This window comes from Salarias fasciatus, chromosome 16 (assembly GCF_902148845.1).
Source record: "Salarias fasciatus chromosome 16, fSalaFa1.1, whole genome shotgun sequence".
In the NCBI taxonomy this organism is placed as follows: Eukaryota; Metazoa; Chordata; class Actinopteri; order Blenniiformes; family Blenniidae; genus Salarias; species Salarias fasciatus.
In genome coordinates this window covers 8162600-8234115 of record NC_043760.1, presented here as the reverse complement: position 1 = coordinate 8234115, position 71516 = coordinate 8162600, and the positions used below count along the sequence as shown (strand labels likewise).

General features: G+C 46.6%; 2 protein-coding genes across 2 annotated transcripts; both read left to right on the top strand.

The window, feature by feature from the left end:
* Positions 1-10591: 10591 nt before the first annotated feature.
* On the top strand, positions 10592-17893 carry LOC115402777 (arginine and glutamate-rich protein 1). Its single transcript, XM_030111318.1, has 4 exons — positions 10592-11130; positions 14088-14313; positions 17063-17146; positions 17600-17893. Exons 1-4 carry the CDS (start codon positions 10814-10816, stop codon positions 17762-17764), a joined length of 792 nt encoding a protein of 263 aa, XP_029967178.1. The 5' UTR covers positions 10592-10813; the 3' UTR covers positions 17765-17893.
* Positions 17894-24227: 6334 nt separating this feature from the next.
* Positions 24228-48414, top strand: efnb2a (ephrin-B2a). Its single transcript, XM_030111317.1, has 5 exons — positions 24228-25173; positions 32739-33022; positions 40485-40577; positions 42841-42951; positions 44741-48414. Exons 1-5 carry the CDS (start codon positions 25061-25063, stop codon positions 45148-45150), a joined length of 1011 nt encoding a protein of 336 aa, XP_029967177.1. The 5' UTR covers positions 24228-25060; the 3' UTR covers positions 45151-48414.
* Positions 48415-71516: the final 23102 nt, after the last annotated feature.

Below are 71516 nucleotides of genomic sequence, written 5' to 3'. Positions count from 1 at the left end.
CCAAATAGCTTCTCTCACTCCTAACTGTGAAGATGCAACCTTTCTAACAGCAGATCAGTTTTTCTGAGTAGATGAGCAACAACAATGGAGGATTCAGAGCGCTTGTTAGAAATTGAACTGAACATTTGGTGGAGAACATTCCTTCCATACAGATACTGAGTAGACCTGTACCATGAAGAAGAACAGAGAGAAGGAATTAGTTGCCATCGCACTCTTCTCGTTGATTGGATTACAGAAAACACCAACAAGTGTGCTGGCATGCAAACCACAGAGCTTCCTTTGTTTCTCGTGTTCCCATGAGTCGCCATCAAACCTAGCAGATCATGTTGTGCACGCAAGATTTCATGAAACCCATGAATGAATGGATGCTTTTTCGCAGCTCCTTTTCGGTTCACTCAGAGGAGGACGGTGGAGCCGAGGACCCGGTGAGAGAGGCGATGCTCCTCTACACGACTGATGGCGGGGTCTGCAGCCTTCAGCGTCTGGCACTTTCATCCTAATGCTGAATAATTATCCCGTCGCTAACGTCACAGCGCGTCCCCGATACCAGTTAGTCATTATGAAGCGTTTCCTGAACGGCAGCCAGAAGGTCCACATGTGAACGCTGAGGCCGTTCCAGCCGGCGCACAGATAGGGATCTGTTTGTACCGAGCTGATTAAACTGAGTCACGCTTGATTCAGAAGCAGCAAAGCGGCGAGCCGCACCTTCCCATGCAAAATGTTTGTGCAATGCAACGATTAGCAGCGCTGCCGGACCAGGAAGTTGGCGTAAGGATATGAGAGGAGCGCACTTGTTTTTTTGAGCGACGGCGGACTGTTGACTGAGAGCTCGGCTCCTTCCCATTGGTGCTTTCTGCAGCTTTCACACACCGGCGACTCGCTCGCGACGTCAGAGCGACCCCGGTCCTCAGGAAGCGGCTATTGTTACGGCGGGGAGCGGGGGGGGGGGAGCCAGCAGAGCGGGCTGTGAACGGCAGCAGAGAGGAGGGTGTGTGACTCTGATGGATGTGTCTCTCTTCCTGTTTGCAGTTTCTCAGGAGCGCTCCTTTTCCCATGCCGGCTCGCGTGCGCCGGCTGCCATGCTTTCTGCGTGCGCGCTGTGGGAGAACGGCAGCTCGGAGGGAGATGAAAGAGTCGCCGGGGTAAATCTCGCTCCCCTCAGACCCGGGGATTCACCAGACTCTCCGGAGAGCGTCAGTCTTTCAAGGCAGCTTCTTTTCTTCACACCTCTGACGTGAAGTCATCCGCTGACAAACAGGAGCTCTGACACCAGTGTTACCCGCCGTTACACCTGCTCCCTTCAAAAGCGATTAAAACATTTTACCAGCAAGAAAAATCGATCAGGGAAAGTAACTTTTTGCAATAGTTTTAAATCAAATCAGGTTCTGTAACAGGTTGCAATCTGTGTAATCCTGACTGCAGGCTGCAGATTTATGACGATATAAACTGATGCTAAAGATGCTGCAATGCACAGTTCTGTACAGTGAATTGTTATCCCGTCGTCACACGTTTGTGCTCTTGAGGTCTCAGCACTCCGTTCAATCACTTCATTTACAACATAAGCAAATAAGCATGGAAGCGATAATTTCCAGATCGTGTAAACAGGCTCTGCTGAATCACTGAGAATCTCCTGTTTGCACCAGGCGGCACTCCTGGTCTTATTCTTGATTGATCGTCCCCAGAATGCACACAAAAACAGAAAGAATAGCCCATGTGTGTGAGCTTAATGTGTGTCTTTCTGCTGGATCAGGTCTAATCTTCCAAACATCCCACACCCTCTCAAACCTTTTTTTTAAATTTTTTTAAATCTATCATCCCACTTGAAACCTGCACCTTGCCCTCTGCGATCACTCACAGTTTCTCATCTCGGCCGATAATTGGCTCAATTACCTGAGCCGAGCTCACAGGAGAAAGATCAGCAGCGATCCCTCCTGATGAAGATGCAGACGAGAGCTTTACCAGATCAGCTTCCCTCCGCCGGCCAGTACTTCAAACCCGACCCTTGACCTCCCCGGGCGGCCTGTCAGAGTCACCTGTCCTCCTCTCTGTGTCCTCTCGTCCAGCCCGCTGGAGAAAGATGATCCTCCCGACCGTCACTTGTCACGTATACGCGGTGGTGACAGGCGGCTTCTGTCTTCCTCTTTGTGGCAGAGGTCATCTCTGAAGCTCCTCTAACACTTAATTACATGTCCGGAGAGGAAGGAGACGTGGCCGTCACACGCGAGACCGGCCCGAGGTCGGGCGCTAACAAATCCTCGGGACGAAGACATTAAGCATATGGCGAAGGCTCTGAATGGAGAACTCTTTTCAGGGTTAGCAGGTCTGAATTGAGACGATGGTCGGGACGGCCGTTGTTGAGTAATGGTCAGTCAGAGGACGGACATCTGGTCAGTGGCTCAAAGGAGGTTGTCCGGGCGACAGGCCGGCCGAGAGTGGGTGACGATTCAGGGACAGCGGCAAAACAAATCAGAGTGCAGAGGAGAATAAAGGGAACGCTCAGGACTCTTCTCTACACTTTGGACCACTGGAACATTTGTCACTGGATTCTCAACAGTTCTCATCACAGCTGTTTTCCTCCGATTTCCATTTGAGTTTAACATTTGTGACTAGCTATGAATCGGGGGTTTCCACATCAGATAGTCTGGAGTTGTTGAAGTGGAAAGCATTTCAATTTGCCCCTCAGAAAGGGTGTGGACCCCTCCCCGGTCACTGATCCTCAAAAACATTATAGTGAAGCCAAAAACTGGGCGACACACCCGCTCATTGTGTCTTCTGTTTAGAAAACCTCGGGGGAGACAAAGCTTTGGGCCCCACTGCCACCTCAGCTGTGAGACGGCCACAATGGTTTGATGATGCTGTAATTGTCTTTCCCATCATTAGAAAGCGTCATCAGACGATTCTGCCATTTTGGCTTCTGGTTAATTGGTTGATTTTATTGATAAAGCATCAAGCCGCTGCCTCCCTTGTTCCCTCGGTGTCTCCTCGAGCTGAGCTGAAGTTCACGTCTAATGAGGTCAGAAAGGTCCGCTCTCGCTGTGGGCCTGTCTGCTTCTTGAAGGAAAAGGATTTTGTCACGTTCGATAAGCTTTTTATGGGCAATATGGAAGATATCTTCATTCTCAGATCATCTCAGACACAGAGACCTGATCAGAACTTATTCATTAGGTTCAACAGTCAGACGACTCCTCACATGATGCGCTCTTCATGCACTGGATCTTGGGTAGAGGCAGTCTGCTGCAGAAATACAACCCGCAGAAGACAATACATGACTTCAGTCTGCACCTGTAAACACATTCAACCAAACATCTACAAGCGTGTTGCAGGGACGAAATTTTAAATCTTCAAAATAGCTCTCAACTCAATCCGACCATAGAAACAGCATCATCTGCATCATGGGAGGAATAAATGGAGATGTACATTTATTTTATGGGCAATAAAACTTTTCCTGCTCATCAAGCTGCGTGGTAAATATCCACCAGACAAGAAGGGATGGACTGAAACGGGAAAGAGTGACTGTCAGCATTTATCTCAGGAACTGCAAAACATGTTCAACATTTCCAAATCATGAAGCTCACAGTTTTTCACATATATCAAATCTGTGTGACAAGGTGCATTTATGAGATTTCACGATTAAAAAATGTAGAAATTTGCAAAAACATTTGCTGAATTCTGTAACATTTTACTTGAAGCACCCGGTATAACACATTAAAAGTAGTTATAAACACTCATAAATGATCACAATGCATTATAACCCACCATACATCATAGGGTTATGGTTAGGGTTAGGTCATATCATTGTGATCATTTATGAGTGTTTATAGCTATAACTACACAAACTATAATGGCATTCTAATACTTTATAAATGTACTTATAATGTGTTACACCTGGCGCTTCAAGTAAAGTGTTATACCCTGAATTCTTTTGATACATTAGCTATTTTAACCATTTTTAAATATTAAACCCATTGTGGCTGTTTGTCTGTTTCAGCTTTCCAGTATTTTTCAGTCATTTTTTTCAAAATCTTGACTGTCTTTTTGACCATTTTTATCATGTTTAGCTTAGTTTGAGCTGTTTTCCCCAATGTTTATCAAAAAAATTCTGTTTTCTGTTTAACAAATCAAAGCAAGGTGAAAAGTGTGGGTTTTTTTTTTTCTTAAAAAGTTTCAGTTGAGAAGGCCTGATTACACCTAACACACACACACACACACACACACACACACACACACACACACACACACACTGATGAGTGGGTAATAAGTGGTGTGTGTTTCAGTATCACTGCTCTGCACAGTTATCTCTTCACTCCACTCCTCCTCCTCCTCCTCTTCTTCCTGCCGCTCTGAAACGAATCTCCACCTCCACCTTTTTATTTCCCTCTGCTCCTCACCTCTCAGACCCAGCCTTGAGGTGAAAGACCTGCTCTCATTCAGGGCTTTGGAGGAGGAGGAGGAGGAGGAGGAGGAGGAGGGAGGCAGTGTCTTGCTTTCCCCCCTCCTCATAATGGCTCTTTCTGCCCGGACCCCCGAGTCATCAACATGACAATGTGACAATGTGGTCGGAATTTTCAAAAGAGATCCAGTGTTTGTAAAGTGTTTCTGCCCCTGAAGAGCAGCTGGGGGGGGGGGGGGGGGGGGGGGGCAGATCAGGAGACCTGATGAGGAACTGGAGGGGGGCACATCAGGAGACCTGGAGAGCAACACTTTCAAGTAAAAGCGCAACGCTTTGGTTGTGTTTTTGGGGGTCTGGGGTCTGTTTACACCACAGTGGTGCTCAGTGCCCAAAGCGCAACTTTTCAAAAACAATCCGACTCCATGGAAACGAAGGAAAACCCAATTTTCTGACACTCTGTCTTCGTTCTGGGTAGACAGCAGAAACTCTGCACTGTGCACGGCTGTGGTACACAGTTCTTTTACTCATGGACAAGTAGACAAACAGTAATAATAGTATTTGCCAATGAGCGTCAATGAGCCCGAATTTGTGAACTGAAATGAGAAAAGTATGTTGGATTAAGGAGAAACACTTCAGAAATATGCCACAGGTTTCCATGTTGTTCTAATTAGGTAAAAATCAGTCCCCACTGAGCATTTTCTTTTGTCTGAATAATCACTTAGCTACCGACATTCTGATGGCTTTATGTAATGTGAAAGGTCCATTCGTGCTGGAAAACAGAAGACGTGGTCTTTAAAGACGGGAGATTATTCATGCGTTAATGCACAACAGTCAAAAGGTTAAATATTCTCAATCCACAATCCAGGTACAGTAAAGCATTAAGCTCAGGCACAGCGCTCTGTTTGAAAGGATCATCTGCTCCGAGTTGAAGATTACATATTTAGAAGCATGAAAATACGGTTTCTGCTTGACTTGCGTGTAAACAGGTGGAGATTATAATCCCATCGGAGATTACGATATAAAACGTGTGGATTTATTAGTGTCAAGCGGTTTAAAACCTGAGTTTTGTTTGACTTGGTCTCATCACCGCGTTCACTCAGCTGGGATCCAGTTCGCTGTGCGGATCAGAAACATGTGGGAAGACGCTTCCTGCACGCATGTCGAGTAAAGAGGCTCCAACCTGCCGAGGAAGAATCTCCTCAACCTGCCGCTCCTGTTCCTCCTTTTGCTGAGTTATTTTCATTGGAATCAATCCGTCCTCTCGATAAGATAATGATGAGCAGACAAAACACGCGGAGACCTTCAACACCAGGAAGTGTTCAGCAGGGTGGTGTGAAGATTCTCAGGCTGTTCCCAGATCTTTCTGTCTGGACTCTTTGTAGAAAACAATCTTTGTAGACTTTTCTTTTTTTTTTTTTAAGTTCCCATGCCAGTGCAGGTGGTGTCCCAGGGTCTGCAGCTCAATGAAACTTTCTGAAAATTACACGTAGATCAATTTTCTTCCTATATTTACTTTTCTTTGCACCCCTGATTACTTTTCAAAATGCTCCTGTCTCTCTGTCTGTCATGCATGCATGTAATAATCCGTCAAAAAGTGATTTTCCAACGTGTCTCTTTTGAATTGAATAAATATCAAGGACACACTCAGAATTGCTCTTTGAAACCTTAATATATTATTGAAAACTGTACACGGTTATGAGTATTGTGGATTTAACAGTTTAACAAATGAGCATTAAGAAAGTGAATGCAATTCAACTTAAAAGCCATATAAGACATTTTTATCTTTTGTTTTGAAATGCCTCAATTGGCCATTTGTGAAGTCTGAAAGATTGATTTGCTTGGATTTTCCCACTGTAGCCAAACAGCCGGGCTATTTTAGCCTCATTCAGCTGTTTATCACTATTGTACATTTCCCACTGATTTCCCTTTTTGTCAATTGTTATACTTTGATTTCTTTTCCTTTTTATACTTTTCTTTTTATCTTTTTCTTTTTTCTTCTTTTTTGTGATTCTTCTGTTGCTATTTTTATTTTTTCCTTTCTTTTCTTTTTTCCTTATATTTCACCATTTTGTTTTTGTCTTATTTCTCTATTCTTCTTTTATTTCAAACATGCACAGAAACAAATAAACTATGAACAAATAACAGCAGAGCCGTACAATCTGCCTGCCTGTCTGAAAAGCAGTGGGGAGAAAGCATAACTGATCAAATTCTACCCCCACTTTCCTTTTTCTTTTTTTCCTCAAAGCTATGGCTGATTTTGCTGTTTCACCTTATTTAGCTGTTTTTATCCTGGAGATTAGAAAAGTTCTGAAAATCAGTGTAGAGTGTAAATGCAATAAAAAATGAAAACAAATGTTTAATTAATGTTTAATTTAATAGCGTAGTGTGAAAGCTTCGTGGAGCCGCTCCAGAAGAGCTTCAGCGCTGCAGGTACTGTTTAATCCACCACTGATCGTTGACAGTTAAAGATCTGATCGGCTCTCAGGTCGGTTCTCATGAAGCTCCAAACACATCCAGACAGAAAAGGTGAATGTAGAGGTTCTCCACCCGAACACCATCAGATCAGAGCAGACTCAGACTGCTTCCCTTTCCAGCTCTGACTGACGTGTGATCATTAGCGACATACCCAAAGTGTTTCTTCTGAGTTTTCAGAGGATTAGAGGAACATAAAACCTGCTGTTTGAAGCCCGGCTCTCCTGCTCCGACTCCACTTTCACCCCAAACCACCCAGGAGCAAACTGGGATAATTCTTTCATTTACACATCTACTGCTTCTCCAGTTCCCCTTTTCTCCCCCGCTGGAGTTTCTCTGGTTCTCCCCTCGTCCCACCTCCACGAAACTCTCTCTATTATTCATCAAAAGGAGCTGTAAGCACCTCTCCCTTCCCTTTACACAGCGCAAAACAAGACATCTCTGGCTCTTTTAATGCTGATTCCTTTTAACTCTGGGAACAGAATTTGTGGATCATTAAGATAAAACACAACCACAAGTCGCAGAAAATTGATTCTGTGGCTTCAAGCGGTGCGATGAAACAGAGGGAGCGGCTCCTGGATGGAGGAACCAGACCCCGGCCTCAAAACCCGCCACAAACATCCCGTCAGGTTCGTCTTCGCTTCACTTCAGAGGAAATCTGTATTTCTGAGGTTGCGCTGTCATTCAGTGGGGAACAAAAAGGTCTTTTTACATCTGACGGCTGTTATCGGTTCACGGCGGCTCGGCGTTCTCCCTCACCTCCTGTCGAAGCAGAATTTTCATGAACAAGATTTTTTCTTTCAAGCAAAGTTCGACTCAGCCGCAGGTAATGAAGAGAACAGAGATAAAATAATAGAGTGTGCCTCCACGCTGTGACCTTTGGGAATCTGGTTCACCAGGCTTTTGAGTTATGTGTTTTTTTAAATATAGTAATGGCAGTTTATTTTGAGCACAGCTCCTCTCTGGGGAGAGTTATCACAATGGCCTCGATTTACCAGAGAGGGACGGCAATGGCTTCCTGCTGGATTGAGTCATTCAGCTGCTTTTCTTTCCTTTCTTGTTCCGTCTGTGTGGTGGGCTATCTGATGTGCTCGTCTCTATATTTACAAGCTTGATAAAAGCTTTATTTTAGCCTCTGATAGCGAATGAAAACACATTTCAAAAATGGACACCGGCGAAGTTAAATAGAGGTCCACGGGAGGAGCTGCAGCTGAGCATGACGTCCAATTAGCCTTCTCAACTTCCACTTTAAAGGCTCATTTAGCTGAGTCGTCCAGAGGAAACACTCCTCTTGATTTACTGTCCCAGCAGAGGGGATGAACCATGACAGCTTACTTTTAGTTTTCTCCCATATCGGGTGTCTGTACGTGTTGATATCTGGAGATGAAGGAAGCTACTGATGTGTCGTTCAAGGCAGCTAACGCTAAGGAGTGCTAGCATCTTTGCAAAGAAGGGAAGAATTAAAATACATGTTACTGATGGAGAAGTCACTGCTCTGCATTTAACTCTTCCTGTTCATTCACAACAGCGGGCTGCAACCGGACAGCACCCAGACAGGTGATGGGGGTCAAAGGTCACACTCAGGGACCCACAGTGGTGACCTGTCAGCGGGGGGGGGGGGGGGGGGGGGGGGGGGTTTCAAACCTACAAACCTCAGATCCTAAATCCACTTCTGCTACCTCGAGACCACCAATGCTCACGATGGTGCCAATGTTATAATGAAACATGAGACTGCCCAGGGCCAGCATCAGATCAGCAGAAGTCCGTAGATCAGCATAGATCTGGCCATAAAAGACCAGCATAGACCAGCATAGACCAGCATAGACCAGCATAGACCATCAAAGACCATACGGTACGACCACATACCAGTATTTTCAGAAAGTTTCTACTCTGTAAAAGTTTCAAAAAGCCTCTACCATAGAATAAAGGAACAATTGTTAATTAGCTTTTTAACTCTTATGCACACTTTGAGGGAATCTCAAATTTCTTTGGATCTTTGGTGTCTGTTTCCTTTATACTGTTTGTTGTTAAATTGTATCTGTTTTTTTTTTTTTTTTTCTTTTTTTAGGTTTTGGTTTCTTTTGGATTCTATGTAGCTATAGGCCATGGACTTGTTTAATAATCCACATATAACTTTAAAAGGCGGATTGTTTTGGAGTCAGAGATTTGCCTTTGAGCAGGATTTCAAAAGAAGGAGATCGAAGCACTTTCTTTTTGGCAGCGCCGACAGAATCAAACCTCTAATCTGCTTTGACGGCGCTGCAGGACGACTTCAAAGAGAACATTCCCAGCATTTATCGATCTGTATCATTGAGTGGGAAGGTGTGGAACCAGGATACTAATGAGGCTGAGCCTAATTCGGGTGAACACAGACAACAAACCTGCACTTGATCCTTTACTCATACTTAAGACTATGGAGAAAGAATAAGACAGAAAACCTGTTCACATTGTTTTCTTGAATAAAAAGCTTTTTCTGGCATCTGTTCTGGCATCCACAAGTAACTTACCTCTTTGATTAAAAACCATTTTTAACCTTCCTTCATCTTTCATTACAAAACTGTATAAGCTACAAAGATAGAGATGTATGCACATCATTCAATTAAATTTCAGTTTATCTTTATTTATAAAGTGCCAATTACAACATTGACATCATTAAGACATCGTCAATAAGAGAAACAAATAAGTTATTTTTCAGAGTGAGAAACTCATCAGTAACTGAACGGATGCTACAACTGCTATTATCACCGATATGTGAAAATGGGTGAATGGATGCATCCTAACACAGCTGGGATCAAGATGTAAAGTTTTCAGTGAGTCAATAGCTCATCGGTCTGAACTCCGGCTGAAGCATCCTCTCGTCACGTCTCGGACAAAACCATAGACAAGAAGCTGCAGCTTGAATAGGATTCCCGGTAAATATGCTATGAATATACCATTTGAGTTTGTCCTAAAGAGATCTTTAAGTAACTGACATGGGTACAGTTTGCAGCCTCTTGGTTCCAGTAGAAAAGGAAAACTCGAAAAAAAAATTAAACAATTTGTAGCTTTTTGTTTTCTAAAACACATGGCACAAACATGACTCGAAGTCCTTGTTGCAAACAAGAATAAAGACATTTTAGTTTAATGATGTTATGGATGGAGGGGAAGGGGACAGATGTTCATAGGGAAGCCACCTGATGTGGCTGCACAATGAAGGTCAAAGCCAGATGCGGGCCGTCGGAGAGCATCCAGAAGCAGAGTCAGGTAGGAAAGGGTCTAAAAGCTACAGCAAAACGCCATACAGGAACACATGATCAGGCATCAAGAGAACCGAAGTCCTGAACAGTTCGAGAGAACGCTCTGTCCGTATAAGTAGACAGATGAATCTGTATTTTTGGATAAAATGAGAAACTAAAAAAACATTAGGAAAAGAGTGAGTTCTAAACGCTTAAATAACTTCTCATAAAGAAATCAGGAAAGTATAGTAGATGATAGGAGCCTTGATCACGACCTGGAGTCATCATGGGTGGTGAAAATGCGAGAATAATGGGAAAAAAACAGTTAAATCCCTGGAATAAAGACATGAGATTTCAGAATGAACAAAATTGTGACGTTTTATACCGTGATGGACGTGATCGTACAGCACAGCGATGTAAGTCAACTCTCTTCAGTAGCGGAGCTTCGTCACGTGATTATGTGCTGGGTTCGGGCTGACCGGATTGTCCCGAAGAGTGCCGGAAACGGCCGAAAGCCGCGGTGGCTGATGGGAAAGCACAGACTCGACAAGCCGCCATCTTTCGTGTTAGCGCTCAATAACAAGCAGTTTCAGTCATTTTTCCTCCTTGTATCCTTCTGAAGCAGCACTGCATGTGTTAACTGATCGGAGTTGCTAGTTTGAAGCCAGCCGGTTGCTCCCGCCCCCCTCGTAGACACAGACCCACTCCCTGAGCCCAAACCCGGGTCAGCTCCACCATGGGCCGCTCCCGGAGCCGCAGCTCGTCCCGCTCCAAACACTCCAAGAGCAGCAAGCACAGCAAGAAGAGGAGCCGCTCCCGGTCCAGATCCAGAGATCGGGAGCGCTCCAAGAAGAGGTCCAAGTCCAGGGAGTCCAAGAGGAACCGGCGCAGGGAGTCCCGGTCTCGGTCCCGGTCCACCAGAGAGAGAGCCGCTTCACCCCCGGAGCGCATCGACATCTTCGGCCGCACGCTAAGCAAGAGGAACGCTCTGGACGAGAAGCAGAGGAAGGAGGAGGAGGAGAGGAAGGCGGAGATGGAGAGGCAGAGGAAGATGTGAGTGTTCCAGAAGCCCCGAGCTTACAAGGTTAACACGGCGAGGCTGCAGCATGCTAAGCTAAAGGCTAGGCTAGCCGCTTTCTGCATGGGTTAGCATGCTAATGCTACACGGGAACCGCTAACGTCAGCTGGAGATTCTGCAGGGCCAGACAGCACAGCTGGATCAGGGGTGGGTCACAGCTGGACCCGGCTCACCTATGTACCTGGCAGAGGCTGCAGAGCCACATCTGGACTGCAGCTGGATCAGAGCTGGGCCACAGCCTCTGTCAGGTACTCAGGTGGGCCGGTCTCACCTGTCCAGACCCACAGCCGGTGGACGTCAAAACCTGCCTCTGTTACCAGTAGTTTGAAGTCAACATTTTGGTTAAATCAACCTCTTTGGTTGTCAAACTCTGTTAGTTCAGGGGCCTTATATTCGACCTTTGACCTTCCAGTAGCATCATAACCTCTATATTTACTGCTTCACTGTTTACCCTCGGTATCAGTACAGCTTTATCCTGAAAACATCCACGATTGACAAAGCATTATGGTGCTCAGGAGGTGTCACGTGGCAGGTTATATGGTGTCATCTCCAGTCCTTTCTGCAGATACGTTTCTCTTTCTGGATGGTTGTTGGAGAGACTAATCGTCACCTCTCGGGCGTCATCTTTACAAACTCATCTTCACAGCATGAATGTTAATGGATTCAGCTCTACTTCTCACTGCTGTCATCTCTGCTGATTTCACACAGTCTCTGTATTTAAAATACAGTTATTGTGTCATTTTAAGACTTAACAGGGTCATCCTACAGGCCAGATTTGGCTCCGAGCCTTATGTTTGACACCCTGCTTCGCGTCCACTCTTGATGGTTCGGTAATTACATTTTCTTTGCTGTGTATTAGTGGTGGTATTATTTAGATTTGACTTCATTACGTCTGATTCAGAACGGCTGTGAAGTTATAAGTCTGCATTCACTATCGTGGATGAGCTCACTTTGTCTTCTTGAAGAAAATGTTCAGGTGGATTTATGCAGGATCTGTTGAAGTAAAGTGTGAGCTCTGTGATAAACTTCTCGTGGTCTCTGCTGCTGTCTCCTGTTGTGAGACAGATCATGTTGATTCAGGGAAAATGAAATTTGAGGGAGTTCAGCTGTTTAAAGAAGAGAAGAGTTTTGAAATGAGCCAGAAGCTTGCTTAAAGCATTGAGAGACTGGTTGACTTTGCGTTTCCCATGTTTTGGAAATGTTCAGTGACTGTGATAATAATGAAACCTGCTGTACAGATACTGACACTACCCAAAGACATCAAGTTGATATCAAATGTACATATTGAGCATGAGCCAGAGATGTTTGTGCTTTATGGATGGCTTTAAAGGAGTCATTCAACTGCTGCTGATAAGCTCCTTTCAGACTGTAAAGTTAGAGCAGAGATGGTCAATATAGGGATATACAAACTGATAAGCTATTGTTCAGTGAGCATAAAAAAACCCACATGCTATTAGTTTTACTCCCATCAATAATTTATGGACATGAAAGATTTACTCAAAAAAGTCCTGAATATCCTGTAAAGGACAGAAACAATGTCAACAGTAAAGGAAAGTGTTTTGCAGAACATTTGGTGGTCTGTTGGACCCTGCAGCTTCTGAGAGAGAATAGAAAATATTTCATTAACCGGGGATATTCTCCTTTCACTCCATTATTCAGGATGCTCAACTTCCCTTTCTGCCTACACACATTGGATCAAACCTTAATTATGCAAAGGGATCACCATCTTTAAAATGTATAATGAACATGTGTGGAGGATCAGATCAGTGTGTCATTACATTAAAGACATTATTCTCTATTATTGAAATCAGCATTTGCCTCCAAAAAATCCATATTGGTTTGGCCCCACTTTTCCAAATATGAAGTCTATTAGATCTTTCTTCATTGTTGACTATTTGCTGCGGCCCTGGTGTGTATTTGCACACCAGGCTGACAGGAAGCTGTAGTGAAATTCTGGGTTTCCCTCATCCTGCTTGTTGCTTTGACTGATTTGTCCTTAAATGTGACAGAGAGCTTGTGTGTGTGTGTGTGTGTGTGTGTGTGTGTGTGTGTGTGTGTGTGTGTGTGTGTGTGTGTGTGTGTGTGTGTGTGTGTGTGTGTGTGTGTGTGTGTGTGTGTGTGTGTGTGTGTGTGTGTGTGAGTGAGAGACTGGGACGCCACTGAGGTGGAGACTGGCAGACACCTGAGACGGGAGCTGCTGTCCCACACCTGCCGTCTCAGGCGGCTTCTTTTTTTCCCCCCGCAGATTAATAGCCAGTGTAGCACTTAGCAGGCATAGAGATGTAAATATGAAGACACAGAGGGACTGGGGCCGGGGCCGATCAAGGTCTCCAGTTTCCACTAGCTGACGGGATGAAATCAGATCCAGGGAGAGTAGAGAGAGTTTACGGTGTGCCAGGAGCCGTGTGACAGCTCAGTTCAGGTGTGGAGGGCAGCCAGAGCAGAAATCGAACATTTAAAGGAGAGTTTTCAGCAGGTGAACTTCACCCTCACAGCTGCTCCTTCAGTCCGTCTGGCATCCAGACGTGCTTTACATCTGTTCTCTGTGAATTGGTCAAGACAAGGTGCACTTGTGTCACGTTGTGCCACATTGTCTGATTCTTCTGATACATACAAAGTGGTAGTTCCACTCTGAAAGCCAGAGTTTTCCCAGAACTCGCCGTGCACATCTTGAATTCTAGAATGCTGGACAGGCAGGAACCAAGACTCTCCAGCCACCGTGGAGCTTTAGGTTTGTTTTAGGAAACGGCAAGAAAAAGTTGAAACCCTGTTCAAATCGATGATAAAGTTCTTCACCACAGTATTTACTTTTCCTGAATTTGAAGGTCATCAGCAGTTTCCTTCAGCTGTAAGGTGAAAGGTGTGTGTTGACTTGAGGAATCAAGGTGTGAAACGTCTTCATGGCGCTTCTCTCTCCTCTGGTCGTGTGCAGCCGGCAGCAGGAGATCGAGGAGAAGCTCATCGAGGAGGAGACGGCCCGGCGGGTGGAGGAGCTGGTGGCCAAGCGCGTGGAGGAGGAGCTGGAGAAGCGTAAGGACGAGATCGAGCGGGAGGTGCTGCGGCGGGTGGAGGAGGCCAAGCGCATCATGGAGCGGCAGCTGCTGGAGGAGCTGGAGAGGCAGCGGCAGGCCGAGCTGGCGGCTCAGAAAGCCAGAGAGGTAACGCTCGGTCGTTTGGAATGCAGCCCCCTCCCTTTACCCCACCCACTCTGACTGTGGAGGTCCACCTGCCATGGCACAAGTCTGAGGGCGACGTCCTGTATTTATTTCAAATCAAAATCCTTTAACCCATCAGGTGTTTTCTGGCCTAAACTGTTTAGAAGAGATCCAGCAAAAAGTTCCACAGTTCTCTTCATATGTGAAATCCATCTACTCATCTAACTTGAACTTTTGTACTGTGATCTATATCAGTAGTGCACACACTAAAAAGCGGTGAAACGAGTGGCTCACGGGCCTAAACCGGGCCACTGAGAAATCCCTTTAAACACAGTTTGAATAGATTCTGTTGTATATCTTTTTTTCTTGCTCAGTTCATATCAGACACTGGGTGTTGGACGCTCCATGTTCAGGGCCTTCATCCTTCCTCCTCATCAGACTGAAGAGTGTTTTCTCACATTTCTTCAAATCATTTTGAAACTGTGAGAAGATGTGCAGGGCTCGGACTCCATGTTTGATAGTGTTTGTATAAATCTAGATGATGTTCCAGAAGCTTCCACAGTTGTGTTTAAGGTAGTTTTGTCCATCAGTACTTGGCCCAGTGTCAGATTTGTGAGAAGGGAATTCTTAATGATCCCACAACTTCAAACGAGACTTTAATGTAACGACTAACCCGGTTAACTCTTCCAGTTTATAGTTAATTCTGCCTGCTTTTGGCCTGCTGCTGAGGCTTTTGCCATGGCTGGTCTTCATTCTCTTCATTGTTTTCCACCTGGTCCACCTCAGTTTTGTAAATATTTCTATGATTGTCTTCAATAAAGTTTTTTTTTTTTTTTTCTGTCACACATTTTATAGTCGCTGTCTGTCTGTCAGCCCCCATTTAGAAGCATTTCCTCAAACGTGAAGGTTTTTCTGGGTTTAGCAGCTCAAATAGAGCTCCACAGATCTGTAGAGGTTCGGGAGACCAGATCTGTAGACGTTTAGATTAGATCTGAAGAGGTTTAGGCGACCAGATCCGTAGGGGTCAAGACACCAGATCTGTATGGATTTAGCCCAGATCTGTAGGGGTTCAGGAGACCAGATCTGTAGGGGTTTAGACTAGATCTTTAGGGGTTTAGACTAAATCTGTAGGGGTTTAGACCAGATCTATAGAGGTTTAGGAGACCAGATATTTAGAGGTTTAGATTAGATCTGAAGAGGTGTAGGAGACCAGATCTGTAGAGGTTTAGATCAGATCTGTAGGGGTTTAGAAGACCAGATATTTAGAGGTTTAGATTAGATCTGAAGAGGTTTAGGAGACTAGATCTGAAGAGGTGTAGGAGACCAGATCTGTAGAGGTTTAGACCAGATCTGTAGAGGTTTAGACCAGATCTGTAGAGGTTTAGATCAGATCTGTAGAGGTTTGGATCAGATCTGTAGAGTTTTGGATCAGATCTGTAGAGGTTTAGATCAGATCTGTAGAGGTTTAGATCAGATCTGTAGAGGTTTGGATCAGATCTGTAGAGGTTTGGATCAGATCTGTAGAGGTTTAGATCAGATCTGTAGAGGTTTAGATCAGATCTGTAGAGGTTTGGATCAGATCTGTAGAGGTTCAGGACACCAGATGAGTTCAGGAGATCACTCCTCCTGGCCTCCTGCCGTCGGCTCTGCCGCCGCAGCAGAGGCGGCTCCTCTGAGCTTCACCCACAGCCGAACCCATGAGTAAAATGTGGCTTTGTCTCTGGCGACAGTTTGAGGGGATGAGCGGTGTGACCTCTGACCTGTGTGGCCTAACGCTTCATGTTTGATGACTGGATGCAGCTCCTCCCTGAGAACGCGCGATGTGCTGTGTTCTGTACTCACCACTTGCTTCTCCTCTAGGCCTGCAGCTGCTCACTGTTATATTGTTTTCCTGTACATCCATTGTGCTGTTTTTTGTTTTGTTGACTTTGGAAACACCCCCCTCACCCACCCCTCCTAACTAGCTGTTGCCCCGAGCTGGCCCTGCAGCCTCTCAGCTCGTGTCGACCCGTGTCCTGTACTGTAAGTGTACCGTGGTCGGGTGGTCCTCGAGCGCCGTACAGACTAAACAGACACAAAGCACTGCACACATAAGACACATGTGGAGCAGAGCCCACCGGCCCGGAGCTGCTCTCTCCGCAGGGGGCCGCACAGCCCGGACCAGGCTGTACATATTCAACCGTTTAATGCCGAATGCTTTCACCAGTTGTGTAGGTACACAGGCAAGGAAAATGCGTAGGTATTCGTGCATTGGTGAGCCAAAACTATTCCCTCTTTTATTTGTATGCTTCTCTCTCTCTTGTTTATAATGTTAAAAACCTGCTCTGTATTTTCTTACTGTCTGTCATATCTCTGTTTTCTCTTTATGAGTGTGATTTGATGAGTGGGTTTTTTTTTTTTTTTTTAAGTGTCTATCACAGTAATGCAGTGAGTGCCCGAGGTGTGGTTTAGCTTAAAGTTTTCTAGGAGAAAAATAACCAGCAGTAGAGGGAGAGTTTTTATTTTTCTTTCCTGCTTTTTGCCCCCCTCTCTTTATGTATTTAGTTAAACCAGTTGAGACTGCAGAGCAAGGCACCGTGTGAGAGGATAAACGAACTGTGTGCGTTAGCTGGTGGTGACTTCATGTGTGTGAGAAGTGCGCCTGAGTATGAGTGTGTGTGTGTGTGTGTGTGTGTGTGTGTGTACGTGTGCGTGCGTCCCAGTGCTTTGCGGCCTGTTTGTGCGCTAACATGGCACCATGTCACCCCTCTAGGAGGAAGAAAAGTCGAAGCGGGAGGAGCTGGAAAAAATCCTGGAAGAAAATAACCGCAAGATCGCCGAGGCTCAGGCCAAACTGGTACGACCCGTCGCCCTGCTTCACATTCCCCCCGGCTCTCCCTTTACAGCGCAGCTCCTCCACCTCCATCACAGTGATCAGTGTTCGACTCCAGAGGAGCCCAGTTCGGGTCCTGGAGGCAAGATCTGCAATTAAAAGCATAAACCGAGCGCTAATCCTGGAGATCGCATATATTTCACCTCATATTACTCAGAAAAAGCTCTGCTGTGAGCACACATAAGCTGATTTTACACAAACTAAACACACCAAGCAAATTACCTACTGAGGATCAAAATCTGCATATCTCCGCCTCGTCAACAATACGGTCTGCGTCGCTGCAACCAGCAGCCAAAGACGCTCTGTAGTTTAAATTGATCATACTTTTCCACCTGTGCCATGTTCACTTCGAGTCCAGCAAACTGAGGCAGCCGTCAGCCCTCCCTCTGACCTCTGACCTCCTGCTTGTGCCCGCAGGCCGAGGATCAGTTGCGTATCGTGGAGGAGCAGAGAAAGATCCACGAGGAGCGCATGAAGCTGGAGCAGGACCGTCAGAGGCAGCAGAAGGAGGAGCAGAAAATCATCCTGGGGAAGGGAAAGTCCAGGCCCAAGCTCTCCTTCTCGCTCAAGGCCACCGAGTGACCGAGCCCCCTCCTCTGCCACCTCCGCCCCCCCCAGGCCCCTCCACGTCACGCCCCGCCTTCAGCCCCCCTGCTCCTCGTGCTCCTCGTCCAGCCCCGCCCCTCCTCCCTGGAACGCTCGCTTCGTTTTGGAAGTGCTGAAGGACGGTTGACGGGAACCGGGGGACGACCTGGGCGTGCTGACTCACTCATGCTCCTCGAAAACTCCGTGAAGACCCGCGTCGTCCCTCCTGGCCTGGAAGAGGAGGCGGCTCTTCCACTGCTCCTCCCGCTCCCCCTCCCCCCACTTCACATGACTCTTGTTTTTTTGGTTTTGTTTTGTTTTTGTTTCTTTGGTTTGATTTTAACTCGTAGGGAACTTGAACTTCTGATGTAGAAAGCTAACCTGTCCCTCCTTCAGTCTTAACACGTGACGGCGGCTGTGTCCCCCCCCCACCCCCCCAACCGGTGTCTCTGCAGCCAGCAGACGTCCAGCAGTCCTCACAGGGCTTTCTGTGACTCCATGTTAACGGCGGCTCGCGGGCAGTTTGGGAGGCGGCTGCAGGTTTTTCCTGTTGCGTTTTGTAAAGTAACGCCTCCCGGAGCGGCTGTCAGAGAGCAGCCCGTTTAAAAAGCACAGCGACCTCCGTCCAGCGGCGGGACCGGAGTCCGGCTCCCCAGCAAGCGGGTCCTGACGGGAACCCTGCAGGTGAACCGGAGTCCGACTCCCAAGCTGCCCGTGATCCTCAGGCCCTCCAGGAAGCGGCGAGAGGGGAGAGCAGGGCGTGTCCTGTATGATGTGATGTTACTAGGCTTTGCTGTGATGTGCCGACTCCTCCCCCCTCCTCCTCCCTCCTCCTCCTCCTCCTCCGCTCAGTTCAGATTGACAGACAGGAAGTGTCGGTAAATCCTGGAGCTTTGTTTTATTGCTCATTAGTTTGGGCTGCCCCCCCCCCTCCCCCTCCCCCCCTCGGGGGTCTCATGTCGTAGTAATTTAACTCGAGCAGGGCGTCTCTCTTGGTAAGTGTCGGTTCGTAGAGGATGCACAAGTTCAGGTAAGACGAGGTCCGAGGTTGGCGTGAGCGTGTGTGTGTGTGTGTGTGTGCGCGCGAGCGTGTGTATGTATGTCTGATAGTGTGTTAGTGTGTGTGTGAGCGGCAGGCTGACCTCACGTGAGTGTAACAACTTTTTGTTGTGGGATTTTTTTTTTTTTTTTTTTGAATTCATCATGTAATTCTCCCCCCCCCCCCCGATAGTCAAGGGACTGAACAGATGAATAAATCCATTGAATGCTACACAGACCGCCAGTCGAGCTCTTTCATTCGTCAACTTCCTGAAGGTTCCAGCGAGCCTCCACCTTCACCTCGAGACGTTAATCCGTCCTCATCAAGCGTCATCCGGTTCTGAAAAAGAGGAATTCATGTTTGACGCTCTGGTTTTTAACTTCTCAGGAACACAAACACAAAAGATTGAAGGTGAAATGTGTGTAAAGGGATCTGACTGCTGGTCAGCTTTAACCACGAGTATTTTTTTCTTGAGAGGAGTGAAATTTGGTCATTCTGTTTGGACATTTAGCAGAAGTGTCCACAACAAAGCCGAATAGCAGAGGAACCTTTTTGAACTGAAGACCACCGGGAGCCGTGGTTCAGATGCTTCTGCTGGAGGCTACGAGATGACCGACGCTCGATCATAAAACCACTGCGAGCTCCGGAACAATGAGGGGCCTCACATGCTTCATGCTGTGGCTGAAATCTGGAAGGCTGCCAGGCTTTGTGTTGTTCGACATGAACTCGGAGACTCACCATATAGTTCGACCGCAAGATCTGGTTTCCCAGGGGATCCTGGTCGGGTTAGCAGCTGATCCCAAAGAAACAAGATAAAACTCATAGCTTGTCTACAGTAATAAAAGAAAAACTCACTTATCTGAAAATCTAAGGACTGCAGAACTCGCAAAGGAAACTTGACACCGGGGTCAGTAAATCTGAGCTCCTCTGTTGTTCACACATCGAGATGAAGTTAAATGAAACTGTTGATCAGCAGAAAGGACCAAAGCAGACAAGGAAAAGTTCTTTTTCTCCCAAGAACTCCCAAGATCACAGCACTGAGTGCTTCTTCACATCAAATATGTCGACGATCCTCAACTCTACGTGACTCGTTAAAGCTTCAAGGAAGTCTGCGATCGGCGATGGAGCAGCCGGATATGAAGAATTGTTCCGGAAGGTTCTGACTCTGAAATGAAAAAACGTGCAAACAGGATCTTAGTAATGGATGTCTGATCGTTTTTAAATCAAGCTGATTGGCTAATTCAATTAGTACACAGCAATCTGGTGTGAAAGACAAAACCGTTCATTCAGAACAAAAGTTGAGCGATTCTTCGGTCGTTTGTCCTGATCCAACGTGACGAGCCTTCGTCCAGTCGCTGAATGAGCGGTCCGATCTTACCGCCGCCACCGCCTTTTAACTGGCGGTACCGACTCAGGCTGTTGGACGCCGTCATCTGCTTTCTGCCCTTGAGCCACGTGGGACCAATACATCACTGTCACGTTAACCAAATCCCTGTAATAACAGGCTCTAATTATCTGGCAGCTCCAGTCGGAGCGCGCTGCTGGTGTGTTTCCAGCGTGAGGTGAGCGCAGAGCCGACCTGAGACGCCTCCTCAAATCCTTCATCTCATTACAGCCAGACGCGCTTACCCCGGGATTTCAACACCGTTCGCAAACAGGTGTTAACAGCAAAAACCGGTCAGTTTTACACGCTGGAGAACACTGTTCCAGTGTTTCCAGCAAGTGTCGTTATCGCCTGTTCCCATACAGACGGAGTCAGTGTTTTCTTAAAAGTTCCACCATGAGACCAGTTTTCAAAAAGTTGCGTATTCAATGTGTCTTAAAAAATAAAAGTTTAGCGTTTTCACTTGATGGTTTACCGCGTTAACAGGACCTCGGTGAGCTGGCTAACGCTGAACAAAACGTTAAACCATGTAAATAAATTACTTGGCGAGGTCCACTTTGGAGACTCCAGTTGACCGGTTTTGGCCCGCGTGCCTCATGTTGGTCTCCAGTAAAACAGTGAAAGATTAACATTTTGTGTGAGTTTGAAATAGAAAATGAATTTAGTCATATCATCAGCATAAAAACGAAAACGTGACACTAAAATAAAAGCTCAATGTTTGAACTAAAGCTGTGGTTCAACAAAATGCTTACCAACTGCTGGATTTCTACTCTTTTTCAAAATAAATTTTTATTCTCTATTTTGATTTCATTATATAGACAAAGGTTTGACCTGCCATGTGAAAATGTCTCACAAAAAAAGTCCTTAAAATGTATACCTGTATCATTCAGCAGTCCTTCACCCTTTCTGTCTTTTTCATTTTCACTTTCTCCTTTGAAAGGTATAAACTTGCAGCAGCTGCTCAGTAGATTTATTTTGTTTATAGGGGCAGAAGTGAAACCAACCCTTGATGTTAAAGGTCATCTGTAAATTACATTCAATTAAAATAAGCTTGGATTTATTATTTAAAATTCACTTTGGTTTTTTTATGCATTATTAAAGAAAACAATATTTTTGTGTGCATTGTGTTAGAAAATGATCACAATCTACTTTCTTTGAGGTTTTTGACAGTTGAATGCGAAAGCGATCATAATGTTGAAGTTTTGTGGCTTAGAGTCAGTTTTTTGAAGTGATTTTGTAACGTTTTGACCAGAATTCGTGGCAGAGTATTTCTCTTTCTGTGGATCAGAGTGTGACCCGGGTCCACTGCCTCTCTCAGCCCGGAGCGTCGCTCCCTCCACCGGGGGAGCCTCCCTCCACCGCGGCCCCGGCTCCAGCCTGCCCGCCCCTCCGGCTGCGCGCCCCGGCCGCCTTTGCGCTCCTCCTCCGCCGTTCGCTACGCTGGAAGCGGACTTCCTCCACCGGCACCGGGCTGCCCGCTCCGGCCACAGGCGCGCTCCTCCGGGGTTGAACCCGCCCGTGCGGGACGCTGGAGGCGGACCTCCACCACCCACACCGCGGCCCCGGCACCAGGCTGCCCGCCCCGGCGCGCTCTCGCTCGGGCATGTGCGCCTGCCTGTCCCGCTGGATCCTGACAGCCTGGAGGGTTGTCAGGAAAATTTAATGACAGAAAAAGAGAGAGAAAACAAAGGCGTGTGTTTTTTAAATTATTGTTAAAGACAGGAGAAGAGGGCTTTAGCTGTTAGTTTTTAATTAAAACTGTGTTTGAAGTTTCTTCAGCCTCATAATACACTTTTCACACAACTCTTCATTATCTAATTCAATTTCCATCTAATCTCGGCGAGACCTCCTTTATCTTCAACACTGAAGCATCGACAGCAGTTAAAACTCTTTTTTCTTACATTTACAAGTGTCAGAGTCTCACAGCTGTGTGTATATGTGTTTGTGGTCTGGGGTTTGTGTGTGTCCTGGATCTCCCGGGGAGAGACGCTCGGTCTGCGGCGGGCTGGCACCGCGCGTCCCGGCGGATTCAGGGACCCGCAGCCCGGGCAGAGAGGGCGGAGAGGGAAAGGACTTAAAACTTCTTTTGAAATACTGTTTTACGCGCTAAAACTCATCAGCAAGAGAGGGACAAAGTAGCAGTTTTTGGAAAACCTTCAAATGATAATAATCTTTGTACGGTTTGGGCACATCTCAAATAATGAAAAATAAATTCTCACTGTGATCACATTTACATGCTAAGAAAATTAAATTCCATAAAATTAAAAACCTGAATTCTGAAAAAAAGTTACAATTCACATTTAATTCCCAAAATTTTCAGAAAAAAGCCAGAAATCCGGCTTTACGCACAGATTTCCAACGTTGTTGTCAGGATTCTGAGAAAACGGTCAAAGTTGTGACTTTATTATAAGAACTTTGGCATTTAGGTAAATAATCTTGACAGAAATAGGTCAGAACTTGAAATATTTTTTCTGTTTTCCCAAATATTCTACATTTTATGGTCTCCCGTTATTGCGCTTTTTTTCACATGTTCAGGTGAATGCAAAAAAAAAAAAAAAAAAAGAAAAAAAAATCAAGCACTTTTTCCAGAAAGGGAAACTGAAATCCTTGTCGAAGCTGATTGCCGTCCTGATCCAGCCTAATAAACACCCAGCCGGCGGGGCCGCGCGCCGCCTGTGCCCGGTCAGGAGGCGCGCGGAGCGGACTGCTCTCGGTCCAGAGGCCGCTGTCTCCTCAGCCTCACGCGCAATCAACAAACCCGCGCACAAGGTGTCAAGACTTCACACGCTCACACATCTGGAGGTAACGGAGGGGTGTGTGAGCGTGTGAGCTCATTCAATTAGAGGCTGTTTGCTAAACGGTGTGTGTTTCTGTGGAAATGAAGTTGCTGATAAGTCCGCAGCTGCTCCAACATCTCCCCTCATGTCTGCTCCGCTCATCCATCACTGCCGATGAGCGCGACTCTTCATCAAAACACTTCCAATATTTTGTCAGCTGAGCTGAACAAACTGCCTTTACTGACGCCTTCCATGGGAGATTTGGATCCAGTGCAAACGGACAAACAAGCGCGTTCTTCCATTTAGTCCAGGCTCAATGAATTACAGTACATCTGAGAGGTAACGAGCAGGTTTATCTTCGTGCTGAAGGTCAAGGAGCTTTCACGGCTTCAGAGCAGTTGGTTTGATTGTAAACGTCTCTCCAGGATGAGAAGGTTTCAGGATGAGGAGAAGACTGGAGTTTAATGTTCTGTCGGCAGATTTGTTCATCTTTTGAAAGTGAAATGAAATAATGTCACATTAAAAAAGAAGTTTAGGTTCCAGACTAGGTCCAAACATTCAGTGTTTAGTCTGGTTTTCCTCTATAAATACTCAAATTCTGCGTGATTCTGTGGAAGTTTAACATCATTAAGTCATTATTGTTGAATTTACTCAACCCCCCTCTTGTAGATGTTTATTAAAACTGAATTCTTTGTGATTGTGTGAAGTTCTGTGAATTTCTGCTCCAGATTGTCCGCTAGTGGGCGCTCTTGGCTTGTGAATGAACTTGAAGTGCATTGTGTGGCGCAGTGCTGTGTGTGTGTGTCTGAGTGTGTGTGTTCCCTCCTCTATGGAGCACCACCGTTGTTTTCTACATGATTACACTTCGAGGGGGGGTTGGCCTCTTTAAGATTCACCTTTATTCATCCTGATGTTTGTTAATTCCGAATAAAAACGAATAAATTACACACGGAGCTAATTACACGCGCTCACCTTAAAGTGTCATTATCTACTCGCGCGCGCCAGATTTAACATATATTGATATTTTTATTTATTTATTAGAGATGGCAGTGTCCAAACACGCCGTGAACCCGGGTCACGGCCCGGTCCGCGCAGCTGAACGCTGGATAAAGTAGAATTGAGCTGGAATTTCTCCTCCGCCTGATTGACAGCTCGCCTCCCGCTGGCCAATCAGCGGCGGCGGTGGGCGGAGCCTGAGCGGGAGCCGCTCACCAAATATTCCCAGTCTCAATCCCGTCGCAGTTACTTTCCATCCAGGTTTCGGAGCAGCCGCTGAGGCACCAGCAGCCTCCGTGCGGTGCGTGAGTCTGCGGGGAGGACGGAGTCTGACGAGGACCTGAGCCGCAGACACTTCTTTTTCATTTTTTTTTTTGGTTCTTTCATGGTTCTTTTTTTTTTTTTCTTCGTCTTCTTCTTTTGGAGGATTGTGGACCCTTTTTATATAGTATGAGAACTTCCATTCCAGCTCCTTTGATTTGTCTCATTGTCACATTTGCTCATTTTCTTCATTTTGACCATCCGACCTCATTGTTTGGCCCCGCTCATTCTGCTGCTGCTGTCACCCACAGTTTGTCGCTCACCATCACCTCCACCAGCACCAGCTGAAGGCGCGCGGGGATTTCTCACAGTTCAGCCGCTCTCCTCTCCTCTCCTCGCCTCGCCTCTTCTCTGCTGCTTTGGATTGCTGGACTATAACGCAGAGGGATTATTATTACTTGTATTGATTTCCATCTGCCGCCCGGCGCACCGCGAAGCCGCCACTTGTTCTCCGCGCCTCTGCGAGGGATGTATTGCAGAGGCTTGAAGTGCTGAAAGGGAGAATATCAGGGCTCAGTCCGCTGAATGAACTGCCGCCGTGCGCCTTTGGCTTTTGGAGCAGCTCTGTCCGCTGGAGATGCTCTGAGCGGGGCTCTGCGCGCGTCCCCTCCGGATCGGGATATACTGTGAAGAGCATTTCTGGAGCGCTGGGCTTCTTCCTTTCTTTTGTGATTTTTTTGTCTTCTAATTATTATTTTTGTTTGTGTGTGTGCGTGTGTATGAGGACTCACACTTTTGGTTCATTTTGACACGGATTGTGCACCCGACACGGAACCATGGGGGACTCGATGTGGAGATATTATTTCGGAGTTTTGTTTATTGCCTTCAAAGTGGACTTGTGCCGGGCGCTCATCCTGGAGTCCATCTACTGGAACACAACAAACACCAAGTGAGTAGAGCGCGAGCCGCCGCTGATTGCTGAGCACACACTCACACACACACACACGCGCGGGCGCGCACGCACACTCACACCCCACCACACCGCCTGCAAGAACGCACTCCCGGGTGAAGACGGTTTTAAAGCCAGACTGGAAAAACCGAGCACTGTCGACGCGGCTCGCCGCCCACACCGCAGCGCGTGAAATACCCGCACTCACAAAGCTCTCACAGCAATGTGCACATTTCACATCTCTGATTATTCCATATTTTGTAGCCAGTCCTACCTAGAACCTCTTCATTCCATATGAAAATGTTGCCTTATAATAATGCGTAAAATTCCCAAATCACCGCTTGGCGCGTTGCGTCCTCACTCCCGCTATTCCATTTTTTTTTATTATTACTTTTGTCTGGATGAAGAAGTAAGGAGGCGAAGCCATCAGTCACAGACACGGGCCGAGAAAGAGCAGCTCGTCGTGGAGCAGCTCGTGGTTGAAGCTGCCGCCTCTCCATTGGGGAAAACACTTTGCGCGCAGTGTGAGTGGACGGAGAGGCCCGCGCGGCACTCAGCAGTGCGCAAAAACCTGTGCCACGAGCCTTTTTTTGACTTTGTGGTGTTTTTCTACATTTATACCTCGTGCTGCCTGGCTCATTTTTAGAATATATGCGTTGTTTTGGGTAAATGAATAAATTAATAGAGAGAGAGAGAAAGTAGTACCCCCCATATGGCAGCGTATACGTAGATTTGTCTGTAACAGGTCCACAAGGTTTTTTTTCGGCATGAGTCGGCACACAGGTACTGCTGCTGTTTTTACCTCCTCTGTTTAAGGAGACAGTGATATTAATGAGGAGGATGGAGAGGCGGGAGGCTCCGGCGGAGCGGCCGGGAGTCTCTGCTGGAGCCGCCGGAGCGTCCCGGCGGCTCAAGCAGAGACTCCCGGCCGCTGCGGCGGCCTGCGACGCTCCGCTGCGGGTCAAGGCAACAGCAATTCAACAACAAGGGACAATTTTTTGTGGGTATTTCTGCTGGATTTGTGGTAGCAGAGATAACAAGTTCAGATATCCCGAGCCGTGGTGTCTGAGCTCGATGCGTAAAAGTCCCGTTTCTATTATCAGTGATTATTCATAATGGTTTCCGATGTCCTGATCGCTTAGGCCTCATTCTGGGTTAAATCTCATCTCCCTGCATTTGTCCTCACAGCCTGACATCATCGTGACCCCTGTAAATACTCCTCCAGGACAGAAAGGAAAGCTAAAAAGGCGCTTAAAGTGTTTTCTTCTTCTTTTTTTATTCATCAGCTTTAGGAGAAGGTGTCTTTCTCCTCCTCTGCTCATTCGGTCACAGGCGCCTTCTTTTGTGGCCGTTTGGTCACGGCCAGACTCCCAGTTCCTGTCAATAATTCAGCTTGAGGCTCCAATGCAGCTCCAAGTGTGTGTGTATGTGAGAGAGAGAGAGATAGGGATAGTGTGTGTGTGTGTGTGTGTGTGTGTGTGTGTGTGTGTGTGTGTGTGTGTGTGTGTGTGTGTGTGTGGAGACGTTGGATTGTCTAACAGGTGTCTATTGTTGCAGCTCTTCCAGTTTGAACTGCTGTGGACGGACGTTAGCGCGTCTCCACGGCGCACAAGGTCCGCTTGGTCTATCCGTGTGTGTGTGTGTGTGTGTGTGCGTGCGTGTGTGTTTTTCTGCCTGCTGGGCCTCTCCAACCTCTTGACTGCCACAGCCATCTGCATCCAGGCCTGACGCACCGAAACGCAGGTTCCAAGTTAAAATATGAACGTTTCCATCCACTGACCCCATCGCAGTTGTATTTCTGACTGGTAGAATTCAGGTAGAGTTTGTGTCACAGGTCAGTCTTGCCTGTAGTGACTTGTATTAATACTTCTGGTGCCATTTGTTCTGTGAAAAGAGCAGAATGTGAAGTAATTTATCGCATTCTGGAAAAAAATCCAAAATGGAAACTGACTTTATTTGAAATATGAAGTTGAACTTGACCCAGTTATTGTGTCTAAACAGATTCCCTCTGAGAATATAAGTTCGTCAACAGTATTGTGAGCAGCAAGTGAAATATTTATGCCATACAAACTAAAGTTTGTTGGTTTTAGCTGCCAGTTCAGTCCAGACAGCTCTATTTACCCCACGGGGGCAATTAATTGCCCAATGCATTTTTTTACATTCATGCGTACATCAGTCAATAGCAAAACATCAATAAATAATCAATATTTGAATCAATCTGTCATGGAAACCATTTAGGCGTGGGACAGACGGAGACGTCCGAACAGCAAGTTAAAGCCGGATAAAAGATTAAAGCACATGCAATAAAAACAAGACAGTGCAATAAAACAGTAAACAGTAAGAACAGTAATTAAATTAAAATGAGGAATTAAGACAATCAATAAAGTGTCCTCTGGATAGAGTCACTTATAGGTCATTTAAAAAGTCATTTCAATTTTGAACCAGTTCAAGCTAAGAATGCTTAAACCTTCCGTCGTGTTGGGATCCCTGATATGAAGGTGAAGTTGAACAGTCTGTCAGGTTGTTTCAGCTCCACTCGCTCTTCCATGTCAGTTGGGCCACCAGGTTCTAAGTGGTGCCTGCTTGTTTTTGCTGTGTGGTTTTCCGAGGCTGCTGCGATCAAAACGGGACGAGGTCGTCCGGTTGCAGCACGCCGTGTCCCGGCTCGCAGCTCGTCTCCTCGGTCAGCTCCTCTCCAGTCGTTACGACTGGTTTTTTTATTTGGAGGAAAGAGAGAAAACGAGTCGGAGTGCGTCCGTCCGGCTCTCGCAGTGGGTCGAGGCCTCGGGCCGCCACACCGCCGCATTCCTGCAGAGTTACCGTTCCCGCTCGGCTCTGCCGGTCCGGGCGAAGCGTTCAGAAGGCGGTACGGCGTGCGGCGGCCCGCCGAGGCGTTCCCGGCTGCAGTTCACACTCTGTCTGCCCCTGGACCGAGGTCCGGTCCTCAACAGCCTCACTTCACGTCTCCTTCTGATTGATTTGCTTTGTTTTGTTCCCTCATGGAGGACTTGCTCTGTCAGCTCGGCTCTGTTGACCCTCGTTCCAGAGCAGGTCAGCAATACGTAGAGCACAACCAGTCGTCCTAAAGTCTGCCGTCTCCTCGTCCCCCCGTCTCCCGTCTCCTGCCCACTCCTCCTCTTCGTCTCTGTTTCAGTTTGTTTTTGACCATTGAAAGAAAAAAGACTGAACGTTGGAAATGTGGAGGCTCGGGGCCGGTCTGATGCCTTTGTGTGTTTGTGCAGGCTGGGAGGGGGGGTGGGGGGGTGGGGGGGGGGGTGAAGAAACAGCTCTGTGTGAGTGTGTGTGTGTGTGTGTGTGTGTGTGTCTTGTAGTTGAAATCCCTCCACGGGCTGACGGCTGTGTCGATTAAACCTCATTGTTGTGTTCTTTGCTGCTTTACTGCCCTTATGCATGAGCTTCCTAAAAAAAAACAAAAAACAAAAAAGAGTGACCCTCCTCCCGTCTTCCATGCACACACACACACACACACACACACACACACACACACACACACCTCCTTCGTCTGGTAATCCATTTTGTAGTTGGGAGGGAGAAACAAAGCGAGGCCTGCTTTACATGGTTTATGTAAAAGGAGCGCTGCTCTCCTCCACCGCAGTTCATTAAGAGATTACACAGAACCCCCCCCCCCCCACACACACACACACACACACACACACACACACACACGCACACACGCACACACCCCACCCCACCCCACCTCTCCCCCCACGGGCCCTTTGTGACCGGGCAGCAATGGGGGCACCTCCGTGGGTCCTTTTGTGAGTGGGGGGGGGGGGGAGGAGGAGGGAGAGCTGCAGGTTGATAGAGAACGATGCCCCCTCCTCCTCCTCTTCTTCTTCTTCTCTTCTTCTTTTTCGGTTACGGTGGAGAAGTGGTTCCAGAGTCGGACCGGGGGTTCCCAGGTTTGAATCCTCATCGGGAGGAAGAGGAGGTCCGTTTGTTCTCTGTTTTGATGATTCAAAAAAAAAAAAAAAAAAAAAAGGAAGAAACCAGAGCGGGAGACGAGAGAGAAGACAGCGTCGGGGTCCCCGGGGGCCGGCGGGGTAATTACGTCTCGGCCCGCCGGGACCCCGAAGGCCCGGATTACTGGATGAGGAGTGGAGGGAGCTGGAGGACGAGGAGGCCGGGTGATCCGGACCACCAAGGGCCGAGGGAGGGGGCATTACAGCCGGGGGTGGGGGGGTGGGGGGGGGGCACAACCAGTTCAAACAGAAAGTCTGTAGAGGAAGAAAAACACGTGATGAAGTCCTCTGTCTGGTTTATGCTGCTCGACGTCGTCCTCCTTTTGCTCCCTTTTGCCCCATAAGCCCTCTCTCTCTCTCACACACACACACACACACACACACACACACACACACACACACACACACACACACACACACACACACACACACACACACACACACACACACACAATATCGGTGCAAACACACAGTGAGGGGGCAGAAAAGGGAAACAGATGCCGCCGTGCTCGTTGGTCACTCACATGTAGAAACAGCTTAAAAAAAAAAAGTCCCAAAAATTGATTTCATGACCAAAAGTTTAATCCGAGTTCCGTTTGTGAGGTTCAGAGGAAAGAACGGCTCAAACTGACGATTTCATGTCAAACGTACCAGGTTTTTTTTTATCCCACTGAGCACGTGCAAAGGTTTTATCATGACTGAATTAATATTCTACTTCCTGACCCCCCCCCCACACACACACACACACACACACTGCCGCCGCTACCAGTTTTCTGCATGATGAAGCTGTTTTTAATGTCAGCCTTCTCAGGTCATGTCGTGTTTGCCGCACGTCGATGTGAATAAAGCAGCGTATTGATGACGGATCGGCCTGAAGAAAAGGAGGGAAAAGGTTCTTTAAACTCGGGAATCAATGTAGTGAAGACTTCTTTGTTTCAGCTGGAGGAGAAATACTCTCTGTGTTGGACTGACTCTGACTTTGAGTGAAGGTTTGACCCCCAGGATGTCAGAATAGATCAGTCAACTAATCAATCAGTCCAAAATGCTCTCAGGATTCATTCAGATACACTTGACCCCAGCAGAACGGAGGTGATGTTTGCTGCCCCGGCCTACAGGGGGCACATTGAGCCGTTTTAATGCTCTACTTTCACTCATTGGTCGATGCAGTCGCCGTCTGTGTTTCTCTCGCTGTTATTGCTCCAGTGAGACAGCAGCTCTCCTGTTACTCTAAAGTTTACATTCACGAACTGTCTTCTCTTTGTTTCCCATCAGGCATTTCCTGATGAGTCCATTTGTTGCTAGGGCCGAAAAACGTCGGCAAAATACTGAAACTCAGGTTTCCTTCAGCCTCATGTTATCCTTAACGGCAGGTGACATCAAAACAAGGACAAAAAAAGCCAAAAATATTCCCACTGTGGAATTTATTCTTGATTTTATCCTGAACATTGATGATATGTATCTATAATGACTGATTTCGTTAATTTTTTTACTGTAAGTGTGACGATGGACACAGCGCAGTGTGACCTGAAACGGAGGACCTGATGATCAGATGATCCGATGATTTAATGATCAGACGATCCGCCGATCTCATGATCTGAGCCTGTCATCAGTGTTTCCATGCTGGAGGAAGAGGCTGCAGCTCTGCATACGTTTACAATCAGCACATGCATGCATGCTTTCACCTCTGTATAAACACACATGCCTGCATGCACTCATGAATGAGCGCTTACAAAAACACACACGGGGTTAATACACATACACACACACACACACACACACACACACACACACACACACACACACACACACACACACACACACACACACACACGTGTGTTTGTGTTGAAGTGAAGCCTTCCAGGCTTTTCGGACGACCCTGCCTCTCTTTCTCTCTATATATATATGTGCTCCACTTCTCCTGACACTCAACTCTCTCTCGCTCTCTGTCACAGACACACACTCTCTCACACACACACACGCACACACACACTCTGATGAGAAGATGAGGCCAGATGGCACTGCGATGCTCAGAGATGCCTCCCCTTCCCCTCTGTGTGTCCGTCACCGGACACACTGTACCACCGCTGAGTGTGTCCCCGGGGCGGCAGGAAAAATACTCGCTCGGCCTACTTAGCTGTGTGTGTGTGTGTGTGTGTGTGTGTGTGTGTGTGTGTGTGTGTGTGTGTGTGTGTTCAGTTTTCACCGGATGCCCTCTGTTGGAGAGCGGAGAAATGAAGTCCATGTCTGAATTAGTGGGATTGAGTGTGTGACAGATAGAAGAAGGAGAAGAAGTGTGACAGTGAACACACCCACCACACACACACACACACACACACACACACACACACACACACACACACACTGTGTTTGTAGTATTTGTAATATATATCAACACATTACTTCCTGCAGCCTGTCCTCTTCATTCAGCTCTCTCGGTGAGTTATGGGTGGGAGCCTGGCCGCTCGTCCCTGCTGATTCCGTCCTGCAGTGTGTTTCTCTTCCTCACACACCTCTCATAACTCAGCTCTGGGTTGTGTTTGGGTGTTTAAAAAAATTAGCCAGTTTTGGCTCATTTGCACCTTCTGTGAAACATGAAGCCTGTTTATTAAAAAAAATGTTGTACCCTTGACTGAGACTGGTGTCAAATTACATATGGCGCATGTAGTCCTGGTCAAGTGAAGTGTGATTTCAGCCTCCTTAAATGTGCCAGTAATACATTTCGGTGCATTATTTTTCAAATGGTCTCAGTTTGCTGATTGAGTTCTCAATCCTGGGAAGCTGCTTTTTCAAAAGTTTAAATTTAAAAACTTTCTGATGTCACAAATGGCTGTTTCCACCTCATTCATGAAATTACAGATGGAATAAACTGAATTTAAATCCCCCAAATGAACGTTCACGTCCGGTTCCAGTCCACCGGCAGCCGTCTGCACGTCTCCAGTTCGCCGTTCTCCTCGCCTCCGTCCGCTCGTCCTGCTGCCAGTGAGCCTGTTTCCAGGCGGCGGTGTCACGGCGTCCACCGCCAGCGATCACGCCGTGCTGCAGCGTCGTCTCACTAAACAGCAGCATTAGTTCACTTTAGGGAAATTTCAAGTACAGCGGCAGAACCGAGCCCTCCAGGCTTCCTGCCGACGCGTGTGTTTCCGCAGCCGTCCGTCCGTCTCGTTGTTGTGGAATTGCCTCGTCAAGCTTTTATTGGGGTTTTTATTTTTTCATTTTGTGTTTTGTATGCTGACGCCGTTCCGCCGTTCCCCTCGTTTTCCCAGCTACTGCGCCTCCTTTCTCTCATTTATCTAGATAATTATTCGCTCTTTTCATTGCTGCCGCGACACCGCAGAGAAGCAGGGTGATTTTATCTTCAGATATGGAGGTCACACCACACTCACACACACACACACACACACTCGTTCCGCCATCATCTTTCGTCATTTAAAATTAATGGGCACGATCAGTAATTACTCCATCAATAATTACAGCAGCTTCCTCTTTTCCGAGACGTTCGATGGTAAAAACCCTGAAACAAAACGACTCTCATCTGTTTTTCTGTGACTAACTGATCCCCCCCTCTTTTCCCCCCTCCTTCAGATTCGTGCAGGGCCAAGGAGTGGTACTGTACCCCCAGATCGGGGATAAGCTGGACATTGTGTGCCCCCGGGTGGACGGCGGGGTGGGCGACGGCGTGGAGTTTTACAAGGTGTACATGGTGCCCAAGGAGCAGCTGGAGAGCTGCATCATCACCAAGGCCGACACGCCGCTGCTCAACTGCGTCAAGCCCGACCAGGACGTGAAGTTCACCCTGAAGTTCCAGGAGTTCAGCCCCAACCTGTGGGGGCTGGAGTTCCTCCGGGGGAGAGACTACTACATCATCTGTGAGTACCTGCTGGAGTCCAGCAGCAGCAGAACTAGTTTGATTTGAAAATCCTCAGTTTGACTGAAGGTGTTCAGCTCAAATCCTTCACACGTCAACACTCTTAGGTAACCTTGTTGGGTTGATAATACCGAGCACGTGAGTCTCCTCGTAGGATTTAGAATCACCCTGCTGGGGAGGAAGTGATTACTTAACCGTACTGGCGGCGCAGGTGTCACAACTTTATTTTGCCGATCGCCTGTGAGGTGCTGGCACCGGCCCGGGAGGAAGCTCTGATGGAGTGGGGGGGGGGGTTTGGAGACGGCCCCCCGGTTTGAAACACGGGAGGTGGACTGAACCATCTGCGTGGCGCTGATGGGGGGGGAGTGTGCCGCAGATCGGACCATCTGCGAGGCTCCGTCACAGCCATCTGTGAGCTGTCACAGGAGGGGAAGGCCATATTTCTGACTGAGTGAGGGGGAAACGGGAGGAAACCGGAGCGATGAGAGGATCAAAGACGAGCCGGAAATTTGGACTCCAGTCCAAACTGTCTTGTTGCACTGGACAAAGGTGGATTTTTGCAAATCAAATGAAGCAGGTAACGGCCAGTCCCGTCGTAAGTCCTGCTTCGCACAACAGTTGACTCGCGGACATGTAAATTTGGTTCTCACAGCAGGACACCTACTCAACTCATCTAAAAGCAAACAGGAAGCAGCAGCTGCTGCGCCGCTAATGGCTCGTAGCTGCAGGTTATTTGAATGTCGGAGCTCGTCTTGCTGCGTTCGAGTCGAACAGGTACCTCTGCGGTGTTGCAGGTGACGTGTTTGCCGTCCTTTGCTCACCGTCTTGAGCTTTGTTTTCTTGAAACAGCCTGGTCTGCGCAGGCTGATCAGAGCTTCAGATGTGGTCTGTGTGTTCAGGGACTACAAAGGCTTCTCACTGAAGTGGCGCAGAAGCCCCCCCCTCTCCTTTCCCCCTCGCCTCCTCGGCCCCCCTCCACCCCAAACGCTGCCCTTAATTATTGATGATTCAGTGCTGATGTTTACTGAACCCAGCTCTCCTCTGCTCCTCCCGCTAAGCCACATGGCTTCATGGCGGTTTTGAAACAAGAAGCTCCGCTGGAATTTGTGGAGAAAGTGCAGGTGTTGATCCACGGAGGGGTTTTGCAGAGGCAGGTGAACGGGTACGGCGGATAAGCAGGCTGGATCTGCAGCCTGGAGTCGTTCTCTGCACACACAGCTGCAGCCTGTCATCAACAGTCCTCCTTGTATTCCTCCACATTATTCCACTTCTGCAACGTCGACAAGTCGGCAGTGGGTTAGGGCCAATTCCCTTTGCAAAAAATAAGAGATTGGAAATCCAATTTTGCACTTCTTGCAAGTTCCTCCACTGATGAAATATATAAGGTAAAATAAAAAGCTCCCCATTCTTCACTGGGAAGAGGAAACATACCTCTTCACTTTATTATTTATCACTATGAATGTAATTGAATGTCACCGGTCCCCAGATGCATTTGTTGCATGATTATTTAATGTAAAGTCTTCTGTAGCTCATACAGTATACATTGAGACAGACAGATAGGATAAGAGTTTCCTGACTGGCCTGACAATCATTCCTGCAAACAAGGTCAGGTGGAGTTCCAACGGGTTTATGGAGGCTTTCAGAACAAGTGCTATATCTGAAAACGTGGGGACGTGTTGTCCCGGCATTCAGTACGGCGTGAAATGATGTTATAGTCAAAGCCCAACTGCTCAGTTAGGAAGACAATAAAAAATACAAAGAAACTATTGCCAAATACCATGGAAGATCAAGACACTGTAGCGTCAAAAGCTTCATCCATCCATCCATCCAGCCATCCATCCATCCATCCATCCATTCATCCCTGCTCTTGTCCAGGGATTGGGAGTCGGTCCATCACAGGGATGAAAGACCGTCACACAGGCACGCCGCCGTGACTGACTGCAGGAGGGAGAACATGTAAACGGCACTCAGAGCACATCACACACAGTCAGCAATGTGCTTCATGATAGATTCCATTAATGTCACAGACACGAGATGGGCTTGTATTGATTTACATCAGAATCACATACATGTTTCATGTTCCGCTCCATTCCCCCCCCCCCCCCCCGTTCTGCCCAAGCTCTGTCTGAAGTGCGCCGCCTCAGAAAAGTTCAGCACCAGGATTTCATTAGTCTTTTGGAGTGAGCACTCGATACGTAATTAATTAACCGGCCGTTTAATCCTCCATTTCTTCTCACAATCGCCGCGGCCCTCACATCAATGCTGCGGATCGGGAGTCTCCACCAATTGGATTAGCGCTGCCTTGTGTGGAGTATCGTGCCAAGGCTAGACCTAGATTAGATGGGTATGTTCAACCCCCCCCCCCCCCCCCCCATCCAAGCACCACCATGGTGTCATATATATACACACACACACTGAGGCTGCACTGTGCTGCGGTAGACTGACAGCCAGTCAGATGTGTTTGTGGCTCTGATGAGCTGAAGGATCTGTGTGTGAACGTGCGTCAGCGCTGCCATGTCCGATCTGCTTCTCGTTTCTCATCATGCGTTTCTACGACTCGCTTCCGCACGTAGCTTTTTTCCCCTCCTTTTTCTTTTTTTTTTTTTTTTTTGTTATTATTTGAAAGTAGCGGTGCACAATGCTGCTCCAGTTGGGAGCAGATGAGTCTGACGTGATCGTTTGCGGCAGCGTGGCCCGCAGCCGAGAACCTAGTGAGCTAGATGATTGCATGAGCTAAAGAGGAGGGGAGCGACAGAGAGAGAGAGAGAGAGAGAGAGAGAGAGAGGGAGAGAGATGAATAAGGAGGGATAGGGGGCAGAAAGAGTGACGAAAGAGACCTAACGAGGGAGGGAGGCAGGGAGGGAGGGAAGAAAGAGAGCTAAACAGACAGAGAGGAAAACAGAGCGGGGCGGAGAGCGAGGGAGATGAGCTAAAGAGGGCAGCAGAAGGACGAAGGCTGCATCTGCAGTCACGGCACACATGCTGGGGGGGGAAATTTCATCAAGGCTTTAATCACCTTTTGCTTCAGTCACAACAGAAAACAGTTCCGTCACCTTCCGCTAATCCAGCGTGCGTTCCGAGGGAGGAAAAGTCCTCTCGTTCACTCTGACATTCACTTCAAATGCGCTTCTGGAGTTTTTTCCGCTGTGATTTGTCTGATTGGAAATGTCCCCGAGCGAGGCTGGCTTTGATTGGTGGTGGCATTACGATCACATTATGAAAATGGGAGGCAGCATTAATCAGCTGCTAATGCTAATGTGTGTCTGTGTGGGAAATATCAGCCGCCGAGGCTGAATTCGAGCACCTCTCATCGCCGCGCTAATTGAATGTTAAACACATACCATGAACCCGAGTGGATTCAAATGATGGGCCGGGGATATGGGTGTGTTTGTGTGTGCTCTGTTGTGATTGGCGGTTATTGAGTGGCCGGTGACCCTGCGCTGCCCTGGCCTCTTTTCTGAGGGCCACCGGGGTCCCGGGAATGAGCCAAGGCGCCTCCTGTCGGGGCCGATTAGGGCACACGGCCGTGACGGGCAAAAAGCGGCCCCGCCGCCCTCCTGCCTGCCACGGCCACGGACCGCAATTACCCCAGACGTTTAGATCATGGCCACCGTCGTCTCGTCACGTTGGTCCGTCCGTCTCTCCCTTTCATTGGGCAGCAGACTCTTTCCTCTCCTCTCCCATCCATCCCTCCATCTGTCTGAAAGGCCTCCTCTCTCTCCGCCTGCCTTCGCTGGGCTCCAGCTTTGTCTTTCGGCGGTGCATTGTGTATTAATTACACCCAGGGAATTTGGCAGCTTCAATCAGTTCTGCTTTCAAAATTGTCCTTTATAGAACGACAGAGATGCTCCAGAACAAAAATCTGGTATTAGCTGTGATAGTTCTTATTTCTGTATGTTGGTGGGACTGGGTGCGTCTGACAGCGTCCGGCTTCATTCTGATATTTAGTTGTCTGATTGACACTCTGGTGGAAACAGGACTCACAGGTCACAGTCAGATCCCTACAGATGAAGTGATATATCCTTTCTTGTTCAGTTTTTCTTCTGTTTTGACTTAACAGTGTAATATTTGTTCCCTTGCAGGCTGTGTAATTGTTTTAAAGCTCAGGCAAATATAATGTGAGGCCTCCAGACGTCGCCTGAACAGCCTGTATCTTTCACGATGTGTACGACTCGATCTGTACCATTCACGGTGTTTTTGAGTCACAGAGTGTGTGACTCACACCGAGGTGTGTGTCCGTTTGGGGGTTGTCGGGAGTCGTTGGTGTGTTTGCAGTGTAGCCGCTGGACACACCTGCAGCAGTTGTTTGAGACCCGTGTGTGCTTGAAGCTCTGTTTGTTTGCGTATTTACTTTGTTTCTCACTCCATTTGAAGAGTCTTTGTTGTAGAGATTATTTCAGTCTGCCTTTCAGTGCCTGAATGTTGCTACAGAATTAAAGATAACTCCACACACACTCGTGTAATCCATTGTTCTTCAAATTAAATATGTAAAAAATAAAAAATAATAAAAATAAAAAAGCCATTCATCTGTATATTCTGGATATTCCTGTGACACTCCCCGGGTTCTACCTGTTGTGCTTGTAATTTGACACCAGCCTCAGCGTCATGCTGACTGTACACGGGAAGCTGTCACAAGCTGATGTCAGTTTCTTCATCACCTGTGGTAGAGCGGAACATCTTCCTCTCACAGTGTTGCAGGTCTGACTCCCCGCCTCACCCAGTCTGAAAGTGTCCTTGAGCAAGACACTGAAAACCCCGATGTCCTCCGACGCAGCGGCTGTGAAGCCAGCAGCCGCTGTAAACCCATTCATGAAGTTCTTGTAGATCCCAGGTCTGTCCCGCCCCCCCCCCTCCACCGAGCGGAGGAATTACGGATTAGCTGGTTAACTCTAGCCAGCTAGTCTTGTCAGCCAGCCCCCCCCCCAGCCCCCACCACCACCACCACCACCACCCCCACACCCCGGCCGTGTGTGACCGGGCGGAGGAGGGCCCAGTCATTCAGGCATCTTTAGCCCATTCAGCAGCACATTCTGTTTAAATCCCAGTCAGGCCTGCGCGGACTGCAGCCTGGCACGGCTCTGCCGCTTTACTCTGCATTTAAAGGGGAGGGAGCGTTTTAAAGTTTTACACCGCTCCACATTGAAGCTCTTCTCCCTGGTATTTTTGAAATGTCAGGGAAATGCGGCTGCCAAGTTTAAATCAAAAAACAATTTGTTTTTGGAGGCTTGGCACAGAGGAGGACCGGGTTTATTTAATTTGATCTTCAGCTGAGACGGGTGCTGATGTGTTAACTGCTTATATAGGGCAAAGGGAAGGAGGAAGGGAGGTGACAGGAGCGCCAGTACAACAGGCAGACGACACCTAAACACACACACACACACACACACACATCCAAACACAACAGGCAGATGATGAATAAATGCTAGATGGTTGAACTTTAACCTGCGGAGCGTGAACATGTCCCGGCGCCTGGACAATGGTGTTCACAGCATCCTGCATGTCAGAACAAAACACACACACACACACACACACACACACACAGGCACGCACACACACACATACACATACGTACAGGAGCAAAAGCCTTTAAGGAGCTTTGTCTGTAATGTGCTTTTCGGGCTCCACTGGAAAGCCATAGGTCAGCGTGAGAAGGAGACGTGAAGGAGGAGGGGAGTGATGAGGAGGAGGAGGAGGAGGAGGAGGAAGAGGAGGGAGCTCTCGTTAACATGCTCTTTGTGTCCACTCGCATCACCGTCTTATTGAAGCGAGGGGACTGGGATCAGGATGATTGGGAGCGAGGAGGGAGGAGAACGCGAGGGAGAGAACGGAGAGAAAAACACAACAGGGAGGAGGCGAAAAGAGGAGAGGAGGGAGGGCAGCATCATTTTTTTAAAGCCCTTTCAATCTTGTCAGAGTACCTGCCTTTTCAATTCCAGGGCAGTTGGTGTAAGAGAATCGAGGGAGGGGGCGCAGTGGATGATGGGATGTTATCAAAGGGGGGAGGAGGAGGGAGGGAGGGAATGCGGGCCACCGAGCGTTGGCGGGAGGCCAAGCCGCTAAGCGCCGGCAGCTCGTTAGCCTCTGTGTTAGTGACCTGATAGACCACAAGCCCTGGTTAAACCCCTCCTCCTCCTCCTCCTCCTCTCTGACTCCTGTCAGCTGCAGTTCTAGTGTCATCCTCTGGAGGCAGCAGAGATAAAAGAGGGCACGGCGTGGAGGCTAATGGCCTCCCAGCAGACTGCAGCTCCATCTCCATCAGATCTGTTAATAGAATGAATGAAGATGCTTTTCTTCCAGAGGAAGAACATCCAGGACTGTTTCCCTCCCAGCCTCGCCGCGTCTGCTGCTGGCCCATAAACAGCGCTCAGGCTCCTCCCTCTGATACGTAGCTGCTGTTTTTAGATCCTTTAAGGTCCGTTGATCCGTGGAGGGATCCATCACCTCCCTCTTTTCACTGCCTCTCCCTCCAAACTCCTCTTTTCATCCCCATACAGACGTTAGTGCCTCCCGGTTTTGGTTGCGTTACATTTCAGACTTACTCAGGTCACGGTTTCAGAGCATGAAACACTTTTTAACTTAACACTGCACAATATTAGTTAACCACATGTTTTCAAAAGTTCTGTGATAAATCAGTCCTGAAGTGTCTGAAGGTCTGAATAAAGTAAGACTGATTGCAAACACATGCTGTTTGGATTTTTGGATGAAGATAAAACTACAGAATTATCAGTCAAGTAAAATAATTGAAGGATAGTATATTAAAAACTCGTATCCAACAGAAATGATTGATATTTAAATGTCTCAGGCAAAATTGTGTTGTACTTTGAAATCAGTGAATTGGGGTGGAAGCATGTTGTGGTTGTGAGAGGTTGATTTAATGGATGTTACACGTCTGAGAGCCACACACTTCTTCACTGCAATATTTATAGCTTAAACACAAAAATGTGAAAAACAACAGTCAGGATGCCAAGTCAAACATATCTCCAAGAGTATCTGCTCTTGATGCTGCTGGGAATATTTCCAAGACTTCAGAGGCTTTGTGTTCCTGAGGTGAGCCTCAGGACGGGTCAGTGAGGACGGGCTGGACGATGGTCCGGCTGGAGCCGCAGCTCACAGGTGAAGCCGTCAACCCGCCGTCAGACGGCGGCTGCCTTTGTCTCAGTCCTCCTTTAAACGGCCTCCTTCATGAGGCCCATCAGCACAGTTAGAGATATTACAGTCACAATTACTCAGCCTAATTGACTTTGGGGACGAGGAATACTCGGGCGGAGAGCAGCGGCGGAGGTGATGAACGGGCGCGATGTGATTTGATTAAAGTCGAAGGATGAGTCACATCCTTCCTCGGCCGCTGTTGTCTTTGGGAGCTGGCTGTTTTTCTGCGATAGGCTTAAAGGATATATGCGGCGCAGCTTCTCCCCGACCGAACCCAGATGCTCATCCCTCTTTCTCTGTCTTCTCCACCGCAGCCACGTCCAACGGCACCATGGAGGGCATCGACAACCAGGAGGGGGGCGTGTGCAAGACCAAGTCCATGAAGATAATCATGAAAGTGGGACAAAGTGAGTATTGAATTACGCTGGAGCGCGCCCGCGGGCGTGAGCCGAGGCGGCCGCGGTGCGGAGCCGCACAGGAGCAGGGAAAAAAAGATGGTGTGAGACTGTGGAAATGTCCTAATAAGGTCACAGGAGGCTGAGCGGCGAACAGCTCCATCGTCTCCATGACACCTGGGGCCGCCACGGGCAGGAAGTGTAATCTACCACGAACCCAATGCGCGCACACACACACACACACACACACGATTGTGTCTGCTTGCATGCACAAGTGCAGAGGCAGCATCTGCTCCTGAAAGCTTTCTACACATGCAAATTTAGTTTAAATGCACACAAACACCTAATTCTCATGATGTATCACCAGTGTGTGCCACACACAGGCACACGCACACACGCACGCACACACGTCCTGAGAGTGTTTTCAGCTTTAGAAGCCTCACACATTAACCCTTTCCAGCACACAGACTCTAGACTTGGTTGTCGTCATGGCTGTTTTAGCGTCCGTGGCTCCAGCCGCCACTGGATGGGTAATTTCACTCAGGTCGGTCTTCCCATCAGGCCCGGCTCCGAAGGTCAGGGGATTTAAAAGAACAGGTGCCGGCCAGGCCTGGAGATTGGCTTTGCTCGTGTGTGATAGCTCCAGCTTCTTGAGGAGTTCCAATCAGCTGACTGATTAAAAGAAATGTAGAATAGCATGCAGCTCCGGTGAGCGGGCTCTGGAATGAGGATCCTGGTGATTAGACCAGCAGATGTTCTGCAGATGAGTTCTCCAATCAGCTGGTCCAGGGTCGCCTTGCTCCTATGTCAGGATGTGTTAGCTTGGGGTTAGCTTGTCTTCCTGCTTGATTATCGGCTCTTGAATATCGGTTTTGTCATGCTGGTGGAAAAACTGCCGCGTATGATGCTTTAACTTCCCTTCAGAAGGATTTCTGCTCCTGGAGGAGGATCGTTTTATAGGAATCGATGAGAGTTAAATGGATAAGTCTGTCTTTGTATGTCTGGTCTCGTATGTACACGGACTATCGATCGCTCTGTGCTAGCATTAAAGCCAAGTGTGATTATATTGATTAGGGATGGAGGAGGTCAAACAATCTCACAGAAGATTGTGTATTTCGAGTGAAGCTTGTCTCTGAGGTGAGACTGTTAGTTTACAGTGGAATTTTGTTGGTTTTTCACATGATTACCTCTGTCATGACACCCATTCAATGGAAATATAAACAAATATACTCTAAACTGACCCGCACACTGTAAAAAAGACAGCACCAAGTAATGTTCTACTTTTTGTACCACTCAATACAGTGTGTTGTGTCTATACTGATTCACTGTCGTCTGCAATTTTCTCTAATGCTGCTCATTTTATGCACCACAGTGCAGGTGTTCTGTGCTATATATTAAACAAAAGGACATTTATACATTACATATACTGTACACTTTATTACTCCATGATACCTAATGTACACTTCGCACACCTGTTATGTACATTACGGCATGTTCTACCAAACAGCCATTGTTATATGACATTGAGTTCCAGCAGTGTCAATCTTAACACTCATGGGCCACAACTGCCTTGCCAAAGAGTCTGGTCCAGTCCGGTTCGGTCTGGTCCGGTCGTTGGGATGATCTTGCAAAGTGAAAATGTTGGATTTTTCAAGAAAAATAAGACCAAACGATAAAAGAGGATGTAGAAGCTGCAGTGTTGGCATCAAAGCAACACTATGAAAAGGAGGCTATTTCTCTGTATTTTGCACCAGGAAACATTCGTCTTTGTTTTCACACATTAAACTTGTTAAGATTATATTAAGGAAAACATTAAGAAAAAACTTATTATATCCCATATATATTTTATACAGTACCACTTACACTATATATACTTCCAATTCACCCTTTAACTACATGTTACTTGTTTAATCCACTGTAAAACCTCAAAAACACATTTTAATACATACTTTTGGTGCTGTTTCTTTAAATGTTGAATGTACAGTACCTGTTACTTAACCTCACCTAATACGTTACTGTTCTTAAACTCTCTTGTTTATCTTGATCATAGCATGGTGCCTGCTGATTGTTTTAGTGCTGACGCTGACAGATGGCTATTGTTAGCGTTTCAGTTCAAATGCTCTCTTTTATTGTCCTGGTAGCTGAACGTTTAAACTGAAACGAAAGCAGCTGGGACTCAGATTGAAACCAAGTTTTTGCCATGAAGGTCACTGCAACACAATCAAGCCGGGATGACCTCCTGTAAACATGTTTGCTTCTAATTTGTGTTTTCCAGATCCCTCTGATCCTATTTCACCCAAAGACAACCCCACCAGAGTCCCCTACCCTCCCAAGCATTCAGACGGCAAAGACGCCTACAACCCCAACGACGTGCTGGAGAAACCAGGTGAGAAACAACGGCGTTTTACGACTTAAAGCGGCAACAAGTCGCCGCTTTATCCCAACACTGTGTGTGTATGTGTGTGTGTGTGGGCATGCGCGTGTGTCAAGGAAAGAAAGGTCAGCGAATAATTGAATGTTGCCCATAAAGCTGATAGGCATCTCCGGCCCCTCAAGGACTTAACCTGCTGCTTAAGTGACATTTTGAGGAAAATGATCTGATCGCAGTCTGCCATCTTTTTTAACGACCCGCTCCGAGCTCAGACGCACACTTGTTTCTGCAGCGAATCACAACTGAGATTAAGACGCGGCGGCACGTCGCGGGCCGCCCTTATCTCTGCCATTAAACTGCAGTTAAGCATCTCTGCAGAAGAAAATCGGGGACCGGCAATTTCCGCAGCGAAAGGGGATGAAAAGAGAGAGAAACAGGAAGGGCCTGCGAACAAAAACAAGCTGACCTACATAAACAGCGCTCAGCCCTCCGTCTGTGTCCCGCCTTGTAGTGGGGCGTTGCCTGTTTTTTTTTTTTTTTCTTTCTTTTTTTTTCTGTCTTCCCACTGAATCGCGGCTCGCAGGTGCAGGTGTGTCATGTCGTTAAATCCGGGCTGGCACCGCTATCTGCTCACCTCAGCATCTCTCTGCGCTCGCTGGGCATCCTCTCATCCTCCCATCATTGTTCCCCGTGTCTCATCCCTCCATCCCGGCCGCTAGCGAGAGCATATGGGCGCCAGAGTGCTGTGGGCAGAGCGTCTGAGGCGGCGTAATCCCCTTGTAAGACAAGGGAAGGGTCCTCGCCGCGGGCCGCCTGCCATCCTCCATCCACGCCCCCCACACTCCCTGCACCGCCATGGCAGCACTGCTCAGGCCCCCGGGACGGGTGGAGGGGTAGGCGGCTGAGGTGGGGGGGTGACAGTAATCCCTCCCCGCACTTCAGTAATGTTGGATGTGGACCAGAGAGTCCGTCCTGCGAGCCAGAGCTCAGCTTTCATAATTGATGCCTCTTCATGACATCAAATATTTCTTTGGTATTTTTTCCCCAAGTCGAGAACGGCTGGTTATAAAATGAAGTTACTCTTTTATGTCTTTCAAAATGTAATTTATCTAAGTGCTGCCGGCCTGTATCTCTCCGGCCATTGTAGTGGATCCGCTGTCAGGCCGAGCTCGCCCCTCATTTCAAGGTCGCAGTCTCCACCAGCTGAATTTGAATAGTCTCGATCAAACATGACCTTCTGGAGACGGACTTCTCTCCCAGACACTGACCTGATCTGATTTTCTCTGCATCTTTTCTGTGGAATCTGACAGGTAGGGACAGAGCTACAAACCTCACATGAGTTTAGAACCATCCTTTGTTTTCACTTCCGTCTAGAGTCAACCTGTGACTAAAGACTGGAGAAACATGTCGGCGGACTTCCTGTCAGAAACCCCACAGAGAGAGGAGCTGCTGGTGCCACAGAGCCACAGTCCTCCATGTTCTCGATACCCGTCTGCAGACAGCCACTTCAGTGGAGTGTGCTGAAGCAGGGACACTTTGATCCAGAAGTGCGCCCCTCTTTCAGAGCTCCTCATGGACTCGACAAACCTCAACGGCCCCTCATAGTCTCAAATCATTTACTGTATGGCAAGCAAATCCCTGACAGCATGACGGTCAGTGAATTCAGGTCCATCAGTTCTACTTCCCATGCTCGCTGTGTGTGTAGGGGAAGACCAGTTCTTGAGCCCCTCCACCAGGACCTTGCTGGATGATGGTTCCTCTTCTGCGTTTATTCCTCTCACCGTCGTTTCCTCCGTCCTTCCAGATTCAGCGTCCAGAGAAAGCAACGACAACAACGGAAACGGTGGCAAGTCGTCCAGCGTCATCGGCTCCGAAGTGGCCATCTTCGTGGGCATCGCCTCGGGCAGCGTCATCTTCATCATCATCATCATCATGCTGGTCCTGCTGCTGCTGAAGTACCGGCGGCGGCATCGCAAGCACTCGCCGCAGCACGCGGCCACGCTGTCTCTGAGCACCCTGGCCACGCCGAAGCGGAGCGGCGGCGGCGGGAACAATAACGGCTCGGAACCTAGCGACATCATCATCCCGCTCAGGACTGCTGACAGCGTCTTCTGCCCGCACTACGAGAAGGTCAGCGGCGACTACGGACATCCGGTCTACATAGTGCAGGAGATGCCGCCTCAGAGCCCGGCCAACATCTACTACAAAGTCTGAGGGGAAGCTTCGGAAAGCAGGAACTCAGAACTTCACATGAGCAGAGTTTCGGCAGACGCTGCCGACTCACCCGCAAAGGGAAACTCTCGCTCTTTCTCTCTCTGTCTCTCACTCTGTCCACTCCTCCTCCTCCTCCTCCTCTCCTCTGATGTTTTGTGATTGTTTTTTGTTACTTTCTGGAAGCCTCGCTGATACCTCGTTGCCCAGGTTTGGGGCAGGACGAGTGAAGGGTCGGAGAAAAGGTCGCTGCTGCTGTTGCTGCTCTGTGGAGAGGACGGCCTCTTCCCTCCCCCCAGCGTGGCTCGATGATTTTCTACACCGTGGCCATCATTGTGGGAGAGAAATAGCATAGAGGAAGTTAGATCGATGCACAGCGTGTTTTGTTTTCCTTTTGGATGGACGGACGGATGTATAGACATGAAGGTTTCCGGGCGGCTGGAGGAGAAACAGGAAGTTCCTGTTACTACTTGGGAAAAGAGAGGAAAAAAGAGACAAAAACAACCAGGAGGCGAGTTGACCATGAACTGACACGATGGCCGCCCTTCCTCGTTGAGGCTCACTGGCCAGAGAGACTCGGTGGATTCAGCAGCCGGTTGGAGGAGGAAAAGTCGAGACTTTTCTCGCACTGGTCCTCTCCGGGACTTTTCCACAAGAGTGACTGGTGGAGATCACCCGTTCACCCTGCCACCCGACATGCTCACCATCTCACACATTCACCCACGCGCACAGACGCACCGTCAATGTGAACTCTTTGGGTTTATGTGTGGATCACACCATTTTTCCTCATTCCCCATCACCTCTTTCAGATGTTACTTGAAGGTTTTAAGGAGAAAAGTAGATTCCCGCCTTCTTTCTTTCTTAAAAAGTTTTTTTTCTGTTTGTCTTCATATCCTGGTGTAGTTCAGGTGCAAATAGCGGTTTCCTTTACTGTCATATGCGGCGACCCAACAGTGGCGAGGAGTGGCAGGAGCTTGAACAGCCTTCTCCCCTCCGTCAGCGCGGGGGTTCGAGGGTCTGTCGGGTGGCTTCTGGAAAGAGTGGAGGACCTTCACATGACTTAGTACAGCACTTTTAACCTCTTGTTCTTTTTGGGCTACCTCCGCTCTTCACAGTGGTCCACAAACAGGCAGATAGAGAGAGAGATGGGAGAGCAGCTGTGTCCCGTTAGATTTCGTAGCGAGGGCTCGCCTCTGAGGGCTTTTTACGTTGGGGGGAAAGCATTGGGGTGGGAGTGGGGAGGGGGGCAATAAGAAACCCAGTTCGCCTTACTGCCGTTTTCATCAGGTGAAGAAGAGGCCCGAGATCTAGTTGAAGTTAGCGTAGCTGGCTGAAACAGCTCTAGGTACTGCAATGTTTACTCCATTGACTGTATAAAAAGGTGCGTCTCGATGGAAGTGAGAGCCAAAATATTCCAGATAAGAATTCAGCTAACTCATGGATCGTGTCGTGACATTGCGTCGCACTCTTGGCTAATTAAAACCAAACCGAGCAAACAAAGAAACCTCTCAAACGACAGACACCATTCTTTAGGAAAGACTTGACGATTATTCTCTCAGGAGGTGGAGCTTTGGACCTATACTACACCCAGCCTCCAGGGGGCAGTCAACACCGTTTGGCTTTACTTTTATCTTCTTATACAGTCAATGGTTGACCCTGAGGGGTCCAGTGATGATCAAGGATGGCCAAAGGGCCCAAAATCAACGTGACTGGTGCTCTCCTACTCTGTTTTTCTGAAAAAGCACAGGGACATCTTCTCACATCGTCACTGTTTCCCCCGTTCCCATTAGCATTTCTATATTGTGAGTTTTTAATTTACTTTTTTTTTTTTTTTATCTGGATAGATGTACATTTAAAAAAAAAAGGATGATGAAAGATGACAAAAAAAGCAGAATTTATTTATGCTAGACACATAGAGCACAGGTGTTGTCAAGCGGTATGGAGAAGAAGAAGAAGAAGAAGAAGAAGAAGAAGAAGAAGTAATGTTAATATATTATGGTATAAGTGCACATTATGCAATCTAGGTTTTTGATTATTCCATATCTGTCCACCTTGCTGAGTCCCCTGTCGTGTTCACAAAGGCTCAGTCCTGGGAAGGAGGACCGTGGGGAGGGCGGCCCGGGCCCCGACCACCCCCCACCCCCCGAGGGGACGCCAGTTATCTGACCCAAAATAGCTCACATTGGTGTACACAAGGGCAGAGTAGCTGTGTCTCCCACACTCAGTGTAGCATCTCCCAAAGGATATTTCCCATGAACATCCAGTGCATACGTTCATGTTCTCCGTGTGTGTGTGCGAGTGTATGTGTGTGTGTGTGTGTGCGTGTGTGAGCATGTGACTTCACCTTCATTATTATCTTTGGCTTGAGGATCCTAATAGGGATTGAAGCCTTGTTCCCGAGCATCTCTCAGCCCCATCGTCCACACACTCATCCGTTCACAAAGAACATCAAATTTCACCGAAAAGCCAAGCCTTGTATGATCTGAGGTTTGTGCCTCTGAGAGGCTACAAAATCTGCAAATATGCAATTCTTATTTATTTTTTTAATCGATTCTGAGAAAAAAAAAAAGGAGAAAGTGTTCTTAACCACTGAAAGATGTAACAACAAACAAACCAACGACACAAGACTAACAAAGTACGTCACACAAGCCTGCTGTTAGCTTCTCTTCTCTATTATTTGTAGTATTTTTCTGAAACCCTTTTCTGTTCCGACTGTGTGCCGTAGTACAAAGGTAAACTGTGAAGAAAAAAAAAAAAGTATCTTACACACCTGCACAGGTATAAAAAGACACCCACACACAGAAATGGCTGTTGAGTTGCTGTCTGTCTGCGGCAGAATATGACAATCTTATTAGTTTCTTTGAATCTGGCGTCCTTTTCTTAGCTGCCACCCGACTAACGCTCTCCCAACGTCGAGCAGGTTCCCTCTGACCTGCTCTGAAATGGCGTCGCCATGCTGCGAGAGTCTTAGCAACACGGGCTAGGAGAAGCACCTCAGGCGACTGTAAAATGCCTTGCTCGTATGGTCAGCCCTTGGTCACTTGACTCAGTAATTTTGCACCGTACTTCTGTAGGTAAGAAAACTGTAAATACATTAATGTTTGTATTGTATATGGATCCTGGGTTGTTACAATAGCCTTATTCACCTTTTTAGGAAAGTCAATGAAAAAAAAAAAGAGCAGAAAAAATGGAGATACACTTCAGTAAAACAGAGCATAATACTTTTTTGGTAAATAGCTTATGTACATATTGACCAGAACCCAATAAAAACATTTTTTTATAAACTCTTAAAGCAAGATGTTTTGTATAAAATTTGAATTTTTTGCTATGTATTTTAGCTAGCGCTCGATGGAAAGCCCGTGTCCTCCCTACACCCTCCCTCCCTCCCCTTTTGCACTGTTTTCATGGTAATTTGGTTTAAAAAAGAAAAGAAAAGTTGCCAAACCGACTGCTGCATATTTGTGCCATAAGTGTGTACCATAAATATTTATTGAATTAGTTTCTTTCTTTTTTTTTTTTTTCCTTTCTTTTTTGGTTCTGTTGATGATTTGACTCCAGCCCAGTTTGTAAGTGAGACAGTATTATATTTACATTGTTTGTTCATCTCCCCGGTTCTGTTCAGTCATGTCCCGGTTAGCGGGGGCGCCGTCAGCCCTCCTCCCCCCCCCTTTTCCTCGCAGTATGAGATGGCCAGGCTGTGAAAGATGGTTTGAACCTGCAGAAACTTAAAACTAAAGTGAGGATAAATGACACACATTCCACCAGTCTGTTACAAACTGAAAATGTTTTTCAATAAAATGTTTTTCCTATGGACACACTGTCTTCCCGTGTTGCTTTGTTATCCACTCTACGCTATGTTGAGTCGCTTATTGTCAATCAATCATGAATCATGCGGTTCCAAAATAAAAATACTCCAGAGCCGAGTCCCCCTTATGTGGTTCGATGCCCGTACTCAGGTTAGGGTACCTCATGGTCGTTCTGGCTGTAGAGAAACCACAGTTGATCTTTGGCTGTTCTCAAACACCAGTGGACAAATAGCGTTCAGCTAGCAACGGCCTGGAAAAGCTGATTGGGACGGCGTAAAAATCAATCACATGATGCTAGCAGCTATGAGCTTCCTCAAGTTGGCCACCAAGCTTAACAGCGACGTTAGCTACTGCCACTCGTATCACCATCACGAGCTAATCAGCTAAGCTAGCTGGCTAACCACAGGCAAACTAGTTGATCAATTGACATTAGAAGAAGCTACTGCTTCTTCTTTTGGGAAATGAAGATCCGTGCCTCTAAGTTTTCAGCTTTTTCTAAACCACATCCAAATTAAATTTATGCACAGAGCCCTCCGTTGCGTAACGCCGACCTTGCTGAAGGCTCCTCAATGAAATAAATTCATGCTGGCTCCAACAGTTGTCCAGCGCCTGTTGCAATATGGTTTCCACTCTGACAGCTGCCATCGTAAGCATGTAGTCAGCTGCGACGACTCGTAACAGCTAGCAACAGAAACCGCTTCGCCAAAGGTCAATTGGACAATTCCAGACCAACTCTCTTTTATTTTCTTATTTTTGTCAATGATGCCTCAATTAAATTGTCTAATATGAAGAGACTTGATATTAGACTTGACATTTCTTAATTCAACGACTTCCAGGGGGAGTTCAGTCTGCGAAAAAAAAATAGTTAATCAAGTGGACATCATGTAGAGTCACTGGAGATGTGTGAAGTGGTTGAAGTGTCATTTCAGAAATGTTTCCTTTTTTCTTCTCATTACTGAGCAGCTGCTTCATGCAAGGTTCAGTCTGTACGATCTTTAGTTTTTAAACCTCCATACCCACACCATTTATGACGGAGTTATCGGGTACTGGGTCCGATTCCAGCTGACTGGTGGAAGGCAGATTACATCCTGGACACATCTTAAGTCTGTCTCAGGACAAACAGTTTCCCACGTTGGTGTAATTTACAGACAGGAATGAACCAAACGCAGGTCTTTGGAGAGGTGGAGGAAACCGGAGGATCAGGGTGGACAAGGTGCAAACTGCCCAACTCAAGTTATTAGTATTTTGACCAATTTCAGGGGTTAAATCCTTGTAATTGTTTCACAACTGATTGACGATCTTCACTCCTGTTTGAAAAATGACAGTAAATTACAGTTAGTAGTTACTTCTTGAAGTAGTGGATGTGATACTTGTAACTGCAGTGAAATCATTTAATTAATTTTTTCCATGTAAATCTGACATCTGCCTCGAAAAATGCCTTCCTCCGGTCAACAGGAGTTCAGTGAAAAAAGAAAAAGCTGCTTAGCTCTAGATAATGCTAATGTTAACATCCACATTGACGTTGCTGAATTCTACAAAACTGTTTCAAATGAATGACTTATACAAAATCTGCTTTTGACTATTTAAGTGATCTTTTACCCTATCAGGATATGTTTTTTTGTATTTGCTTCAGCCAAGACTACAAAGCTGACCACTTCATCTCAACAACGGAGATGACTTCAGTGTGTCACGACTTGACCAAAACACTCAACAGTTGCTTTGTGCACGGCCGACTTCTCTCTCCCAGGGGCCAGAGCTAACGGATCAGCTTTATCTCCACCAGTGTGTTCAGCTGAAGCCCCACAACTTCATCTTGATGGATAAGAAACTTTTGGGAAAATGCTCTTTTTGTCCTCTATAATAGTGTCATCACAGAGCGTCCCTGGTGGGAGGGCTCAGAGAGACACAGCCGCTTCATCTTGCAGTTGTAGGATCTAATTCTGCCACCTGATCCTCACCTGATGGCTCCAGACAAAGTGCTCGGTCTCAGAGTCCCACGTGCAGGCGGCAGCTTGCAGCAGGATTTCCTCGTTTCTTCTTTTTTTTGCAGATTTCAGCGATCAGCAGAGACTGTGCACAGAAGAGGACTGTGACAGGCAAACAGGATGAGGCTCCGTTTTCAATCTGTGTGTAAGCAATCCTCACAAATAGTGTTTGGGAACGAAGCCAATGCTGGGTTTTAGCTTTAGTTTTGTTGCAATAGGCAGTGGGAAGCGGGGCCGAGTTAATCGGGTCCAAATGAAGCAGGGTGGGGTGGCGCAGGGCTCCGTGGCCTCGTGGCTCACAGGTTCTGGGTTGGAACCAGGTTCCGTGCCATGATCCGCTTCCCTCACGCTGTCCAAAAGCTTTCAACGTGGCTTAATCTGCAGCTCTAAATTACCCCTGAGCGCTGTGAATCCTCAGCTCAATGTGTCAGATGGGATGTTGACGGGCTGGCACAGGTTGTCGATGACACACATAAAGAAACACGAAACCGGCCTGGTTCACTGACGTCCAGCATAAAGTGTGCTAAATCACAGCTCACTCAAACAGATTACGCTTTCAGTGTTGCATTTGGCAGCTGATCAACTGAGAATATCACTATGAGTGTCACTGCCATAAACAGGAGCATCGAAACGAGGGTTTGGTGTGCATTAAATTCCATTTAAAATAAAGCAAACATATGGAGGAGGATTCGTCACAGATTGAAATCTAAGAGAAAAAGCTTGAGAGATTCAGGAAGAGGACGTCTACAAATAAATGTCATGGGGAGCCAGCAGAGGAAACGTCTCTAACTCGAACAGCTGCTTCTCTGCTCAGACAACTTTAAATTCAGACATTTTGCTTTATTTGTTCATGGTCTAGTTATATGTCCGGTAGATGTGCTTCTTGGCTCATGTTAATTATTACATCTGTTAATCTTCAGTTTGATCTTTTAATAAAATCAGATTTACACCCATTTTCACACATGCTGTTTATTTCATTCTCTGCTGGTAAGACATTTGACAATCATTATAATTGCTGCTGTAAAGCTTCATAAAAGAAGTTAGGGTGGGCGTGCTACACTTAATGTCTGTGACTACAAATAAAAATGAAATGACAAAAACTTATTAACTTTCAGCCAAACTGTTGAACGAGCCTGAACCCGTTTCTGGCAGCCGTTCAGATTTTTGTAGTAAACTCCAAGTTGAACTGTGTTCGGATGCACTTTTCCAATGGAAAACAGGACTTCATCTTCCTCCCACTTGGTTTTAAAGGCACCAGTAGACTCTTTCTGCTGCAGGCCAAAATCCACAGAAGCGTTGAAATGATTCTTCCTCATATTCTGCAGCACAAAAGGTGAGCGGAGTGAGTGTGTGTGAAGGTGTGTCTGCAGTGTGTACTGTTCTCCACGCTCACTTCATGTAACACAAACGCCATGATTAAAGGATTGTGTTTCCCATCAGTGGGATGATGGTAACGCTCTCAAGCAGAACCAGCGCCGGGCCAAATTGCCACTAAGCAGGTGAGACGCTCCCGACCGTCAGCCAAACGCAACCAGGCAGCTCGCCGGCGCAACCAACCAGCCGTGGTTTCCAGTGAGTCAGGAGGAGGACCTGCCAAGTCAGAACCGGCACCGGGTCCAGCCAGGCCCGGCCAGGCTCCTCTGACTCCGCTGCCAACCAGCCACCAAATCAGCTCCGAGAGCCCGCCACGGCGAAGCGCTCAGCCAAACACGCCGCATTCTGGGGTATCGAGCAGCAAACAAGATTATCGCTTTGACGGCCAGACTTGAAATCAGCCAGAACCTGAGGCCAAATGGAGATTAAGGCCGTCAGATTGTTGGCCGAATCTTCTGTTGTCACAAAAAACGTGGACGCCGTTTTTTTTTTTGGTTTGTATTAAAAGTCAAAATCACAGAATTTGAAACCAAAACAATGCAAAAGGATCAAAGGCATCATGTGACAGATCCCATTTAATCTGAGCTTCTGGTCACTCTCGACAGTCAAACATGGGCACTATTAGAATAGATGGCCGCCGTTTTTATGAACCGCTCAATGCAGGGTGTCAGGCGAGCATTTCCCATCCATCTTCCGTTCATCCTGCGCAGGGTCGCGGTCGCTGGAGCCAATCCCAGCTGACGGTGGGCGAAGGCGCAGGGCAGGGGTTCATTGTTCACCGGTGGCCAATCAAAAAAATCATAATAAGACTATAACACATGAGGACATGGAGGCTCGCTAAACTTTCACCAGCTTACATATCTCTCTAACACATCATGTCCACTGTTCTGTTACCTCATTAGTGAAGATTTCAGGACTTCTGTTGGGCAAACAGGAAGAATGTGAGCATCTGCAAAACTGTCCTGACGACCAACCTCTGACTGGTGAAACGCACAAGAATTCCAATGTACCTGTTGAAAAACTGTTTTTTAACCTGTACAAATGGCAATAAACTCTAATCTTAATCTTAATCTTAAACACCATTCACCTTGTTTACTGAGAGCTTCTGTTGGACGAGCTGCCAATCAATCAATGAAATGATGCTTACAGATCTAAACACATTTCATTGATAGAGATTATTTTTTGAGTCAGCTCTGTGTTTGTCCAGCTTTTAGGTATCTATTCAGACAAAAACACGAGCACACACATGAAAACTCTACACACAAATCCTGAAATCGAACATGTCCAACCTGTCGGGCAACAGTGCTAGCCACTGCATCACGATGCCGCTCCTCTGATCATTTTTGAATAATGAATCACGTCATTTCGTCACATGAAGTTCTTTACGAATCATTTCGGGTTGAGGAGGAAGCTTGACTCTGACAAACAGCTGAAGCATGTTGACTGAAACTGCTTTAACGGCTCTGATGTGAAGACGACGCGTCACAAACTCCAGGATTTAATCCAAATCCCTCATGTGAAGATTTGATTGGGAAGAAGTTCCTCTGTGGATGTTAAAAAGGTGTTTTTTTCTGACTGCCTGCACTGAGTCTCTCATCTTGAACCTGACAAAGCTGTCTTGTTAACCCTGAGTGAAAACTCCTTAAAGGAGCCCAGAGCCCGAGAGCTGAGAAGTACCCACCATCTTTTCCCTTCTTTCTAACAAATCCGCTCCTCTCTTTGCCCTCACATCTGCTGCGGCTTTTACAGATATTAAAGCCACTGGCTATATATTCATCATTTCTAAACGTATTGTCTTCACGGCCCCTCTTTATGAGGCTGCGGCTGGAAATGAAAATATCTTCTCGGCGAAGGGGCTGAACGTTTATCACAAAATACAAATAAAATGAGAAGTGCCTGAGAAACCAAGATGAAAATCAAGGAAGTGGAAAAAAAAAGAAGAAAAAAAAGAGAAACCAAAAAACAAATTGAGAGCCTGGAAGTGCAGCGTCGTGTCAAGGTGCTCCATCATCGCATCCTCACATCTGCCTTCAGCCTTGAGGAGGAAGAGGAGGGAGGAAGGGTGAGGAAGGGTGAGGAGAGCTTCTGATGTTTTTAGCTATTAAACGTTTTATCTCTGGCGCGGACGTGCACGTGCTGTCGAGAGGCGGCGAGGCGTTGCGGGTGCTTAATGGGTTTTTCGTTTTGAGGCGGATGAGTTCTCTCATTGGGCCGAGGAGAAGGTTTCCGGGCCTTTAACCTCCGTCTGCATGTGTGATTTAACGTGTTCAGAACCACAGGGCTCATTTCTTCGTGCCCGCAGGGTGATTAGACCGTCGGTCTACGGCCGGTCGCCCCAGAGTGCACGTCTAATGCTGATTTTATCTACACTTCGAACTCATGATCAAAAACACTCTTTTACTGGTTTCTCTAGATGAAAACAAATACATTAAAAAAAACAAGCAAAATGGCTAAAATGAGAAAAAATAAATGAAAACACATCACAGCAGGGGTTTTCCAGCAAAGTTATCAGTTATCTATTATCAAACACCCAAGAAACCTCATCTCAGATGTTTCCCTCCATCTTCTACACCCGCTTTGTCCAGGTTGGGGTATTGAGAGCAGGAGGTAATCCATCACGGTCCATCAGACGCTGAACTTTTACACTAAGTGCCAGAGTTATTCATCTTAGTTTCAAGGTTTTTATTATTGATAGCTGCTGCTGAGTGCGCCTCCCGAACGTCAACAAAGCGTCCTGCGACGTGATGAACCGGATCAGATGTCCTCCAGGACAGAGAAGAGGGGTTGGGGGATCTGGACCCAGTGAAGAGAGAGTGACCCGGGGGTGTCCGGTGTCCTGCTGAGTGGGACATCATGCTAATTGTGTCCGACTTTCATCCCCCGCTCACCGGATCTGGGTGGTATAGGTGACCACCGGGTCACTGCAGCTCAGGAGGTTCCTTCTGGTTCTGATAAAAACTCAGGGAGTGAGAAATTAAACAGCTACAGTCTACCTGAAGTCTGGAAACCTGACTAGCTTCTCCACATATATGATCCACCATCATCTAAAATTTAACATCTGATACAAACATATAACAGAATATAATCTATATAATCTCTATAATGTGAGTCACTGCATTCCTCTTTAGACTAACTGTCTGAAGTCTTACAATATTTCCAGAGACTCTCAATCAGATCATCTTAGATATTTGTTGTTTTATGCCACATTCATTTGCTGTTACTGTTATAAATGTTAATAATTTTAATAATAACTTCCTGGTTTCGTTTGCGCTCAGGAATCACATCATCACAAGTCAGCGGGATTTTCCAGGTCATGTCAGGTAAAACACGAGTGGATTGATCACCTCCGAAGGTTCTGCTGTTATTATCTCCATCACTAAAATCCGTCGATACCAAACAAAGACTCCAGTTTCAGTGTGAGGCAGCAGACCATAGCAAACTGCAGTTATTACTCATGAACTGTGGGCTGTTGACTCTGCTGAAACCGTGCGGCGGTATGTAAACAGAGGCGACGCCTTCAGCTAATTGGAGCTCGTCACATGCGGTAACAAAGTGTCTCTCTCACCTGTTGCTGCGCGACGGCGCTGTGCAGACACCGGGCTCCGCCCTCTCTCTTTGTGCGGATGAATGGAAGGTGTTAACGTCTGAGGCTCCCACAGGAAAGAGGGAAACAAAAGAAGACGCCGCACAATCGCTTAATCCCCTCGCCGTGCCTCTGCAACGAGCTGTATCACTTCTCCACGCGTTTTTTTTCCTCCTTAATTCCTTAATTCCACCACATTTCTGTCATTTTCTATAACACACCTCAGCCCTGACTCACTGTCCTGCCTCTCGTCTTACCTACACATGTTTGTAACGCAGTGAAACTGTGGAGACGGAGCGGCCCCCTAAACCCATAATGCACCTGGGTGCACGGGGGTATTAGTCTGTGCTGTTAGTCACCGTGTGATACCACGTCATTAATGGGATCTTCTGCGGTTCTCGGTGAACTCAGACTATATTTACACAACGATGTACAGAGAAAAAGCATCGTTTTTGTGTTTCCATTCCAGAAGAGTTTTGTCTTTGTGTTTACATGCAAGTGGAGACCAATGTGTGGCTCTGCTGTACCGTATACTTTATATCACTCACTGGACGTGTTCAATATATAGTTTTATCCTTTTTGGATGATTATTATTATATACTTCTATACTATTTTTATGTCATTTTCTTATATTTCAAGCTATATTGTGTAATATACCATTTCAGGATACTAGATATTCTACATTTTCAGGTCATATTGTATTATATATTGCACATTTCTGTTTTTTATCTTGTACTTGAAGTTCTATTTTCTATTTTCCTCGATTCTCTTTTTCTATTTTGGGTGATATGTTTTGCCTGTGCTTTCTGGCTTTTATTCCGAGTGATATATAAAATGGTGGCTAAGGGGGAAATTAGTTTGTGTACCTTCAACACAACCCTGTGACATTGTCGAGTTGTTGGTTTGGAGGTTAGAATAGATGGGTAGACGGAGAGGCGGGGCTCTAATGGAAATGTCTTGCAATTTTTGATACGAAGATAAGAGGAGAAAGTTTAAAAAATGTGGGTTTTGTTTCCCCAAAATGCCCCTTAAGACAGATTGACGTTCCAGTAAAAAAAACAGGTGGATCTCACCACCCATGAAACCCTGGCCTTCGCTGGTCCGGTCAGAGACGGTGGGCATGAACACACTGTAGCCCAGGAGACAATAAGTCACATGGCTCCACTCAGCTGTAATCCCACACTTAGATTACAGCGATCAAAACAAGCCGGCTGAAGCTCGCACCCTCAGCTGACGCGTGTTTCTCAAACCGCCGCGGGCGGCAACGTGTTAAACGCAGCAGCTGAATCTGATTAAGCTCAGCACTCGCATTAGGTGACAATGATTTGTTATTGTGCAGCCTCTGTCAGAACCAATACATATTCATTTTCTGCTCCGTCTGCACCCACAGCACAGACAATAGCCCTCAGCCCATAGTTATGCTCGCGCGGCCTTGTGTAGGCTGACGGAAATGTCAGAAAATGTGAACTTTTGCTTGCACCTCACGCACAGTAATGGATACCAGAGTGGTGCTGATGTGATGATAATGGGACTTCACTCAGGATTGTTTGGGCTTCAGGGTTGGGTTTGAGGATCAAGGTGTGTTTTTATTTTCTTTGACTGAGGTGAAAATGAAATTAATGTTGATATCAATCCAGAAAGAAAGGAAAAGAGTGAGGAAACACCCATATCTTGACAATGCAGGGCGCTTTGGTGGCTGTGTTGGATCCTGGGACCTCAAAAGGAGCTGCGCTGTGGCGGTGTCACCATCGCTTGTCAATCAGGCTTACAGACAACAAATCTAGGGGTGCATCGGTGCAGGAAGCCCTCCCCCCCGCTGGCCGGCGCGACCCGGGAGCTGTCAGTCATCCTGCTGCCGGGGGTGCTGTCCTCCCCTTGAACCCCTCAGCCACCTCCGCCGCCGCGGTCCCACCAGCATCATTAGGGCCGTGTCGGTCCGCTCCCTAATGGACCCCCGAGGAGCCGGGCAGCGTTTGGAAGTTCAGCGCGCTCTGCTGCCGTCCCAGCGGAGGCAGATGTTACAGCCGAACACACACAAACACGGAGGCTGCTGCCTGCCGCTTCAGACAGGTTTCTGCTTTCTGCTCTGGACTGAGCTCCTCGTGCCCTCCACAACAAACTCTGCTCTCTCTCCACCTCTGAAAGTGAGTTTCTGCTGGCAGGAGATGCCGGGTCACTGAGAGAAATGTGCACTGTAAATACAGTAAATGGATTTCATGTCCATCTGCTGGGAGGTTTATCTCAGACACACGTTTCATTTTAAATCATTGAGAAGAAAACATGACAAAGAGGTGGAACCAGATAGACTTACCTAAAACTTCCCGTCAGAGCACAGACGTTAACGCTGACTTCAACGAAACCACCTTGTTTCGTTACGCCATCGTCATTACGAGAGGATTTTACCAACGGTCATAACTTCAGAGGGTTAAAGAACCTTTAAGCTCCCCGCCCGTCTAATTATCAGCAGTCTGGAAGAATAATCTCACGCAATTAGAGGCCTTGTTGACTGAGCTACACGTGATAAACATGTGGAGGATGGCAGTAAAGGTTAATTCAGCAGAAAAATATTCGACTAAGTGCAAGTTGCATATTGGAGCGCCAACGTATTCATGATGACCTTTTGATTTCTTTTCAGCAAATTGTGATGCAGTGAAGCAAAAGCAGACTCCGCTACATATTTTCGGGGCATTGCAAGGTCTCACAATCTTTGCATTCTGTTGTAATAAATGTGAGCTGTGTGGTCTTATCTCACATTGAATGACAGTCTGATGGAATGACAACAAGCTGAAGTCTCCGAACTCAACGGTTTCAGTTTCAGTCAAATATAAAGTGGCATCGCACTGTAATCAGGTTAATGCAGTCCGGTCCACATGCCTCCTGGCATACTTCTCCATTGATGTTCAATGTGTCTGAAAACTGTTTTCTTTTTGAAAGCAGTTTTAGAAACATTTCAATGCTTTTCAACTCAGTCCTCACAACATGTAACATCAAAACCAGGGTTATCAAATATAAGGCTCATGGGTCAAAACTGGCCAACAAGATGCTCTAATCCGGACCGTCAGTCCACCAAGAAAGTGGTGACACTTTCAAAGAAAACTTTTTTTTTAACACATTTCTTAGGATTAGCCAACACAGTGCAACACTAAGACCCAGGCTGAGATATCAGAGATGCTGCCATGAAAGGTAGCAAACCAGCAATAGATTAGCCCAAAAATTATACTTTCAATATTAGTTTGTATAAACATCCATAATAAAAACGACTGTATTCAAACGTTTTTTTGGGGCAGTTTGCTGTATTTTGCACCAGAAGATTTCAATAAAATTTGACTTTATGTTGAGATTGTTGTAATTTTTACCATAATACAAGCTCGGATTTTAAAAATATGGACAATTATAACATCTGTCATTTATCATCCCGAACTGAGTCAATCTTTAAATGTTTTATAATGATAGAGTTTCATTATGTCATGGGTCATGTTTTGTCCTGTGTGATTGTGGTGTTTCTAACCCCGATGCACACTGGATGCGGTCCGGCTGCAGAACGGCTCCGGTCCAGACACCGCAGCTAATCCGTAGTCATTAAAATCAATGCTGTGATGCACACCGGCCACGGTCCGGCTGCGGTCCAGCTAGGGAGCCTCTGCGGAGCTCCGGTCTCTTTCCGCAAAGATCCTATTTTTCCGCATGCCGGAGCCCGACCGCGTCAATTCAGACGGAAGCAAGTCGCGTGCCCGGAAGGAAACGCGATACGTGTTCCAAAATAAGTCACTTCAAAATAAAATCTGTGCCGTGTTTTTGCCTTAATATTCTATTTTTTTTTTTATTCTTCTGGTAGAATACAGAACAAACGTCATGTAGTCATTATACGCGTTAGAAGAATGAACGCTTTAGTACTTCATCACTGGTGAGAAGCCAAATGACACCAAAATGGCTCAAAACAGCTCTGTGACCGGAGCAGCTCCGTGTTGCCAGATTGGGCGGGTTTGTTCCAAATCAAGCGTCTTTTTTGAACACGTTGGACGGGTTGATGAAATGATTATGTGTTTATGATGTGTTTTTTATCATACAAATACGGTTTTAACGTGCATTTTCATCCAAGACAGCGGTTTGGGCTGCTTTCTATTGAGTAAAACGGGTTTCAAATTGTCTACGGGGGATAACGACAGATCTGGCAACCTCCTCCGGCTTGACTGCGGAGACACCGCAGGCGGTGTGAATCACAGCGCTCCGGTGTACCGTTCCATAGCCGGACCGCATCCAGTGTGCATCGGGGGTAACTCTAGCTCTGCGGCTCCCTCTTCTCATGACTGATTGCTGTTCTCTGCCATGATGTCGCTCACCTGTGCCTGATTGTGTGATTACAGTCACCAGGTGCTCTGGGTTGACAAGAGGCCGTCTTTCTGTATTCTGATTGTTGGTTCATCGTGTCTTGTCTTCTGGTTGAGTTGTGTGCTCCTGTGTCTTTGTCTTTGCCTGAGTCCGTGGTGGACTCCTCTTTTTGTTGCTTTTTGTGGTTTTGGACTTTGTTTTCTTTATAGACAATAAATGAATTTAATGCACAATTCCAGCAATGCCTTGCTTATTGGGTCCTCCTCCCTGCACCTTCCTCACCTAATGGTGGCAAACGATCAGTTTCATTCTCTCACCCATCATCTCTTATCATCTGAAAATTGATGACATGCTTCTCCTCAACACACATTTTCGGTTGGAGGAGCCACCTGGCAGCATGATGCTGCCGCCACCATGCTTCCCCGAAGGAATGAACCCAACTGAATTCACTCTTTAGAGGTTGACTGTGTGCAGAATGTGTTGTTTTCTCATTCCTTGGAGATAATTTTCAAAAACATCAGTATTTTATGAAGGCAAAAACATAAATAATGAGGAATCAAGAAGATCTACCCAGGATTTATTGTCGATTTCATCCAGTTAGTGTATCCTGTCTTTTATAAGTTGTGTGTCTGTGGTGAAAACTCTGGTGGCATTTACAATTCAAAATGATGCAAATGTGGTGCAAACCTTTCACGGGTACCAAAATGTACAGTCAGAGAGGTGGTTTCATTATTTCAAACAGCTTTTAGGTTGATTTTCAAACTGTTCTTTGCATGAATGAAAACCGCAGTGGCAGGCTGAGGAGTGGGGAAAGGTCTGCCGTCATTTCACATGCAATTTAACAGACTAAAAGGCAGCATTTAACGGTGATGGCTGTAATGGTGCTATTGTTGCTACCCATGCCACATGACAGGGAGCAGGAGGCTGAAAAGTAGCTGCAGAGCGTGTGTGATGGCTGCATTTAAAGCCCTCTGTAAGCCGCTGCTGTTTTTGAAAAGTGAATGTGACCACTGGGCCGCGGTTCTGTTCAGAGGGAAAAAAAAAAAATGGGATTGCTGCCTGAAACGACTGAATCACCATTCCAAAATTAATCCTCATCACCTCGGAGGGGAGCGGCGGGGATCATCTGACAGTGTGGAGAAAGAAGGGCTGCTGCCGGAGCCGCAGCCCAGCTGCTTAGCTCCTCTTCCTCTCATCCACAGAAGTGGATTGACCTTCTTACTCACTCCTCCATTCTCCATCCAGCCGGAAACTCCGCTCTTCAGAAACCACCCGACACTCGTAATCATATTGCTTCACCTACATCTTCTTCGTCTACCGCCTCGATAAGAAAAAAAAAAAACCCTCCTGCCGCTCGCTGCTTCTTTACCTTCTCCTTTCCTTACCACCGAGACCTTTCAATTCGATTCTCACCTGAAAGCATCAGTGGAGTGTGGAGGAGCAAACGCTGTGCAACACAGTTTATTTATAAACGATGCAAAAACGGAAGCTTCTAAAAACAGATAATAAGAAGAATTGTTTCAAATTTTCTAATAAACATCCTCCGTCGCTGATGTGCACACACGCTGGTCAGCAGATAAGGAACATTTAAAAAGTTTATTCCTCCATATTGGGATTTTACAGATTTGACCGTTTTAAGTTTAGAAAATAATTAAGGTTTCATGCTGGAATGCATAAAGTGAAAGTCATTATGATATATATTGACTTTTACAGAGGAAAACATTATTTCTTGTTGCTTATTACAGAACTTTTAATTAAAAAGAGAAAAGAACTCCCACATTATGTAGCAATCGTCACACCATATAGCCATTTATTACAGAATTACATATGGCACTGAGACAAAAAAAAGGAATCTTATTATGTAACGAAGAGAAAATGAACTTCATCTGGTTTTGTTACGTAACGCGGAGTCGCAGGGTGTTACAGTAATGAATTTAGCTGAAAATGGTTCATTCTTATCCTGACGCGCCGCTACAGCAGCCTGGTGGATCCTCAGTGTTTCTCCACAGTCTGAGACAATCTCAATAGGAAAAAGGCTGCTGGTTCACTTCCGATCACTCGAGCCAGGCAGTGCTGGGTGAACCACAGCAGCGATGCACCAAATGTGAAAAGTTGAATTTCAAACTTCAAAACTCAGATTTTCATTCAGCTTTACTTCCCTTTCGAGATTTAATCTGCACTATTCCTTGCAGTGACTTGTTGACATGCAGCTGGGCTCGACGTCAGCGGCTCTCGTCGTGTTCGATATCAGATTGAAACGCACTGAAATCCCTGATCCAGACTCAGTCCCTTGTTTTGTCTCGGTCGAGCCGCTTTTGGCTGCAGCCCGGTTTCTCCCGATGCCGAAACCATCCGCTCCTTTTGTTTGTCTTATCAACTCCCTTTTTTTTTGTTTTTTTTGGTTCTTTCCAAGTGTTCAGTGGTGCATGAGCGCTGCACAAACGTTCAGATCCACATCTATTTGAGGGCTTTGGTGGGGGGATGTGGATAAAAGAGCAAATTAACAAAGCAACTCAATTTCATTTGCATTGTTTTAATAGCGGGGTGGATGGGGGGTTTAGCATACATACATATAAATGGATGAATTAGCTCTTTTTGGCCTGACGAGAGAAAACCTCGCTGACAGGTTTGGCTCATTGTGGCGGAGACAGAGAGGAAGGCGGAGCCAGTCCCAAAAACAATGGCTCGCTTTTCTTTCTTCACATTCCAGCCGGATCATCGGCACTGATCCGTATGATTGGCTGATGATGAGGCGCCGGGACGCGGCGCTAATCGCAGACAGACCAGAGGATATTATTTTGAAATGATGAGAGGACGCCACGGCAGGCGAGTTAAAGGAATCAGAAGAGATGGAAAGCATCCTTCCGTCCATCTTGGGGAAGTCGGGGATCACAGGACTGTGTCTCTCACACACACACACACACACACACACACACACACACACACACACACACACACACACACACACACAGTCACACACTCCGGGAGGAAGCCAGCATGTCCAAAGGAAACTCATTTAACAGAGAAAATACAGTTAGTTTACAAACTCTGCTGTTCACAATGATGGAGATCTCTAACAGGGAAAATACAGTAAATCTGCATCATAGAGGAAAAGAAGAAGGGAATAATGGTGCTTGTACAAAATTCAACTCTTGATCTGTAACTTTCTCTTGGTTTTTCCTCTCCAGAGCAGAAGAAAACTGCTGTCATCCTGCAATCGGCCTCTGATGCTCATAACCAAAATGTTTGTACGTTTCTGTCACCAGTTGGTCTGGACTGTGTATTCCATCATGCTACGGAAGCACATTTCTGTTGTCTTCACTGAGCTTTTTCTTCTTTTCTGCATTGCTGAAACCAAACAAAAGCTGGTGTAAGAGAAGCTTGGTTAGAAAAGTCTTCGCTGTGATTTCCTCCTGTCAGTTCAGGATTGAGTCTCTTCAGCTTCACTGATGTTTCTCTTCATCGGATCATTTAAAGGTCCCTTTATTATGTGGAACATTTCTACTGTTACTGCTGGGTTTAATCCTGTAATGCCAAAACTTAATCCAAACGCTATCTATTATTAAAGAAGGACCCGCTGATGTGCCACCTGTTTACACGTGTGTTGCAGTGAGGTGCAGTTCAGACGATCGGCTATCGAATCAAGTAGCAGTAAAAGAAATCTCTAACTCTTATTTAAAAAAAAAAAAAAAATCACTGAGCTGGACGGGACAGATCAATAAAGACACTTTTAGAAGTAAACACATGGCGGTTATCTCTGTCTCCTATGTGTTCCATAAAGGTGTCACACTGTTTATTGTAGGCGTGTTTGTTTAAAATTTCAATCTGACTCACGATGACAGATGTTTTCTTAAAAACATCTTTGTTTTGCAGAGTGGAAACAGTCAAGTTAAAGTATCAATCAAAACATGTACTTCAGGATAAGCATGAAACATTACAAATTCACTTTATATAAAAAGGGACAAGTCAGAAATACAATCCAAAAAAAGTTGCTTTTAATAAATGTTTAGTCCATCTAATAATTAGGATCCTTCAGGAGGGAGCAGGTGCAAACTTTGTTCAGACCATCCCAGGAAACATTTGTTTTTATTCACCTCAAACATTATACTACAAGTCAAAAACACTGCTACAAAATTAAATTAAATTAAATTAAATTAAATTAAATTAAATTAAATTAAATTAAATTAAATTAAATTAAATTAAATTAAACTGCTTCTATAGAAACATGACACACATCAACAGTCTTAGTCAATGACTGCTGATATAATGAAATATAATCAAATTTATTAAAAACAGTGGTTTCAGATAACCCTGTCGGATGAAACTGGGCCACAATGTCTGTATAAAAGAGCAGAAAAACACCGTCCAAGCCCAAATTGGAGATTTATAATTCCAGATTTCTTCCAAAAACAACAAAAAACGATTTACATTTTTGACTCATGACTTTGTTACAACGAGTCCACTGCTGACACACAACCTCGACCGAGTGAAGTCCTCAACAAATTAGAAAGTAATAAATTTAAAGCGGGGCTTCTGCGGTCTCTGCTGTTTTTCTTCGGTGGTCACTAATCCGGCCTTGATGGATCGATCGAATACAGACAGACTCAACCTAAAGGGGAAAATAAATGACACACGAGGCAGGACGGTGAAAAGGAACGAAAGTGATTCATGTGTTTATCCCGCCGCCTCCATTTATTATGTATGAACAACTGCGGCTCCATCCCCTCGGCTCAACGCCGTATCTCCTTCAATGAGGGTCTGAAGAGATACACCCATGAAATTATATGGTCTTACACGTGCGCGGCTCGCTATAAATATGAGCCATGGTGTTGTGAGGCTCGTCTCAGTGAATGTAATCCTATGGAGTAATACGTCTAATATGTCAGAATCCTCGGTGCCTTAAAAAGAGAAATGCCCGCGCGGCGGGAAGGTATTAAGAATCCAGGCTAAAACTGGGTTTGCATACATTACTCAGCTCTGCCTCCTCTTTTTTTTTTTTTTTTTTTTTTTTTTTTTTTATTAAGTACATAAACAACTCCTCCCTCTCTATAGCTGCAGTCAACAGCGCCCAAAGTTCATTTGTGCTGTCGAGCAGAGAGATGAGATGTGGAGCTGCTCCTCGGAGAGTTACCGCCGGCTTTTACACCAAAGATGTTTGGGTTTGTTGGAAACGGCGAAGCTCGTCCGAGCCGCCGCGCCCTTGCGTCAGATGGTGGGAATGTTCACGTTTCCTTCAGGAACATCGTCACATTCCGGGGATCAACATGGAAACATGCATGAAACAGCATGAAGGGAACAAGCAGATTAGACTCAAAACCAATGAATCAGTGGGATGAGGATGTCGAACTTGAGCCCTGAAACTGGATACTGAAGCCTTGCGGTGATTTAGAGGCGGAGCAGCGAGGCTACTGTGAGGCCGGGTCGCCCCCAGTGACCCCCCCCCAGAGGTCAGCTCAAGCAGATGGCAGAAAACAGTCTATAACTGAGGTAGTTGAATTAAATCATGTAAACTTTTACAAACAGAGAGCTTCTGAGACGGTTCGTTAAGTCCGAGCTGTGCTAAACGCTACGTGGGCTCACACATGTGCTACAGGATAAAACTAACAGCGAGCTGGAGCGTGTGATGGCGCACTCAGTTTCTCGCCATCATGTGATGATGTCTCTTTTCTTTACCCCAACGTCCCAGCTCGATCATGACGCGCTGGTTGTCCCTGAATACACAAATAACTGAATAAATAAAAATAAATCAGAATATGACCACCGCTGTTTCAAGCAGACGTTACATTTTTTAGTGTTTATCAGCGGATGATGATGTCGAGCGGATGTTATCGTGCCTTCCTGTTTACAAGCGCACAGTTCCAATAACCTTCAGCATTGTTCTGCTCAAGATCACACAAAAATACAAAATCTGCCCGGTCCGCCATTCAGAGACATTCATGTTCTGCTTCATGTGGCATGCATGAACCAAAGGGTCGTCTTGAGGCTTTTCACCGCCGACAGACATCGTATGGTGAACAAACCGATTCAGTTTCAGAGCGGAGTGCACTTAAATTGGAAAGCATTGCTATTATTCTGGAGATAATGCCAAAAACAGACAACTGGGAGAGATAATTGTAGCTCTGGACTGGGGATAGCTTCTCTGAGAGTGATGAACCCTTTCTGTCTGACAGCTCACTCATTTCAACGACGAAGAGGTGAAATATCCACCGAGCAGCTAATGCCTAACCCTAACCCAAGCATCGTGAGCCTTCATTTCCAGGAAATGCATAATTGTATATTTCCGACAACAATCAAAGAAAACAACTCAAAATCTGATCTGAAGCTGATTCGTGCGTCCTGGGTTTGGTTGGTAAATAGCATGTTTGTGCTGTACTTAGTGCAGGATGCAAAGCTTCAAACCCAAACAGTGACTTGAAAGATGGTAACTGTGTCCAATTCTGCTTTCACTTCCTGTGCCATTCTTCCAAAAGGTGCCAATACTGTGCCAATACAAAATCAATACTGTCAGTCTGTGTTATTTTTTTTCCATAAATGTTATTCTGAAGCGAGAAATTAATCACTTCAGTAAGAATTATGTTCAAGAAAGGATCTGCTTTGTGGACTCCTCTGGGATTTATTCTAGTCTGAGTCCAAACCTGAAGTTCTGCCCAGGAATCCCACTTATTTCTACATTTGATTTAAAAGCAGCAGAATATCTAACATGTTTAATGTGTTTCTTACAGCAGTGCTGTGTCAGAGAGAAATCACCCCAATTAGTCTATTTACAAAGTGAAATGACAAAAAAAAAGAGATAAAAAAAAATAAAGTGGTAAATAACAGTGAAATGGAAAAAATGACTAATTTACTGAGCCGACGCAGGAAAACACCCCAGGAGATAATAAAGACGTTCACACTAAACAGAGCAGAAACAAACACACGAATCAGGCTAACAAATGCAGACCAGAAACAAATTGGAGGGTAATAGAGAGAAAATGTGGAATCCGTCCAATAATTCCTCAGAGCTATCAATCCAGAAACTGTCTGCAGGGGAAACAAATGTGTGGAGGATTCTGCAGGTTATGAAATGAAAAAGAAAAGAAATGATGGCATTTAGACGTTTGGAAGTTAATGTCTGACAGACTGAGCTCGGTATCACTGCAGGCCCTCTTCACCTCCTCCACATCCTCACTTCCTCTCCTCTCCTGCAACGCTTGTGTTGGATTACATGTAGGTAGAGTGTCTGACCCTGATCGCAACCCTTACCCTGGAGACCGCTGGGACGGACAAATTATGGATTAAACGTAAAGGCGGTTCTCTGTGTGCCTCGGCGCTTCCCGGCGAGCGAGACGTTGACCCGGCCTCCCAGACAGCCCGGCGGGATTACAGGATTATTTCACCAACACCGACTCTCTCCTGGCGGAGCTGAATCAGGTAGCTGTCACTCACGCCGCGGGACGTGGAGCCCGCCGGCCGTCGGCCTGCTGGTTCCCCACAGCGTCCTGAGGAAAGAACCAGCGGGACCGGACCGCTGGGCCCAGCACTGGGTTCTGTTTCTTCCTCCTGATACTGTTGCAAAAGCAGATCATTGCAATTCAGATTGCTATTATTGCCCATTTCTCGCAGGGCTGCGGCGTTACCTGCACCGGCGAGGCCCGTCGGAGTGACGGCTGTGAACCAACAAAAACAGGAAAACAAGATAACAATGTGATGAAATTGATTCTGAGGCGCGTGACGACAGCAGATCGAAAGAAAATTGAGATTCAGTGATGACATGAATGCAATGAATGAAAGTGCAAATGCATTAACAGACCGATACACTGGGGGGGAAAAAGACAATTACAAAACAATGAAACCTGAAAGCAGCCACCAGAAAAGACTTGGCAGTGTGTAAAGAAAGCTGTGGATTGGATCGGGTTGGGTTGGGTTGACGTTGTGGCCCTGATGGCTTCAGAGTGCCGCAGAAGCACAGAGGTGTAAACTGAACCTCCATTTCCGCTGCTCCGGGACAAGAAAAGCTCTGACTGAAGCCCAGAGCACATACATGTTGCAGATGTAAAGACTTTGGCTGTGGGTCTGCCTCTTTATGGAGGGTGGAACCTGAATGTGACAGGATTATGAGCTGACAGTGAGGTGGATTAGATGTGTGCGGACAGACGAGAGGGGGAACGGCGTTCTGCCGTGGGTGGTATGTGGGATACATCCTGACCTGAGGCTTCCCATTGTCCTCTGGGCTGAACCCGGCGTCTGTCAGCACAAAAAGCAGACAGCACGCAAACACCGCTGCACTCCTGCTCGCCGGTACGAAAGCACAAGAACTCCCGAACAGCGACAGCCCAGAATCGGAGGACGTAAATAAAGGCCGTGAAATGAGACGACAGGACAAACACGTTGTTTTCTCAGGTTGCACCTCCGAAAATGTGCTTTAAAGAAGTGATCTGAAAAGACTGCTCTCATATCGGCTGCAGGCTCTAACGTTCCCAGCCCGATCCGGTTCCAGTGGACGGGTTATCGATCATACCCGGGGGTCGTAATGGAGTCCAGCGTTAACATCTGCATCGTGTTGATCCACTGAGAACATTCCTGGACCGGTTTCCAACAGGCCAGTGAAAACAGAGACATGCAAATCGCCGGCCGCCGTCTTCCTGTGTGTGTTTTCTACGCTTTTAATAGATGCGTGTGAGGTCTAATGAGTAAGATCATCTCTCATGGTGACAGTTTCCGCCGGTATTAGCCCAGGATAACCCACTTTAAATATGAATCCGAATAGTCTCTCTGGGAGGCGCAGAGTGACCTGGTTGTGTACACTCATACATATAGATGCTATGCATCAAAGAGGAGGCGAACCAGAGACACTGAGGAACAGCCACAGAGGAGGATCTTAATGTTTCAAGGCTCATAACTCAAATTACAAAAGCTACTTATAGGACAGAGCTTTGGGCTTGATAGTAATGTATGCAGGATGTGGAGGGGAACAGTATACGGAGCAGAATAATCCACAGGCTGATTTATGTGTTGAGCACAATTTCCCCGCCGCTGTTAAAGGGACACGCCGCTGATTTTCCATGTCGGAGTTAATTTAGTGGCCGTGAGGACCGCTCGTCTGAGTGGAAGCTTCTGTCTGTCCATGCTGACACACAGGTAGAGCGGCGCTGACCGGGGAGGGCCGTGAACAAGCACAAAGGTTTGCAGGTAAGGTTTGGTATTAAACAAATTTTCATGCAAAGAAGTCCTTTGGAGGACGGCGCGGTGTGAGACGGTGTGTTTAGCTTCACACAGGACGACGAGCCCCTTCATTCTTCTGAGCCTTCGCAGTTTGTTACACAGCAGAAACATGGACGTGTTGTGTGTGACGTGTTTTCACTGGAGGCAGGAGCGTCTGCCGGACCCGTCGTTATTTCCTCTCTCTTGGCTTCAGATCGCTTTGTTCTGATGACTGTGCAGACTTCACCTCTCTTCTTCTTCTTCTTCTTCTCCTTCTTCTTCTTCTTCTTCTTCTTCTTCTTCTTCTGGCACACAGTCACAGTCTATCTGTTCCACAGTAGTCTTTTACAGTTTAACCTCCATAAATATTCACAGATGTTTGGCAGGTGAAGTAAGCAAGCAGCCATCATAACACACACACACACACACACACACACTGCAGATTTCCCCCCTGTCTTTATTTACACCTTCCTTTATTCCATGTTTGTAGAAATTCCAGGAGCAAGGGGAAACCTGGCGGGGGAGCGCAGCCAAAGCGGAGCGGAGAGGAAGAGGAGGCAGACAAAGCCGGGCCTGTGCGGCGAGCGGCGATAGCATCGCCGCGGCGGTCAAAGAGCCCGTCTGTCTCCCCCGGCCCTCAGAAGCAGCGCCAGCGAGAGGAGAGACAGAGCCGGGGAGAGCGGGGAGGGATGAGACAGAGGGAGTCCAGACTCTGAGCTCTCTGACTCGGCCGCGATGACAACCAGACCTCATTAATTATCATTTTATTTGAATGTGATCTCAGCTGTTTGGCTCCCGACTCGACGAGCTGTCTTCATCTGCGCTGCGGAGAATGTGGCTCATGAGATAATGCCCTCTGCGAGTCTTTTGCCAAACATCACCGATGGATGAAAATCAAATTGAAGAAGCGATGATAACGTGACACAAACACATTTATTTACGGCTGAAGCACAGTCATGGATGGAATACTGCAGACGGCAGCGGAGGGGCTTTCTCTACAACATGTGGTAATTTTTCCTTCTACGAAGCTGAGCCATAAAAAAACACTTTATTACGCAATGTTGCAAATATCCAGTGTCAATTAGTCAATTAATGAAGGTGGGAAATATGAAAATGGGAAAAACACAAGTAAATTATGTTTTTTCTTTTTTTTTTTTTGTAGCTGGCATATGTGCAAAAAGTTTGGTTGATAGTAATTTATAACTGAGAAGTGATATTCCTGTTGTGTTTGGAGATTTAGAAGTTCTTTTTTGACTAGTTTCTCCTCACTTTCCCAGTAGAAAGTTAATTTAGCAACATTTAAATCGATTCCTCCGGCCTCAGGAGTTGAATTTTCCCACTTCTAACTACCTCTACACCAACTTTTGCAAAACAACAGTGAAAAAAAAAAACACTACATAAAAATCCTTATTTACAAGTGAAAACCACTTATTTATCCTTTAGTCTTACAAGTGGAGGAAAATATGCAATCGAAGTTTGGTATTTTTTTTTATTGTAAACATATTTTTCAGGGAGTTTAGCAGTCAAGGTTGTTCCTGTCTTCTTCTTTAAGTCAGATAAAAGTAAAATATATATTTAAAAAACAGTTTAAATTGGCACAGCACACTGACACATCTCTATATGAACATTAGCATTTCTTTGATTTACGGTTGACGTCCGCCCTCTGTTTGCACCACCTGCTAACGTCCGTCTGTTTGGTGCTTAATTGAGATCACATCTGAGGATTTTAATTTGACCGCAGCTGATGGGAAGTGTGGAGGTTTTTTTTTTTTCTTTTTTTCCATGTTCATCCTCTCATTTTGTTTCCAGCATCGATCCTTTCATGTTGATCAATCTGCTGCATGTGAGCTGATGTGGACACAGCAGGGGGCTCATGGCCATCAGGTCAGCTGATGGTGGAGACAGAAACCGTCGCTGCTCCAGAAGTCTGGAACAAATGACGGAGGACACTCGCAGGACGTCTGACCTCTTCTTTTCCAGACGTTTCTCTACAGAATTCTTCTTTTTTCCCTTTGTAATTCCATGCGTCTGCATTTTCATACAGCTTTACTCTGAGTCCTGTTTTGTTCCTCCCATCCCGTTTATTTGCCTACATGCTACATTTTTCTGTGT

Bases quoted from the DNA above. Each gene is read 5' to 3' on its own strand.
- efnb2a (XM_030111317.1), top strand. From the start codon at position 25,061: ATGGGGGACTCGATGTGGAGATATTATTTCGGAGTTTTGTTTATTGCC. The intron at 25,174-32,738 runs GTGAGTAGAGCG...CCCCTCCTTCAG, and splicing joins TGGAACACAACAAACACCAA to ATTCGTGCAGGGCCAAGGAG. The intron at 40,578-42,840 runs GTGAGTATTGAA...TGTGTTTTCCAG, and splicing joins AATCATGAAAGTGGGACAAA to ATCCCTCTGATCCTATTTCA.
- LOC115402777 (XM_030111318.1), top strand. From the start codon at position 10,814: ATGGGCCGCTCCCGGAGCCGCAGCTCGTCCCGCTCCAAACACTCCAAG. The intron at 14,314-17,062 runs GTAACGCTCGGT...TCACCCCTCTAG, and splicing joins CGGCTCAGAAAGCCAGAGAG to GAGGAAGAAAAGTCGAAGCG. The intron at 17,147-17,599 runs GTACGACCCGTC...TTGTGCCCGCAG, and splicing joins CCGAGGCTCAGGCCAAACTG to GCCGAGGATCAGTTGCGTAT.